At 40.2% G+C, this 72089-nt stretch overlaps 1 protein-coding gene and 1 long non-coding RNA gene across 2 annotated transcripts; one reads left to right on the top strand and one right to left on the bottom strand.

The window, feature by feature from the left end:
* Positions 1-39981: 39981 nt before the first annotated feature.
* LOC143751923 (uncharacterized) lies at positions 39982-54671 on the bottom strand. Its single transcript, XR_013207309.1, has 4 exons — positions 54529-54671; positions 49384-49502; positions 40674-40767; positions 39982-40055 (listed from the first exon to the last, which is right to left on the bottom strand). It is a non-coding gene; the product is annotated as an uncharacterized LOC143751923 (long non-coding RNA).
* A 7238-nt stretch (positions 54672-61909) lies between these two features.
* On the top strand, positions 61910-63238 carry LOC143751496 (uncharacterized). Its single transcript, XM_077244059.1, has 3 exons — positions 61910-62190; positions 62413-62541; positions 62956-63238. The coding sequence occupies exons 1-3, from the start codon at positions 61911-61913 to the stop codon at positions 63228-63230; spliced, it is 684 nt and encodes a 227-aa protein (XP_077100174.1). The 5' UTR covers position 61910; the 3' UTR covers positions 63231-63238.
* Positions 63239-72089: the final 8851 nt, after the last annotated feature.

Here is a 72089-nt window from a genome sequence, read left to right on the forward strand (position 1 = left end):
CATAGAGGATGGTGAGGAGATTGTGCCAGAGGAGTCTGGAGGGCAGGAGCCAACGCTGGCAGATTTGACGAGTTTGTTCCGGGCCCACATGGCGCAGATGGATGCTCGGGAGGCCGGGAGGGCCCAAGAACAAAGGGAACAAGAACGACGATTTAAGGCATTGCAGCACCAGTTTGGTTTACTTCAGATGGAGGTACAAGCTCGTATTCCTACTCCACCCACCCCTGATCCACGTTCTATGAATCCAAGTCCAGAGGAAGGGCAGGATGGTGACCCTGATCTTGATCAACCATTTCCGGCAAGGAGGGAAAGAGTACTTCACCACGTGGACCAAGACAGAGGTCAGTCCTGGATCAAAGAACCCAGATTAGAAAAGTTAAGTGACTCTGATGACATAGAACATTTTCTGATAACCTTTGAGAGGATTGCTGCAGCATGTGGTTGGCCTAAGGCTGACTGGGCGTTCCGACTGATTCCCCTACTGACCGGTAAGGCCCGAGCGGCATATGTGCTTATGGACATTGATGATTCGCTGGATTATATGAGTGTTAAGTCGGCTATTCTGAGAAAGTACGACATCAATTCAGAAACTTATCGACAAAGATTTCGTTCTCTGGAGGTTGAATCATCTGAGAGTCCCAATGAACTGTATGCCAGGCTGAAGGAGCTGTATGGGAAATGGATTCGACCTAAAGGTAAAACTACTGAGGAAATTGGAGAAATAATTATTCTTGAGCAGTATCTGCGAATGCTCTCTCCTGAGCTTCAGGTATGGATCCGGGAGCGGGGCCCTGATACTGCTGCTGAGGCTGCATCACTGGCGAATGTGTTCGTTGCTGCTCGAGGAAGGAACCAGCCATGGAGTTGGCGGGGTGGGAGAGATTCTCGAAAGCCCCATGTCTTTCATCCGCCCCCTCACTACCACTCTGGTAAGCCTCCTGTAGCAGGGAAAGCTGAAGCGGTGTTTCTCAAATCACCTAAGAAAGTGCCTATTTGTTACCTGTGTGGCCAAGAGGGTCATACCAAACCTGTTTGCCCGAAGAACGTTAAGCTCTCTCAAGTCTGTTATGTGTCCAGAAGTAATGCAGCTCCGGTGAAGCCCGGATTGTCCGTAAAGATGACCACTGTGGAAGTGAACGGTAAAGAACTTCCTGCTCTGGTTGATACTGGCAGCGACCAGACGTTGGTACACCGACAGTTTGTTTCACCTGCCTTGATTAATTCTACAGACCAGAGATTGATATGCTGTGTCCATGGCGATGAGAAACTGTTACCTACCGCGGGTCTTTACATCAAAGTACAGGGACAGACTTATCTCATGGACGTGGGAGTTGCAGAAAATTTACCGTATCCTGTGATTCTGGGGCATGATCTACCAGTACTTTTGGATTTACTGCAGTCAGAACAGCTTTGTAATGTTGTGGTAACCAGGGCCAAAAAGAAACCGAAAGAGGAACTGACACAAACACTCAGTACTTTGCCTTTCTTTGATGTGGATATTGAAGTAGAACCTTCAAAGTCACGGAAGTCCCGTAGTGAAAAACGACGAGACAAACTTGCATATAATGTTTCCAAGACACCGACTAACCCCTCGGGTGACTTGTTTCAAAGTTTCCAGGTGCCTACTAACATGGTCCAGTTACAGCAGGAGGACGTCAGTCTAGCTCCGTACCTCAAGAAAGGGGAACAGGAAGCTACAGCCAATGCGGATGACACTGACTCTGCCGAAAGGTATTTGTTTCAAAAAGGTATTCTTTATCGTCAGTTCGAATCAACAAACCAGCTTGTCGTGCCACAATGTGTCCGAGAGGTAATCCTCCAGTTGGGTCATTCGATTCCCTGGGCTGGCCACTTAGGGAAACACAAGACCTTGGCCCGTATCAAGAGACACTTCTATTGGCCAGGATTAAGGAGGGATGTGACTCGATACTGTAAAAGTTGTCCTGAGTGTCAGAAAGTCTCAATGAGAAGTCCTTCCAGAGCTCCATTACAACCTTTACCTGTTGTGGGTACACCCTTTGAGAGACTGGGGATGGATATTGTAGGTCCTGTAGAAAGGAGTCGAGCTGGAAATAGATTTATGCTTGTTATCACTGATTATGCAACTAGATATCCTGAGGTGTTCCCGATGAAGTCCATTAAAGCCAAGTACGTAGCAACATGCTTAATACAACTTTTTTCCCGAGTTGGATTCCCCTGTCAGATCCTTACTGATCAGGGCACTAACTTTATGTCAACTCTCTTGAAGCAGGTATATCAGCTTTTGGGTATTGAGAGTTTACGTTCCACTCCTTATCATCCGCAAACCGATGGCCTCACAGAGCGTTTCAATCAAACACTCAAGCAAATGCTTCGCAAGTTCGTCAGTGAGTCAGGCAAGGATTGGGACCAGTGGTTGCCCTATCTCTTGTTCGCATACAGAGAAGTTCCTCAGGCCTCGACGGGGTTCTCTCCCTTTGAGTTATTATATGGACGTGAGGTGAGAGGCCCTTTGACCCTGCTTCGGGAGCTGTGGGAAGGCACACAAGGTAACGAGGATTCGGTAAACGTGATCTCTTATGTGATTCAGATGAGGGAACGGTTGGGAACGATGGCAAAACTGGCTCAAAGTCACCTGGCTGAGGCACAGAGATCTCAGAAGTCATGGTATGATCGGTCTGCATGTGAACGAAGTTTTAACCCTGGCCAGCAAGTGTTGGTGATGTTACCAAGTCAGGAAAGCAAATTATTGGCAAAATGGCAAGGTCCATTTGAGATCCAACGGAAGCTGGGACGCACCACCTATGAAATTTCTACACCCGGCTTGGGACAGCAGAGTAAAATCTTGCACGTTAATTTGCTGAAAGAGTGGATTCCTCGTCCTGAAAAGGAGTCACAAGTCTTGATGATTCAACAGGTGAGGGAGGAGGAGGAACTAGAGGAGCAATATTTGCCTCAACCGGTCACGGAATGTGTTGATCTGGAGCATTTGCCCAAGGATCGCCAATCCCAAGTGAGAGCCATTTGTCACTCTGATCTTTTTTCTGAGTATCCGGGAGCCACAACATTGATCGAACATGAGATTGTGTTGAAAAATGATGCTGTTGTCAAAAGAATGAGTTATCGAATACCTGAGCGATTACAAGTCTCTTTGAAGGAAGAGATTGATTTGATGCTGACGTTGGGAATCATCGAACCGTCTAAGAGTGAGTGGTGCCACCCAGTGGTTTTAGTCCCCAAAAAGGATGGAACCTTACGGTTCTGCATTGATTTCCGATACTTGAACTCTGTTTCCAAGTTTGATTCCTATCCAACACCCCGTATAAGCGACCTTATTGACCGTTTAGGTCGAAGCCAGTATCTGACCACCATCGACCTCGCCAAAGGATATTGGCAAATTCCTCTCACTCCTCAATCCAGAGAGTTGACTGCCTTTAGAACACCCTGGGGACTATTCCATTTTAAGGTTCTTCCTTTTGGCCTGCATGGGGCTCCAGCCACTTTTCAGAGGCTCATGGACCAGATATTACATGGTTTGTCTTTTACGGCCGCTTATCTAGATGACATTGTTATCTATAGTGACACTTGGGAACAGCACCTACAACATCTACAAGAAGTTCTGCGGCGACTACAGCAAGCTGGTCTTACCATCAATCCACTCAAATGTGCTATAGCACGGACTGAAATTGAATATCTGGGCTATGTCATTGGTAAAGGGGTGGTCAGACCCCAGGTAAAAAAGATTCAAGTGATTCAACAGTGTCCTCTACCCCAAACACGGAAAGAACTGAGATCGTTCCTTGGTATGGCAGGTTTTTATAACCGATTCATTCCTAATTTTTCTGGCAGAGCAGCAGCCTTGACGGATATGGTGGGTTCCAGATGCCCTAGTCAACTTCAGTGGTCAGAGGGAGCAAAGCTGGCTTTCCAAGACATCCAGACTGCCCTGGGTGGGGACCCTGTGTTGCATAATCCTGATTTTAAGGAACCCTTTATTGTGCAAACAGATGCTTCCGAACGAGGCATTGGGGCGGTGCTACTGCAAGGGACAGGTGACGGACGACAACTGGTGGCTTGTATTAGCCGTAAACTTTTCCCGCGAGAAGTCCGGTATTCTACCATCGAAAAGGAGTGCTTGGCTGTGAAATGGGCTCTGGATTCCCTGAAATATTATCTGCTGGGGAGAGAGTTTATTGTGGAAACTGACCATAAGGCTCTACAGTGGTTGAAAAGGATGAAGGACACTAACAGCAGGATTACTCGGTGGTACTTGGCCATGCAGCCCTTCCGATTCATCGTCCAGTATGTTCCCGGAAAGGACAATGTTACAGCTGACTTCCTCTCTCGCTGTGTTGGGGAGATTTCTGAAGTGGGGGGGAATGTGATGGCCGACAACGTGGCCACACAGCAAGGCGGTAACTAACCCATGCAAAATCATGCATCTTTTTCTTTTGTTTGTTATTTTGGTTATCCTTTATACATTACGTCATTCAATATTTTGTTACAGATCACCCTTGTATACATTTCATAATAACGACAGACACAGATTTGGTTCATTACATTCACTTTATTTATCATTTTCACTGTTATCATACATGACTAGGTTGGGTGCACACTTTCTAGTTATTGGTGGTATATTGTGTTAATATTATTTTCTTTGAGTTTAAGTTACCTGCATGTGGAAAGTGGAGTTGTGGCGCTGCCTGGGACGTAGAGCTCCGGTGAAGGTCCATTCCATTAAAGGACGGGCTGGCGTCAGTGGCTGCCATTTTATGCTGTTGGGTTAATCCATGTTGCCAATTAGCAGGGGGGGGGATGATTGATTATATGTTAGTTTTGTTTATTATTCTATTTACATTTTGGTTATTATAATTACTGGAGTAAGTTATTTTATGATCTCTTTATTGATAAATTTGAAGTTTATGACTTTATTTAGTGTAATTGTGTTAAGTGATGATTGTGTGATGTCCCTTGTGTGTGTTTAATGGACTAGTCATTTGTATATATAAGTTCCCCATGTGTGTCATAAGGGAGGTCATGTTGGTTTGGTTAGTTTGATTTGATTTCTGTTAAGTTTGATCCTGTTCAGTTGACCCTTTTTCTTTATGGGCCCAGACCTGACTTTATTTTTATTCAGTTTTTCAATTATTTTGATTTTGTAACTTTCTTTTTTTGTATTTAAATAAATAATTTTTGGTTGGAAATCCTGTGTCCTTTGCCCTTGACTACTCGGTCCCTCACATGTATAAATTGTATATGGTTATTTTGTCATCCAAAATCTGAGTCTGATAGCCTCTCCCATTCTGCTACCTAGGAGGCCATTAAGTGTCCAAAATTCCACAATAAATGTTTTCCAGTTAAATAAGTGCGTCATTAGGGCAGTTTAAGTGCACTTCCTTTTAGACTTTTCAGTGTGAACACACTACTCTCACTATTCATACTACAAACTGGCACAGCATAGTGCATAAGTACACAAATTGTGACGCACCTTATTAGAGTACAGCTCTGTTAGCGTAACATGCTAATATCAATCTCTAATGAAATCGAATGATACTTTGTATGGCATGTGGAACTGCTACCTATGTAGAGTGTTCAAAATCAACTTATGAGTTTCCATGACAGTTAAGATGCCACAGAAGTAAGCTGAGATAGCTTGCACGGTTTTCCCCACCAAACTAACATGACACAGTGTTCATGTTAAGTGTGTAGCAGATAAACTGGATCAGTCGCTGTGACTTTTATGTCTACGTTTTCAATGTGACAACATCTAGAGGTGCGTCTTGATACAAAAAGAGCATCACAAGACTTTTATAGTACTTAGATCTGCTTTTTTCCATACACAATCCATGCTATAGTACCAGCAGCATTGTTTCTACCAAAGCCGGGCTTCAACGCACCCAGCTGCAGTTTGAAGTCCTCTTTCTTGGACAGACTGGGAGTAGAGAACCTCTATGCAATCCCATAATCCACTGTCCACGCTCTGTCAAATGCAAACCTGCCTGCGCCTCCCCAGCAGTGCAGCGGCAAGGTGAATTATTCATCTGTGCCACGGGGTGAGGAGTCAAATAAGCCCATTTTGTCAGCAATGGCCAGTGGAGTTGATGAGAGCAGAAGCAGAGGCTGCTGGGAAAGGGGTGACCATCTCTGCCTGAGCTGTCGCTTCTGTTACCTCAACCAACAGGATGAGAGGGAGAAAGGGAGAAAGAAATGTAATGAGAGCAAGTCTCATGCATTATTCAGGAGTAGGACGTCTCACAAAGAAATATAGAAACACTGGGCAGATTTTTGACAAGGCAGGTCTGCAATCATGCACACCGCACTCCCAGAGGAAATGTGATAACTCAGGAGCAGAGGGAGAAAGAGAGAAGGAAGAGTGAGGGGTGGAGGGGCATGTGAATACTGGCCTCTACTGAGAAAAGCTGAAGGCTTTTCAAATGAAGTGGAATTTACCTAAGCATCGTGCAAAGCTTAGCAGCATCAGACTCACTGTTTACACCTGTTAATGTTGCTTAGCAGGCATTTACTTTGAAGTATCAGAACCTGTATCCTGTAGTGGGAGAAATCCTGGGTTCAGAGTGTTTTTAACTGGTATCAAAACATAATATGTCAGGCGGGATGTGTATTACCTGCCAAATTTACATATGTTAAGTGTAGCAAATGTAGGGCGATACATCTGCCTAAAGTAAAGCGGATTAAAGGCTGAAGTGTTTGGCATCATAAACGCTCAACTAAATGTAATTTGCTGAAAACTTAATGCGTTCATTGTAAAAGGTTGACTGTCAGAGAGAGGAAAACTGGGAGAGGAAAAGAAAACTGACACATGAAAAAAAACTATCAGGATGGAAGGGAAACAGGGAACGAATAGAAAGGAATGAGATAAGCACAAGTTTTATAAATAGAACAAAGCAGGTGAAATTTAGACACTGCCGTAATCACATCTGGAGTTCTGTTGCTCTTCTGTTGCAAACCAATATCCATTTCACATTTTTAAATGTTTAACCATAGACATCACCAGGGACGGTGAATATCCCATTGAGTTATACAGTACATTTACATTGATAATTTAAAGCATTTATTAGACCTTGCAAACTACCACAGGGTCTACTTTGAAATTGTAACTTGACAATACTCATAATTTGAAGTAGTCAACCAAAGTAGCTATAGGCTATGTGCTACAAAAAAAAGTATAAATAAAATATTGAATAACCATAAATACACAAAACAATAAGGATCTCAATGGTGTTTTTATTTTACTCATAACTTACATAACTGAATTAAAAATTTAACAAATTATAATTTAGAAGAAAAAAATAATTTATTTATATTTCACAATATCACCAAAGAAGGCATAAAAAGTAGCGCATAATACGATTACTCAAATAAATCGGTGAATCCTTTTTGAACAGAGATAAGCTTGCAATAGTTAAAATGGTAAAAAAAAAAAAAGTCTACTAGAAAAACTATGTTTTAAAAATATTTGAACCAATTCATTTAGGTTGTAGCATCACAAAGACAGCTGCTCACCAACTGTAGGTTAAAAGAAGTATAGATGGCTTGGCTTGAGCAGTGTTCTGATCGGCTTACACTGATCGTTTTTCACACAACAGGTTACACAGTCAAAGAAGAGAAAGGAGCAACATGCTTTGATAAAAATGGGAACACTTAAAATTCATAGTCCCTGTTATATCCTCCCACAGATGACTATGAATGCGATTTAAGCTCAGACATAATGAAAATGTCAGCATTTTGCTCGCTTTTCCCCCCTACAATGTTGACAAATAATACAAACATATCACCTGTTTCTCTATTGCAGCAAAAAAAAAAAAAAAAATGCAAAGTGCAATTACGATTTTCATATTGCTTCGATTTAATGTGGCTCACAGAACCAAACCGTTCACTCTGTGTCATGTAACAGAAGGATAAACAGGTTAAGTGGATAACAGGTTTTATTTGCAGAAAGTATAATATCACAGCGATGGAACCAGGTAAGTAACTGAACACTGTAGAGTACTGGATGAATCTAGAAGTTAATGAGTCTTATCCAATGTAGGTTCTGAAATGAAGATCGAGGCTGAAGACTGATGAACGAAGCAGATGACTGACGATGGATGAACAAAGCAGATGACTGAAGGTAACAGGTATCTCAAAGGAAAGGAGTCAGGTAGAGTTCTGAGGGAACAACGAGACTAGACAATGGTGAACAGCAGTGTGAAGGGTTATATGTGTGTGCTGGGTGATAATCAATGAAGATTGGTGACAGGTGACGGTGATTATTACTCTGGTTACAGGGAACCAGTGGGTGGAGTGTAGAGGTCTGGTGCTGTCGATGTTGTTGACTCTGTGACACACTGTAACCACACTGACAAACTAAATGCTAAAACCATAACCAAAAATTTTTTGCATTCTTTACCCTTCTATCTTGCTATCAATCCTCCCTGCTGGATTGTGTTGACTGAATGAAATTCTCTCTCTCTCTCTCTCTCTCTCTCTCTCTCTCTCTCTCTCTCTCTCTCTCTCTCTCTCTCTCTCTCTCTCTCTCTCTCTCTCTCTCTCTCTCTCTCTCTCTCTCTCTCTCTCTCTCTCTCTCTCTCTCTCTCTCTCTCTCTCTCTCTCTCTCTCTCTCTCTCTAAATGATATATGGCTGTAGGCAAGGGCTGAGATGAAGTGGAGAAAAGTAAATACTAATGCAGTTATTGCAGCCAAAGTGTCTTATTGATATATAGGCTGCTTTAATCCTCTTTATATCAGTGCTTTCTATATTACAGAAACAGGGTGAATTTAGTAATAAACATAGGAGCATTTTAAACATCTCTGCTTCCTCATTTATTTGCTATTATAGTGAAGAGATGTTACATTTAATTATATCCGTTTTCTAGTCCACCTCTAGTCCAAGCCCTTAACCAATTGAACTTGAGTTGGAGACATTTATTAATGTATTGTATTATATTAATGTGATGTTGTTACCTATTTTTTATCTTTCATGTTACACCACTTACACGTGAGATGGATTCAATTGTAAGAAAAAGTAAGAAAGTCCAAAATGTCAGAGTCTGTGTCAAGTTCGAGAAAAAGTCCACACGAGTTCGTCCAAGTCAGAGTTCATTCATAATTGCAGTCCAAGTCCAAGTACCCCAACTCTAATCTTAAGGGTATATATTGCTATACTCTAATAATATGTACCTTTTATGGGTACGAAGTTAGTAGGTACAAAGTCCCTCTAATGGTACTGCCCAATTGACAAGATCTGTACCCCAAAAGATGCAAATTTCACACTTTTTTCTTACAGTGTAATAAAAAAAGGACTTTATGAATAAGAAAAAAAGTTTCAGGTGTACTCATACATATCATTCCTGAAACAACTAATGTGAAACAGATTTCAGCTGGTTCTCATTTGAAGGACACAAATACAGACTTAAGAGAGCCTACTTCTTATGAAGTCACAGATGCACTAAAACAACAACATAACGGAGCAGAGTGCAGTTTTAATAGTCAGTTCATAATTAGCAATCATAACATTGAACATTAGATGCTTTTAGAGACCATCTTCAGGTCAAGCTCTGTTGTTTTCTTCAGAACATGGCTATGAAGCGAATTAAATTAGATTGAATAAATGATGAACTGAAAGTAGGTCAAGGTCTTCACTAAACAAAACTGTAACTGAGTTATGGTGGAGGCGACTGGTCTTGCAAAACCCCACATCCTCCATTTTTAATAATCTATACTTCCATCTTTCTAAACACGTTTATAAACCCCTGAGAGGATCAAATCATTGGCAGGTCAAATACTGTTGTTATTTATGTGCTTATCTAAAGGAAGACAAGATGGATCCTTGATTAAGTACATGCTGCTTTTCAAAGAGGCCTCATCGGTTTATCTGGTGAGAAAAAACTCCACATGTAAGAGCAAAAAAAGTTCAGTGATCCATAAAACTTCTCCTCTTTAGGTTTGCTCACTCTCTTTTTTGAGTGAAGGGAATGTAATCTTAATGAAATGACCCTTTAAAGTGAGCGTGTGCCCTCACCTGATAAGTTATTCCTGACTCACTTTTAAGCTGCTGTCAAACAATTTCCCTTGAAACTCTGCTTTGTTTTTTGGGGGGGCTTTGAGTGAACTCCCACCGGAGGAGGAAAGGAGTGTGCTGCCACTGTACGGGAGGTGCGGGGAGTCATCACGCAGCTGACAGAGCTTTAATTGAAATGACAGATTATTTTAATGTGTAGGAAAGTCATTAAAACTTGCACAGCATAGCAGCATCCATTATCCTTGCTGAAAATAGCTCAGCTTCTCAAACAGCTCGGTAAATATGCTAAAGTTATAATATAAGACTGGATCAGGCCGCTTTGTCAGTCACTCTTGCGTATCTGGGTAAATCAAGTAATTCCCACATAACAAAGTCCAGAGTTAGATCAACAACTGGTTCAAATGATGGTGTCAAGAGCTTGATAAACTCTGTTATAATGTAATAAAAAGCCTTATGAGGCAGTTTAAAGATTAGTGGTCGACCAAAATCGAGTTTTCAATGGGAGATATAATTATACCAAGAGATAATGTTGGTGATGACTGATATTGTTGGTAGACCTATATAAATAAACAATTTAACATTTCAATTATCAAATATATAGTGTTCAAACAGTTTAGGGTCAGTACCTTTTTTTAAAAATTTTTTTTTAAATCAATCAGTTTCTACACAAATATTAAGTAGCACAACTGTTTTCAACATTAAAAGTAATAAGAAATGTTTCTTGAGCACCAAGTAAGAATACTGGAATGATTTCTGAAGGATCAAGATTCTGAAGACTGGAGTAACTGCTGCCAAAAATTCAGCCTTCACACAATCATATTTGTCAGCATTTTTTGCCAAAGCACCATGAAGGATGTCCAAATAATGTATCTAGAAATCTCTGAGGGTGTGTTCACCCCTGTAGTACAGTTTCTTTTGGTTTTTCTTTTGGTCCAGACCAAAATAAAAGTGTAGTCCTGATCTGCTTAGCATTCACATTGACATTTTTAACACTGAACCTAACCTGAAGGCATTAGGGATATGTTCACAACCTGCTTGGTCAGCTTTTATGACTTAGCCTATTTTACGAGACTGTGTGCTGGGCTAAATGCACTCGTTGTATGTGCGTAGCCAACATATGATTGGAATTTTGACTAGCTGAGAATTCGTGAAGAGCTTATAAAATGTGTAAAGAAGTCAAAACAGCAGCATGAATTCCTCCTTCACACACAAAGATGCTGCAAGAAGACAAAACATCACGACTATGAAGAGAAAAACAGATATTAGTGAGCATTCTGCCCTTTTTAGAGTCTCATCTTACCGTTTTTGGTTCGTTTGCATGTCTTTGGTCCGAGTTGCGTTCATATTTCATTCGAACCGCACCAGAGTTCATTTGGAAGCGGACCAAGACCCATCTTTTCAGCGGCCTCTGTCCACTTGTTCGGTGCACACCAGGGTTCAGATGGCAGAGTTCACACTTGAATGAACCACACTAACAGAGCAATCACACCAGGGTTCGTTTTAATCAAACCAAACATGGCAAGTGTGAACACACCCTAAAATATGAGCTGACAATTGATTCGCTTTAATATGGGACTAATTGTGGCAGACATTCGTAAATCAAAGTTTTAAGTGCAATCGGAGGCTGTTAGACAAGCAGAACCATAAAGCAGTTTGTGTTTCCAACCTGAGGACAAATGAATAGTAGATTAGAATTCAGCAGAAACCCTAAATGCCAAAGCTCATTTAAATGATCTACTGGGAAACATTAAGTGTGATGACTGCAGTAACAATTGATCTAAACGAGCGAGGAAATGCATTTGATTTATTTCAGTTGTTACCTGTTACTGGCTCTGGGGCTCTAATTTTTGTTTAGTTGTACCACACGTTTCTTACCGAGTGGTATGTATTTCTCAGGCGTGTTGATTTGTCTTTTATTATCGGGCACCAACGCGTTACGAAAAGGCGACATGCTTAGAATTGAACCACTATGCCAGCATTTCGCCCACCGTCCATCCACCTTGTGTTCTGATGGACATTCAGGGCAGATTTTTGATTGGGGAATTGCCTTCCCGACAGCATCTCAATCTCTCTCTTAATTTAGGATTCCTTAAACAATCCCGCGGTGTAGCCTGGTGAATTATAGACACACGGCGGCTGCGGCTGCATTTTGATCAACTGATAGGAAATTCCATTTTCTGCTGCGCAGTGTCTCTAAGCTCTCCACGCGGCTGCTTAAGACTATAAGCACCAGTGAGGGACTCACAATTTGGAGCTTATTTTCCAAGACTCCCATTGTCATTCAGCGGAGGTAAATATTTAAAGAGAGTATTGAGTAGAGCACAGCGTACTCTGGGACATGGCAGCAATGTATATGGAGGAGAGCGTTTTATTAAGAGCAATGGCAGTCATATTAAAGTAAAGAATGTCTGACATGGGTAGGAAATTGCCAGTATATGACACAATTCCTCAATATACGGCAGTCAGCTGTACTGTAATTTTCTAGGACAGATGACAGAGGCAGAAAAATCCATCTAAAACAGCTGATTATAGTCTGCAGGCACATTCGACTTGATAATTATGTCGACCGCGAGGATTCTGACAGGGCTTGGGATATTTTCATTCCGATTTCCAAATTTGCGAATATTTGCGAGGAACTTGTGTTGTATAATAAAGAGAACAAATGCTATTTAAGGCAGCCATTTTCACTTTTAAGAGCTTTTGCTATTCAACCTCTACTCGTAGGTCTATTTACCTTTCGACAACATGTAATCAAACAGGCGCTGACATTAGCATTGGCCTTAATGTAAGTTAAAAGGCTGATCTTCCTCGATTCACACAGGCGTAAGTCAGTCTGTACTTCAAATGGTGGTTGATGCACTTGCCCTGTTTATATAGTGTTCTCAAAGCAGCGGTCCAATAAAAACAAACTGTATCCTGTACACTCGCCCAGGTTTTGGGTTTTGCTGCTATTGGCATAATTCTTATCTTGGTATGATCATTTCAGCTATAAGCTTGCATTCTCTTCCTATTTTTTTTCTATCCATCTCTCCCTGGCCCTGCTGTTCCCTTCCTCGGGGCTTTGACTGTAAGTATTTTACATGTTTTAAATATCAATTTTTTTATTCCAATAGTTCCTGGCACACATCACCACAGTCTTTAAAAAAAATTCTAATAATCTATTTTTCAGCCTAAAAGACTCAATTATGAAAGCACAATTAGATCTACCGAAAAACTTTCCAAATATTTCCAGGCCCTATTGATTCTTGAAGGGTTTTGTGCCACATATGGTTCATCTAATACACATTTAATAGAATGTAATTTAAGACGTTTCCACATTAAGGATTCAATTCAGCAGTCATATTCTGATAAAGAATGCATAATTGAAATATTACAGTTTTTAAAATATAAATTAATGGCCCTGCATGCTCGCTAGATTCCAAGTGTCGTCTTACGCCATTACAGATATAAAATAAAAAGTAGCAGGAAATAATGTATTTAATTAATATTCAAGCTGAGATAAACACATCCATGAGACTTAAATCACCAGAGCTGTAATGATCATTTCAGTTCATAGTCTGAAGCAAAATGGGATATAATTACAAACACTCATGATCCACTCTCATTCCCCAATGCAACACACTTAACTGGCGTCACAGTTTCAGACAATGGATGTTCAACCTATCTTGATGTAAATGATCACAAATGATTTACATCTGTAAAACACTAAATGCAATAACATATTTTGTTTCATGAATAAACAATGTGGATTTGAAAGGGAACAGTGAACTATTATGGTGAATAGCTGTAATATGTCAGAGAGAGGTTGAGGCTGTGATTGAGAATGATTTTAATGGCAACTATTATCCCTCTGCACACGCAATAATATGAGAGCTGTCATACCTTTTATCAAGATACTCTAGTAAACAAACAACATTTCTCATGTTTAATCTATTTACAGTAATGTGCTTTTTATCAGGATGTTTAATGTTTACCATTTCTTATGACCAAATCAATCTGGAAGGTAATAAAGAAAATGAAATGCGTTTAATCTGAGATATGAAATGTGTTTAATTCAAATGCAAAGAATGCTGTCCATACACACCAAATTCATCCAGAGCTCTTTGTACCAGTTCCCCCTTGTATTTATATGCCAATAGAGGGCAGCAGATGAGAGAGAGACAGAGATGACAGACAGAGACAGCTGAAAAACGTATACTTCGCGTTTGGGTTTTGACATGAACGCTCTATTGTTACAGTAAGATAATACATCCCAACATGCAAATCCCTGTGCATTAACCAGCGATAAAAATGTCAGATTAGGATATTTTGTAGCATATTCAGGATCCACTCTCTCGTGCTAGTACCTAGGCACACCTAAGCCTGTGTTTATTTGATGATGAGATATTAACTGAAGACATCGTCTTTTAAGTCTATTTATGCAGATTAATTAAACACCCTAATGAGCACATTACTATAAATAATTATTTGTTGAGCATCTTAATAAAAGGTATGACAGCATGTGCAATGGAATAATCATCAACATATGATATATGTATAAGCAGTGTAACTATTTCAATTAATTTATTCATTTACATTTGATTACTTTTTGATTACTTTTCTCAATTTCTAACGCATATTTACAACTGTTAATTATTTTAAAACATTTAAACCAGGCAGGGTTAACCTTACAGTTGTACTCAACACTGACTGTCAGATTTTCAAAATGCTTCATCACTTGAATTAAGATTATAATAGTTTTTTTTAAAGCACAGCCACCACAAAATCAAACTTTATCACCTCGTTTTACTTTGAGATCATTCTGAGGTTAAATACAGATTTAAAATCATAAGAAATACTTTTAATAGCTATGATACTGTTTTTGAAATCAAATCTTTGCATAGCTATCATATGACAGGAAGCACTGGATATATTGTTTGATATAATAATAGATATCTTCTGTCAAAGGGTTCATAAATAGATGAGTGGCTGGTAAAGAAGTCTTGAGCTAGCTAGCAGACTAGCTAATTTGTTATGAATGGACATTAGCATTGTTAAGGTTTAACATTGAAAGCGTTTTAATAGTTAGCAAACATATTTTGCTAAAAAATATATTTTTCCAGCACTGCAATGTATTTTTATCACTCGCCATGCACGGTGGCAACTTTCAGACAGGTTGTAGCCTAAAGCTTTCAGCGGCAATGTGGATTGATGTAATTGGCAGACGTGGTGCGCTGCAAATTCAAACAAGAGAACCAATCAAAAGCATCAGAATAGCACCGCTTTACTAAACGGCCTTTAAATTGCAGCAGGCATCGTGTATGTCAAAAACAGGCAAAACAACAAATTAATATTGTTCAATATATCCTAGGTTTTTACAGAAAATATTCCGATGTAAACCCCTTTGTATTCGTTTATGTTTTCATAAGTAACTGTACATTTGTTTTTCAGTAACTGTAACTAATTACAGTTACATTGGAGAACTCATCCTGACCACCGGGTACTACACTGTCAATTGTCAGCCCTTCATTTAACCAAATGCAGAAAACATATATCCACACTGAAAATTAACAACAGCACCTCTCAGTGAACTGCAAATTCAGAGGGTGTGACATTATCAAACTCAATTCTGCTCTCTTTGATCAAATTCCAAAATGGACGCCTCTTCCCCATGCATCACTAGCACGCTGTGACGGAGGCCATTTGTTAAAATGAAGTGAAACGTCCAAATCAAGATAATGACACAAGACAGACGGGCAGCGAGGAAGCCGTCTGAGAACATTATGGATTCAACCCCCACCTATTTTCCTCTTCCTAGAAAAATGATAAAAACAAACAGGAAATTACTTGGTGTGAGTATTTTTACTGAAGAATGTACTTGTGTACGTAGGTGCTATCTGTACAACGACAACATGATGGTTCCACTCTATTTTTGAGAGAAAAAGTCACCAGTTGTCACTCCTGTCTGAATCCCGGCGATCTGTCAGAAATCCCAAAGTATAGCTGCGAGTCTTTTTCCACCCCACTTACATAATTTACATAATTTCATGCATATTTTATACCAATGCATTAAATCTTTTAGTATTGGTCACATTTCATTTGAGGCCTTTGTAATAATGCGGAATTTGTTTTAATGAATTATTCCATTGCTACACAACCAGAGAGGCATTTCAAGTGCGTGTTAAGCAAACGCTACATTTAAGAATTATTCTGAGGAAAGAAAGTGGGCATGCACATGATGTTCTTTATTAAAAATTCAATATTACATGCATGTGTTGCCATTATCATAATTACTATTTCATAAAGTGCTGTGATTAAGTCTTACAGGAAGACGGACTATGATTATATGCTTTAGCCCCTAACCTGCCAACTCTACCTGCCCCACTTTAGGGAGTGAAAGCTGACCTAGAGTAACACACTGTAGGTGAGCGACACCTGCACGATGCACCGATATAGTATCTCTCACGGAGGAGCGGAAGCATAAAAGGAGGAGCGACGACAGTGAAGAGCGAGAGATGAACAGGCCTGGTCTTATGTTGTGTTTTGTTTTATTATATGTGACAGCAGTCGTCCGTGAGGGGCTGCTGTCTTTTACTTTCGTTTTGTATTTGTTTTGATTAGTTTGTTGAATGTTCGCCGGTTCCCGTCTCCTTCTTCCCATAAAAACGAACTATGTTACACGCACACACATACGGTACGAACAAAAGCACCTCCCTAGCTTATATTAGAACAGCTTGCACTAATCCCCAATGGAAAATGATTCCTACCGAGCCAATTAAAATTAGCAGAAACACTGGGTGCATCCTCTTGAAATCTGACAGTTGCACTGGGTTTGGAGAAGAAGAAAAAAGAAGGTGAAGAAAAAAAGGAAGGCAAAATACTAGAAAATGATGTTAAAAGTCATAGAAGCCCGAGGCTAACAAACTTTTCATTGCCCCCCTCCCTTCTTTTGGCACTTATCTCTCCTCCAATACTTTGCCCATCTAAATAGCTAACGATCTCTCCTGGCACGCTTACGTTTGTGCTTAATGCAGCCCATGTGAAGGATGACAGGGAGGGGGAGATGAGGGTGTTGGTGGTGGTGGGGTGGGGGAGGTGGGGGAGGTGGATGGGGGACAATTGCAGCGTCTGTGGTCAGGCGCCCTGCCAGCGCAAACCGCTATTCCCCCATTCGACTGGCGGCACAAGTGCACCTTATTCAGAACCTACATATCCTCGGCTATTACAGCCTGGAACCCCGCCAAGCCAAACTTCTCAAGCATGCCAGAATCTAATGCCCTTTTTGATATGTGGCTTAAAAAAACACTGAGGGCTTCTGCAGGGTTCACTAAATTCTTATCATTCGCTCTTCTTATGCCCTATACCCGCCTACATTCATATGGAGATGTCTATACTGCTGCTATCATGAACCTTAAACATGCAGGAAGCATACATTACCAAACAACACGCTGGAAATGGAGGGAAAAGTATGTTGGCTTGACGAAATGGAAATGGATGAGGGACCTGATTGGCCCTCAGATAACTTCTGTCCGCTCCAGATGGAGTTCTCAGTTAGGCCCTGTCATTTCTCTTGCTCGGTCTTGTTTTTGATGGAGCTGTCTAAATGAACTCATTTATTTTTTTCACCTGAATGCTCTAGTCGCTACAACGGGAAGACATGTACTGAGGGGGGGTCACAGTCAATTTGACTGCAGACCACTCTAATAGTCTACATAGATGAACTTAGTCATTCTAAAAGGTGGGAGCTTCTGTGCGCAGATAGGGAAAATCTGTTTGATATTCGGTTTGACTGAGCGCAGAGAGCCAGAGTGTTAGCTATCATCTCCTGTGAGCATCTGATAGAGAGATCGAGGAGATGAGATGGTTATCGGACTGTTTTCTCGCCCAGGAAGCATGGGAGAGCAAGATTATCCCAGATATGGTTTTAAACGGCAATGCAACCAAACAGGGAATTCATTTAATGCTAAAGTGCATTTACTTGCTGTAATGCATGCATTATGGGGCCATGCATACATAATGCAAATGCACAGAGATCACAGATAAGTTACAAGACTTTGAGGACAAACATTAATTAATATACAGGTTTTCTTAAACTGGCAGTACAGAGCAGAGAAAAGTAAAGGGATTTGTGGACATGGTTAGTTTCTTTTCATAATCTGCCTATTAGCACTAAACTGTGAAATTCACAAACCCATGACAGGGCCACTGTTACTGGCAAACTCACAGGGCTGTGCTTTAACTTCCCTAGAGAACTCTCTCTCTCTAACTGTCTCTCTCTTGTCTGATAAATCCATTTGAATGTCCCCAGCCACATTACAACGATAGAGCAGAAGAGTACGCACAGATATTGCATTAATAGGTGTGAAATTTTTATTGCCAGAGCAGGAGATGCCTTTATTGGTGCAAACTTTCAAAGATACATGTTTGTTTTTAATTCTACACACTGTCATTCTGGATTGCGTTGCTTGTCATTTAATGGAGGGTGGATGCTGGGGCCTGTAATTACATTTGTAAATACATGACACTTTGACAGCAAAACTTTGGTGATTTTACTGCCCTAATTTGGCCGTGTGAGAGTGTGAGAGAGAAAGTGTGAGAGAGAAACACTGACAGAGAGTGTTTATGGAGCTGACTGCACTACACAATTAGCTTAATTTACCGAAAGAATGATAATCAATAAATAAACTAAATGGAAGAATTAAAATAAATGTTCACAATTTTCTTGATATATCAACACAAATAATACAAATCATGAGAATTGTCCAGACAAAAAAAAAAATCTAATTATAACCTATATATTTTACAATTGCTTAAGAAACTCAAATCTCTAAAAAAAATAACATACCATTCAAAAGTTTGGGGTCAGTAAATTATTTTTTCTTTTGCTACTTTTCTTTTGCAAAGATGCATTAAATTGGTCTAAAGTGACAGTAACGATATTTATAATGTTACAATAAATAAAAAAAATCACAATCACGGCATTACAACCATTTTTATTACTGATAATTTCTGGAGCATCAAATCAGCATATTAGAATGATTTCTGTAAGATCATGTGACTGAAGACTACAGTAACGATGCTGAAAAATCAGCTTTGGAACAAAATACATTTTTAAATTGTAACGATTTTCACATTCAAAAAATCTTACCAACAAAACTTTTGAATGCTAGTGTATACAGTATTTACATATAAATCACAAACTGTGCATTACTAAAAGCAATCTTTGAGATACATTCCTGAATATAACACAGTATATGCTTCTTAGTGGTACTATAAACAGCCATTTTTAGTAATCTTGGTCATAAAAACTATTATTGAGGTCAAATTGCCCATACATTAAGCTTTTGGTGCTATTTTAAATACATTCCAGATTCAGTGTGGCTGACTGATGCTGCTGTTATTGTGAGCCTGTCAGATGGTATTTTAGCATTTTGCTTAGATATGTCATCCTCCATTACGGATCAGCTTGATTCATCATGTAAGCGCACAAGCTCTTTCACTGTTGTCAAATTCTGACACCATACACATCAGCTTGCCATTGGAAGCTTCTGACCTCATGTGACACCTTCATTTTGTCATTCACTGGAAGAGATTACATTGGCGTTGATTTCTTTTACTATATATGCTAATGTTGCCTCTGGTTTCACAAAAACATTGGCACACAGTGGCTTCACATGTAACATTCACTATACAGCAAGGGTTGAACGGAGGCATTATAAAGTGGATCTGTGCTGTTCCATATCTCAAATGGAGCTTGTGACATGCTTAAATACTCACATATTGTCTGAGTCAAAGCCTCAGTTCTGGCCTTTTCTGATCTTGTCCTCTCTCCTCTCCCACTGCTCCTTAAACTCTCCTGTCCAAAAAAAGACACACAAACACACACACACACGTACGCAATGCACACACACACACACACACACACACACACACACACACACACACACACACACACACACACACACACACACACACACACACACACACACACACACACACACACACACACACACACACACACACACACACACACACACACACACACACACACACACACACACACTTTTTTTAATCGTTTTTGAAAGAAGTCTCTTATGCTCACCATAATTACAGTAAAATAATTCAATAAAAAGTAATATTGTGAAATACTATTCTAAAATAATAATAATAATTCTTCAGTGACACATGATCCTTCAAAAATCTGGAAGAAAAAAAATCAGCTCAAGAAACATTTCTTATTATTATCAATGTTGAAAACACTTTGTTTAACATTTTTGTGGAAACTTCAATAATTTTTTCTCAGGATTTGTTGGTGAATAAAAAGTGAAAAAGAACAGCATTTATTTGAAATAGAAATCTTTTGTAACAGATCAATTTAATTCATCCTTCTTGAATATTTATTTGTGCCAGTGCTTTAATTAGCATTCTGTACTTTAGCAGTAAGACATTTAGCACAGTAAAATCAGAGACATTGTAAGGGGAGGACATGGACCACTTGGAAAAACAAACAAACAAACAAACAAACAAACAAACAAAAAAACTAAAAAATTGTAAATGCTAAATATGGTGCTTACAGTTGAAAGAGCCAATCACCTTTTTCATAGAGGCATAAATATAGATTTGAAGTCACACCTTAATAAAAGAGTACAATGCCTGTTTCTATAAGCTAGTGTTTCTGCATGAAGTCTGGTATATAACCTCTTTAACAAAAAAATTGTCCTTTTTTTGGTATGGTGTATTTGTTTTTCATGCGTGCACAATGAACCATAAACAATTATTGCTAATGCAACAGTGGAACAGTCCTCAAAACCCTAAAAGTTTACAGGGAGTAGACAATTAAGCTTACAGTTAAAATAACTAGGACACTAAAGAGACCTTTCTACTGACTCATCAAGTCCAGGGTCCCTGTTCACCTGCATGAACATGCCATAGATCTACAGCAGGCAGACATGAGGACTGCAGATGTGAACAGAGCAATAAACTGCAATGTTCGTTATGTATGACAACTGAGAGACAGTGCTACAGAAAGACAGGAAGAACAGCTGATCATCCTTGCAGTGCCAAACCACATATGACCACGTGTCCCCCCAAACGTGTGCGAGAACTTACATGTGCCTTGGTGGAAGAGTGGTGGAACATCTCACAGCAAGAACTGGCAAATCTGGTACAGTCCATGAAGAAAATATGCACTGTAGTTCTTAAAGCAGTTGGTGGACACACAAGATCCTGACTGCTACTTTTAATATTGAGCCTCGCTCTGTTCAGGTACATTCCATTTCAGTTCATTAATGTCTGTGGACTTTTCTCAGTTTATGTCCCAGTTGTTGAATCTTTTTGTACATACAATTATAATTAAATGTATATTACACGTTAAAAAATTATGCGAGAGAAAAAAAAATGAAAGTGAGAGGACATTTCTTTCTTTTTGAGTATGTCAAGTCAAGTCACCTTCATTTATATAGCGCAATATAGATTGTTTCAAAGCAGCTTTTCAGTGATAATAGGAAATTAAAGTAAGAGAGATTGTTTTGGCTTTACAGCAGCTCTAGAATAAAGTTATTGTCTAGCTAAAGTTAGTTTTGATTGATTCACTTCCGTCGCAATGATCATTAGTTATTAACTTAGGGGCCGCTAACACGACACCGTTCTAACAGAAAACCCTTAATGCGATCCGGCCGCTCATTTGCACGAAACAGTGCCTGGTGGCTCGAGAACGCAAACCATGAAAAAGGTTCCAAGGTGCAAGCCTTGAAAAATGTATAATACAGAATTTTTTATCGCTTCCACGTAGCCACGTGAACCGGAATTATCCTGACAATGTTTTATCTGTACAGGGAAGGAGGCCTTCACAGTGGAGAATATTTACAGGGTTCGATATTAACACCCACCAACCCAGCAAATGTGGGTAAAAATTAACTGTGGCGGGTAATGCTGTCAAATCACTATTTGGCGTGTTACTTATTATGTTTACTCACTTTGCTTGGGAAGTTCGTGTATGCCAAATCTACGGTGATTTAGAGCAAACACTCAACTCGTGAGTCATCATGATATATTAAATACAGTGTATGAACATGCCCGTCACTACAACACAGTCTCATCCCAAGGCGTCATCTAACTGACGCTTTTGACCATGCGTCAACATGCCGACGCACATGGCACCCTTTAAACGTCAATATGAGACGCTCATCCTCGGGCGTCATCTAACTGACGCTTTTGACCATGTGTCTAAATCCGACGCACATGGCACCCTTTAGCGTAAGTTAGATGACGCTTCCGTTAGGGGTAGGTTTAGGTCTGGGGTAGGGTTAGGGTTAGACCACTAGGAGGCGCGTCTCATATTGACGCTTAATTCCATGTGCGTCGGCATGTTGACGCATGGTCAAACATGGTCAAAAGCGTCAGTTAGATGACGCCTTGGGATGAGACTGGGCTGGTCACTACACAACAAATAATGGCGCATTCTTGTTCATTTGCATTGAAACAATAGCGAAGAGTAAAAAGCATTAGGTTACCAGAAAATAAATTGTTATTTACCAACATCCTACATTTTCTTTGTACTGTATTGATCTGTCCACCTAAAATAAATTTTCGGTGAAAAGGATGAGGATGAAAGAGGAAGGGAGGAGATGGCTGGTTGACAGTATTTTGTTTTTAAAGTCTGTACTTTTGCACATCCCTACCACATATGCATGAATATATCCTCACATTTCCCCTCCTTTAAGCAAAGCAATTAGACTACAGTCAGCACATGGACTCAAGGCTAGATTAATTTATCCACACTGATAACAAAACACCCCTGTCCTAAGATGTCATTAGCTAAAAAATTGAATTATATGATTTTTCAAATATGGAGAATGAAGTGCTCACTGATCTTCATTCGTCAGGTTCCATCTCCAATGAGTGGGCTCGGGGGAGATTTCCCTCATTCAGTGGGAATCTTTCAAGGTTGAATAAAAGAAATGGTGGTGGGTCCCTGAGAGAGGGAAGTGATCATCATTTTCACCTTCAACTTCTCTTTGATGTGGCAGAGTCAATTTTTAATCAGCTACCATCGGGCCTGGCTTCATTTCTCCTTACAAAGTCCTATTACTCCCCACTTTCTGGGAGGAGGTGATAAGGACAATGCTCTACTCTCTCCCTCCGTAGAGCCTCACGTATGATGAGTCCCTTTGGAGAGGCTTGATAAAAAAGAGGGGACTGAGCTAGGAAGGATAAAGGTCACCTCTCTTTCAGGATTAACCCTTCGCGTCCCACTCCGGCTAACAGGGGCAAAGAAGATCTTGTAGGAGCCTAGGGAACTCAGGGGTTAACACGCTTTCAATGGGCCGCAACCAACGGCGGAGTCCGTTTCTGCCTCGATCGCAGATGCTGATTGTCAGACGTAGTTTAAATGGGCTTGATCTTGACACGTGATCATGCTGAGCGTTCAGATTCAAATGCGTGAGAGAAGGTGAAAAGAGCCCACCAATCCCCTGCCCCCAGAGGGCAGCTGTGACCTAGGCAGGGTCATGGAGTGGTTTTACATTTCTCCCCTGCCTCTCTTCACTAATCAGGAGTAGTTAGGCTTCTCCATGCATGATTCTTTGTCTGGAAATGAGCACAGACCATGACCCTGCATACAAGTTCACATTCAGATACCATAAAGATGCAGTAGGTAATCAGCATAGAGTGGCCCAATCTAAGCTCAGCGTGGCCCAGACAGACATCTCTCCACCCTCATTTACAGTCCAATCAGGTGCAAATGCCCTGCATCTGTCTGCCTTTTCTCCTTTCAATCTTAAAAAGCCAATTAATCGAATGCTGCTCAGGTTTGGCTCGCCAATACCTATAATGTTCGTTTAACAGACAAGTTTATTTTTACGTCTGTTATTTCCTACATAGGCGTATTGCCACTAGTTCGACTATAATATTTTAAACTACTCTTTACAAATATTTTCTGTCCTGTGTCGACATTTTTTTTTTCTATTGAAACAGGAAGTTTGGGCTTGATTTGCTACTTCTAAACATAGCAGGTAGTATTAGGAGGATCATTAGGAAGACATTCAGATTCTAAAGAGCATTTGATTAAACAAAAACCTGCGGCCTGTGTGTCAGAATGACAGTAAATTTTTAATGCATATATCTGCTAAAAGTGAATTTGCCCATCCATCAGGAGTGCACTAGCATAAAGCTAACAGAGCAAAAAAATAAAATAAAAAATAAAATATATATACAAACATACATAGATACATCACAGTATTAAAAAAAACAGCCAGTCTATTAGACAGAGAGATAAAATGAAAAAAAGGGAAAAAATAAAATTGTACAGGGTGTTCTTGAATGCAACACAGACCTATGGTCTGTCCTGATGGATTCAGACTCCTACGACTGTTTAAATATCTCTCGCACATGCACACAGCTGGTTTGATGATTCTCCTAAATGTCTGTCATTGGTAAGAGACTATATGGTTACTTTGCTAAAACAGAGCAGAAATTTAAGGCCAAGCTGGTGTGCCCATCGCCCATGTGTCTTGTCTTAACGTCATTTGAAACAGCCGAGTTCAAGGTGAGAAAATGAACACATGTGTAATGCATTTGTGTGTGCGTATGGCATGAAGGCCCTGGAATTATTTTCATTTCCAATGGAGAAATAAAATAATGCACCATAATCTCATGGGTAATTGTCAACATCCCTGGCTGGAGAGTGCTCCCACAGTTTGCGTAGAGTCAAAAAAAAAAAAAAAGCTAATTTTGGGAGGGACGAAAGTACTGCATGGCAATATTTTCATGGTACCATCATTTTCCAGAGGACCACACGCACTACGACCACATCTTCATTAACTCAAATTATAGAAGGAAGTCAGGGAGGAGACGATACTGGTTTCATTTTTTTCTTTTAATAAAAAGCACTCGCTATGTTGAAAATGAGAACTTATGTTCAAGAGCGTTTTTTTTAGGCGGGATGGGGGCAAAATGAATCCCCCTGCTAGGCTAAAGTGAGTTAACAACACATCAAAAGCCAGCTTAACCTTAGAAACCCTCATTGGGTTTTAAACAACAACAAATGATGATTCCACTCCATTGTTTCCAAGAGACTCTTTCTTCCCGGTACTTTTGGCTTTGGTTTGGAATCTTAAAAGCCTGTGGTTTTATTTTTAATGACTATGCCATGAATGTGAGGCTGAGATCTGTGTGCATGCATTAAAAAAAGAGTATTTTTAACTGTGACATTGCAAATGACTAATACCACTAACAAGCCATGTCTTCCCTCGTTAAAATGTATAATCCTTGGGTTAAAAAAAAAAATCAGTTGGTTAATGTTGCTTCGCCTCTTGCGGATGAGAGTGAATGCCACACTAAGAGTCCTGCATCTCCAAACAGTCCCTCATTAACACAGTGAAATGGTTACTTTTCTTCACAGAAGGGCCATTTCAAAGAGCAGTCTTAAAAGTCTATTTGTTTAGCCAACAGATCCTGGTCATTTTTATTTTTTTGCCTATTATTTATTCCATGGCATTCATTAACATTCAAGACATATTTATACTAAAGGGTGTCTATATGCACATATGTGAGTGAGTGACAGTGAAAGAGAAAAAGAGAGATTGTGGGGTCTAGCAGTTCATTTAATGATCGGAAAAGCAATCAGCTGTTTTTAAAATCACAAAGTTTGATTTTTATGCCTGCTGTAAATACAGCAAGGTTTTTAAATAATGACAACAACTACAAGCTTTAATGACTACAAACACCATTAATGTTGCACTATCTTATAGTTTTTATTCTCTAGTTTTTATTTGTTCAAGTCCATAACTTTATGTTAAAGCCCCCCTGCAGTCAATAATTCTATCCCTTAAAACTCATCTTTGATCATCAAAATGACATTAAATGTTTTTTTCCAGTGAAACTGAAAATAATTTCTTCATGCCTTATAGCATGAATGCAACTCTACACCATTGCTTAATTTAATATACGCGAGCCCATGAGTCTCAGACTCCACTCAATCCCACCAACTCGGACTACCTGATCCACGCGGTCAAGAGTGGGAAACACTGCACAATACTGATTTAATTCAGCCATATATGTTTAAACCAGAAACTGATTCAGAAAAAGAAGAGGAAGAGCGAATTATACAGGGTCGTCTACAAGTCGATGTATAAGAATGCTAATGCATTTTATGTATCGCTCTCTACAACGTCAGACACATAAAGGTAATTGATATGATGATTAGCCTTTGGCTTGACTACGTTATCAAACAGCTAATAATGTGTTGCTAATGTTACATAAACCATGTTCTCATTCGCCGATTTAGAGCCAGACAGCTGCCTTCTAAAAATCAGCATCCTTAGAAACGTTTCGAACATCATCAGAAGTCAGTGGAGAAAGGCATATATTTTATCATAACATCCTAATACATCATATACTTAATTCACCCGCTATTGGTATATGTACCCAATTACCCTGTACCCTCTTAAAGGTGTTATCGTGCTAACTGTGGAAAAGCGCCGCCGGCACATTGATGGGATTGGTTACATGTTTGTGACAGTAGGAAATAGGGGCAGTTTCTAACCACATTTTTGAGGCCGTCTTTGGTACACTGCAGTTTAAGGAGAAAATACTGATGAATTTGCACATGGTGTGTCTTAAAGCATATTAACACCACATAGACATATAAACAACATTAAAAACTTGATTTTCACCACAGCGGATCTTTAAACGTTTAATTTATGCTAGTCAGTTTGTTCAATGAAAATATCTAGCCTAAAAATATCTAAAATCATGAAGCTTGTTTATATTTATTTTGTTTGGCAGACAAAAAAGCGTCACACAGTGCAGTCTTATGATGAACGTAAAGAGTTGTGACTTATGAGAGAATGAGGCGCGTGTGAGATCCGCGTCTCTGTCAGCAGTTGCTGGTCTTAAAGGGACAGTACACAGTAGCCACTAATTATCTCTGTTAAAGTTAATCAAAAAACAAAGGGAACAGAGAAAAACACTCACTGCTCTTGACTAAAGAACTTTTGTAACTTAAATAAGGATTAGTCTTTTATCCAGACATCAATGTCTTATTGATAATTTTAGGTATTATCAATCATTTAGTTGTTGTTGCTAGTTCGAGTTGATAAATACACATTTCAGCATTATCACTAATCTATGTGTGCATTTTCTTTGAGAACCAAGCAAGGTGACTCATGAAACCATTTGTTTATTATATCGCAATCGCAATATTGACCCCAATAATCGTAATATGACCAAATCGTGCAGCCCTATTTGGTGGTGGGCTCTTTTAACTTGGGCAGTAAGCAAACACCCCAGAAACCACTCAGAACACTATATCAATTGCATAGAAATGTGATTTAACCTTTAGAACAACTGCATACTGTAGCAAACACTCAGAAAACTTAAGATGCTGCATTGCAAATACTTGGCAATGTGATAAAAACCATGCAGAACAACTGAATATCAACCACCCAAAAAAAAAAAAAAAATAGAAACCACCTAGAACATCCAAGCAACTGCTTGGGAATTTTTCAAAAACAGCACATTAGCAACCGTATAGCAACACCCTGGCAACCAAACTATCTGCATAGCAATTATACCCTAGCATTACAGCAGAGAGTATTGCACCTGAGGCAAGCACCTGAAGAAAACATAAAATATAACATTTGTTTTATCATCTCATGTTTTGAGATAAAGAAGTTTCACAAGATGCCAAAGGCAACACCTTAATAATATAACAGCATTTTGTGTGAACAAAGACAAAATAAAGTTTTGCCAAACAGCACTGCAGACTAAATGGTCTTCACACACAGCACATGGCATAATTGTAAATGATCATTTCTATGCTAATCAACCGCTGTCATCTAAATTAAACAGGAAAGGCTGTTCTAAGCAAAAGAAAAGAAATTGGCCAGCCACGGTCGAAACAAACTGGCCCAAAATAACAATGTATTATTAACATGCACAGTGCAGGCAAAGGGTGAATCATCCCTTAGCTTATTTATGAGTAGAATCACTAGGCACAGATGAGAGCTCATTTTCTCAGTCAAATATATGGCCTCAGACCCCTAGCTGCAGTGCACACAAACATCCACACATACAGGACCTTTAACAAATACTAAAACTTCAACAGGAACAAAAACCTCAAATGTGAGAGATTCACGCATTTTAGAACTTAAAATACAGACACGGCACTGTCAAGCAATGAAAAAAATCTTTGAATTCACAATTCGGAACCTGTACGATTTTCTATAGACCTTTTTCAGAGCAGCGCCAGGAATGAAATCGAGGCTGGCAGAAGGCTGCTTTTTTCAATGGTACACTTGGTATAATGTATTGTATATGTATATATTGTATATACATTATGGTGCAATGTATATCACAATACAGAAGAAATTCTGTCACTAGTTCTGTTTCATCATTCATCACTTACAGTAAATCCACTCAAAAATATTTTTGAAGAACCAGTAGTCTTTCTTAGGGGGGTAATGTATAAAGTAGCCTAATAAGTGTGGAATAATAAGTTTGAATTCTAGACCTGGAAAAGTCATGTAAATTTATAAAATCTTGTAACTCTACAGGTTTGTACTTTTTTTTCTTTTTTTCTTCTTACGAATAAACATTTCTAAAACAAACTATAAAAACAATTTTATCAGGTAGAATTGGTCAGTATAACAGATTTTTAAAAAATTCCTATCAAGTTAATCACAAACAACTGGAAAAGTTTTGAGGCCTTCAAATTATTGTTGCTGACAACAGGGGACCTTGGAGCCAAATAGGTTAAGAACGACTACTTTTACATTGTTTCACTGTCTATATTGTCTCAACATCCTTTTTCGTTCTTTCTTCTTTCCAACTGACAGCGATATGGAATCATTTTCTCCATGTCATAAGGGTGCTCTTAAAGGTACAGTGCTTGAATCAGGTTCTGAATCATTCGGGTCACTTCATGGACAGGTCACATCACACTCTGCATGTCTGAGAGCTTTCTCACATGTGTGTCAACAGCTCATTTCTGGTTCCAGGAGGCAGCGTTCAGATGAGGTGCAACGTTTCTCTCTCTTCTTATACGTGGTGGCAGGTCAGAGCTGAGTGTAACTGGGGTGGGTGTGAAGGCTCATGGGAAAGGAGAGAGAAGGGTGAGATAGAGAGTTGTGCACTGCCTGCTAACAGCTGCCATTCCAGTTCTGTTGTAGACTTCTCTGCTTTTCCAGCTTCTTGTTCTTCTGGTTAATTTTGCTGCACAGCTGCATGGATACGCACCGGTTCCTCATTACCTACACTGTTTATGGAATTGTAGCACATTTGGTCTAATTAAGCACACAGTGTGTGTTTATGCATGTCAGAATCCACTAAAGGGAACAAGGCAATATTTATACAAGCCTCTGGCTGCCTGGAGCTCAGCGGCTCGCCTGTGAATATTTGGGGCACGTGTTGATCGTGTTCCACAAAATTGCACGGGGCACATAATGAAAATTGCAACACTGTTGCTTTGCTTCATCGATTTGTTGATCAACCTCCGACAGAACTTGACATTCACAGCTAGACAGAGTGTTTGGAGGGGGCAACGCCAACGGTTCCAAACATGTTGGAGTAAACATGCATGGCATTTAGGAGCCATTAATCGGCAACCATTACTCCACGGGTACATTTCTCACGGCTGGTTTCACGCATAAGGCTTTGGAAATGCAAATGGGATATATAATCCGTTTTCTTGGTCGTGTTTTGTTTGGTATGAATGCATAGACATGATATAATGTGCAATTTTCACATAAAATGACCAATTTAAGAGATTAGAGCTGTTAATTTACAGCCGATTTTCAGCCTGAACCATGAAACAAAACAAATAATAGCCTCCAAACGTGATTAGACAATCACTTCATAGAAAACACTGACAAGCCATTGATAAGGCCTTCTGAGTGGCAATAAACCATCCTAATAGAACAAGTTATAAGACGAGGATGTGACAACAATACAAAGCAGTGCACTGAACTCACGATTCAGACTGTGTTCTAAATTAATGAATTTGAAATATTCTTTAAATGTAAACTTATTTTTTTAACTTATTTTTGAGCTTGAATGCTAATTAAAGAATCTTCTGGGCTTCATTCAAATTAAACTCTATTGGTGTCAATTAGCAATATTTTACATGTCCTTCAGCTTTTTTCTTATTTTTTATACGTTTTTTTCTACTTTTCAACAGCTAGGACTCCAGTCTTTAGCGTCAGTTTTTTTAAAACTTGTTTTAATAACTAAAAACACAACCAAATAAAACTACATAATATCCATGATACATTCAGAGAATGCAATCGCCAATGCGCATAGAGGAGTGTTGGGGAAAGTTACTTTAAAAAGTAGTATGTTGCAATATTGCGTTACTCCCTAAAAAACGAATTGTGGTACTTAGTTACTTTTTATTGAAAGTAATGTGTTAAGTTACTTTTGTGATACTTTTTGTCACGTGGGTTGGGCTAGCTTGTTTGTTTTTTAATAACAAAGAAAAAAGTTATATTTTTTGCAAATGTAAAGGCCCTTTCACAACTAAATCGAAATGAATAAACCTCAAGGCTGAAGGAATTGCAAATCCACGCCTATACAGTAGAGGGCGCCGCTCAAACACACCTTTCAGCGGTTCTGCCATTCTGGATCACAGAAAGAATAGGAAAAACAAAAAAATAAAACACAAATGTGATGTTTATCTAAAGTCATTTTTGGTTATTGGTATGGTTGAATTGGATCGAATGTGAGCAGCAAAGACATTGATTGATAAAGAGAGATTAAATTAATAAAATATATTTGTATTATTTAACATTTATTGCAGGTATGTGTAATATTCTGTCAACAAGGAGACAAGAGAGCTAAATGGGAAAACAAAGTAACTTGCATTACTTGAAAAAGTAACTCCAATATTTTGTAATCCATTAAAAGTAATCCTTTACTAGTAAAACTTGGAAAATAGTAATCTGATTACTTAACTCGCTTTATTTGTAATATGTTACCCCGAACACTGGCAGAGAGCATGGAGATGTCCCAGACTATTTGAAGGCAAAACAACAACAACAACAAAAAACTTACACTTTTTTTCTGTAAATGATTCTCCATTGCATGATTATAGCTATAAATACAGGATGAGAGAAGAGCAATGTTGAGACAGAGATTTCATCTCTTCTAATCAAAGATCTGAGACAATAATCTGTTGATACTGCAAGTGTATTATTCTCATACTGCGATTATGTCCATCAAATTATGGCCTCTCATCACAAACTTAATTTGCACTCCAGAGGTTATCTCCAATCAAATATCCTGGGGATGCTGTGATTACAAGCCTATATAAGAGTAATCAATAGAGTGGCACCGGTGGATGGTTGACAGTTGTGAAGTATATATTCATATGCAGGTCTCATCTGCATAATTCATCTCAGTCTGGACATGGTCTGAACAGCTTGTACTTTTTTATTACATGCTAAACAACTGATTATACATAACGGTTTCTTCCATAAGGAATGTTAATTAATTAACTTGGTGACCCATCTTAAGGAATATCTAATTAACTGTGCATTCAAGTGTTTCCATTTTCACATAATTATACAACAGCTAATGACATTCTCAAACATTAACCCAGGTCTATTAAGAGGTAGAGGTCTTTCCCCTGATTAACTAACCTTGTTAGGTGTCATTTTCCACATCAAGGTGGAAATAAGCGAGGAAAAAAGACAAGATTGGCTTTGTGTACCACAGGGAATGTCTGACATGTATGACACCATCCACTCGCAAAATAAAATAAAATAAAAATAGCTTATTCTAATTTCTTCTTTGAGTAGAAAAAACATCAAGGTGACATTCAATTACTCATGATTTTTTGATAGTCTGTGTTCAATTAAAAAGACAAGATATAGATTTATGAACTTTGGTTCTCAGGAAGCTCCCCATGCCAGTGCTGTCATAGCAAATACACTATTAATTTAATTCCAGGCCTAATCACTGGAGTATAAACAGGGGGGAAAACACTGATGGATCATAGTCAGTCAACAGTATGATATTTTTGGCCGTAACTGCATTCAATCTAGCTCATTTCATTCATAAAAGGATGTGAATTATGGCCTGTTATGAATAGAGAGTGCAGAAATTAGAAATCAAATCCTGTCTGACTTTATTCTTACCCTGCAATCTATGCAGATTAGACAGGGGCAATTTAGTCGCAGCTGCCATGCTCATTTTCCTGCCATTACACTTGAATGAAGTAAGACATTCCATTATTATTTAGAGCAGGAACGTTAGGGGAAGTTGCTGAAAATGATGAATTTGCTTTTTTTTTGCTTTTTTTTTGGCCTGACTTAGAGCGGTCATTACTTCAAACATCTTAGTTTAAATCAATATCAGTAATGATTCATTCTTATGATTAAGAAGCAACTCCATCTGTAGGTGTCAGGTAATTACCGCGATGACCTGTAATGAGAATATTTCAAAAGACTCCCACTTCCACTTTTCCTTTCTATCTACTCTCTCTCTCTCTTTTTCGCTGCTGTAATTACCTCCTGTTCTGTTGAGAGCTGTCCACAGTTATCAGTCACTGACACTGGACTCGGGGCAGGGCTGCTGTGGTGAGAGATGCAGGGTCCATGATCTACCTCACAAACCTCATTAGACACATCAACTGATGCTGAGACAGTGGATCAGACAACAAACAGGGTGATTTTAAAGCCCTTATAGGAAGAAGGGGAAATTCAGGTGATCACTTACATCAACCTACAATAAAGGGGTTTCATTAAAAAAAAAAAATTAAAAAAAACTCAGACCCCCAACAGATGAACCCAGTTCTTTTTGCATTCAAATTATTCCTGGTCTAAAAATTTAGCTCCGATCTTTTTCTTCATTCTATTTGTATTATAGAATGTATTATAGTATTCTTTATTCATTCATTTATTTAAATTATAATAATAATAATAATAATAATAATAATAATAATAATAATAATAATAATAATATATAAACACTAATAAATATTATTATAAATAAATTCGTATAAATACATCATAAACACATAATAGTAATAATAATAATAATACTACCTTAATATTTAATTTATACAAAAACATAATGCTCCGAGATCAGTTCAGTTTTAAATCAATTCTTATAAATAAATCATAAACACATAATTCTAGAAATGTAACAGTATAAATAGTTTATAAGTTACATATTATTATTAGAAACAAAATGCTCTAAGATCAGTTTTTGCATTCACTCTATTCCTGGACTTGGGCTCAGATCTCATTTTGCTCCATTCTTCATTCACATATTGTTTGTTTTTTAAAACCCGATTTTTTAAATATTGTATATGTATTTTATCAATTAATTCATTTAAATTTAAATAATAACAATTATATAAATAATAATACATATTATTATAAAAAAATTGTTACAAATAAGTCATAAACACATAATAATAACAATAATAATAATAATAATAATAAGAAGAAGAAGAAGAAGAAGAAGAAGAAGAAGAAGAAGAAGAAGAAGAAGAAGAAGTGATAGTAACTTAATATTTAATTTATAAATTATTTATTATTAAATACATAATGCTCTGAGATCAGTTTTGGCATTCACACTGTTCCTGGACTTGGATTTCATTTTGCTGGTACAAAAGCGCTCACTGGGACGGTACCCTTTAAAATGGATCTAATACAGTATGTCCCCTTGAGGTACTAATATCCACTCTTTAGGTACAAATGTGTACCTTTTGAAAGGGTAACGCCCCAGTGACAGCGTTTGTACCTTGTTTTTTAAGAGTATAATTAGGAACGTTTACATAAAAGCCAGATTTCTCACTCTCAGATCACTGAAATGAAGAACCAAGTGTATTTTTTTTCCATAAATATTATAATATTATTGGGGGAAAAAAACATTGTTTATTTTTTATTTATTTATTCTACTTTATCAGCAATCCATAATCCATAAATGACTAATCTACATGGCCTGTTTAGATAAGGTGCGTAGTATAATTTAACGTTTTTATTGCAGCATTGTGAAATATTTTACCCTTCTTTTTCAAAATCTCAGCACTGCATGGTGAACATAAACATTTTATCTCTATCAAAAGGGAAACCTAAAAGGGAAATGTCACACTTTTACTTACTCCTGATAAGATTCCTTCCTTTTTTCTTTTAGGGCTTTTTGCCATTTATCTGAGGAAATGAAACCGCTTTTAACTGGGTTTTTTTTCTGAAGTGGATGTCTTTCATGGATTTGAAATCAGACAGCAGGGTGGACTCATGGCGGGCCGAGTGACTTCACCTGCTAGTTAAGACAGGAAAAGCTCTCACGCTGGGTCGTGTGGGCTTTGTCAGGAAGACCGAGAGAGTTTCTTTGTGAAAAAGTTGTTTCATCTACTGCCTTTAAAGGTTTCCGAACTGCAGTTTGGCATTAAGGGAGAAATGGCATTGCTAAAGTGCTCAGCTGTGCTATCAACTGTTCGCAAGGGAAATGGATTTAGTTACATGTGCACCAGAGCAACCTACACGTTACCATCATCATCATAAAGACCTCTGAGGCCTTTCCAACATACCTGTCTGCAAACTTTAACGTCCTCCATATTGGATTTCAGCTGGGATGGAACCTCTTCAACTTGACTAAAGTTACAGGCAACCAGATTATCATACTGACTCCTGTACATGAGAGAAGAATGAACACAACGGGGGTCCATCAAATGCATCGCTGAGGGGCAAAACACAGCTTTGTTAAGGCTTTCAGACAAAAAGCATTATTCTGATAACAAGACCCCGTTTAGGACAAGTAGACATGGTAGAAAGAAAATTGCTTCTTTTAATCAAAATGTAACAAGATCACTCTTTCAAGAAAATGTGAGGGGTGTTTGCTTGTGTAAAATCTGTTGCCGCAATGCTAGGGAAATCCACAAATCCCAATAGCAAAACACATGCAAAAACTCTGGAATTTTGCTTGAGTACAAAAGATTTCCCCATGAAGATTTCTTATAGGTACAAATTGCTGCTAAGTTTGAAAGTGACTTCTGTGTGAGCCATCTACCTAGTTTTTACATACAAATTTGTATACTTTTTTTTTTAATGAACTATGTACCTTTTTTGCCATAAAAGTTTGTCAAAATTTTGCTAAAATGAATCCAATAAGAGTCCATTGGCCTTATATGGCTTCGGCTTCTGAGATTCTTCTTTAGTTTTGTTGTCCACCAGGTGAAAATCGCATGTTTAATCACCTATCAAGTTGTCTCAACAAACCACATTATTTGAGTAACATTCAAGTCCACAAAACAAAAAATAAATATATGATCCCCAAGTGTAATATGGGGTTAATTTAAATCTCTAACCTTTAGTATGAGCAATAATAATGATTATGCTCGCCTAAGAAAGCACCACTAATAAACATGCGAATGGACATTTCACAAGAGGCCTAATAACACTGAAACATGTTGGGGCTTGAGAGTCTCCAAAAATGTACTATCCATTAAAATGTTTTAAACTTGACATCTCCTCTGTTGTCTCTGAATCTTTTGAAAGGAGTTGGCCATCTAATTAATCATCTACAGCACATTGAGCATAACATAACCTTCTCTTCCAGACTTCCAAACAGACCATTTTATGCTCAAATGATCATGTACAGAGGAGGGCCGCATTAGCATGCAACTTTTTAAATACTTTTGTGTTTCATGAACGGCGTCGTAAAACTCTGCCTGCATTGCCTATTAAAGTACTTCTAATCTTAATTTCATTGTACTGAGTAACCCAAGTCTTTCATCTTATCTTAGTAAAGAGCAATGAACAGGAAGAGGACCATCATGCTTGAGTTGCATATTCATCTCTAATGAATTCCATATCCCCCCACACAAACTTTATATCCTATTAGTGATGAAGAACGAGAAGGAGGAAAAGAAGATAGCCAAGATGCAACATGCCAATTATGAAGATTTTTTTTTTAAATAAGATTCTGTTTGACAAGTCATAACAGTCCTCTTCAATATATGTTATCTGGTCATTTTCATCAGACTGCATCTAATCAATTGATATTAAAGAGCATGTTTTGCACGGCCATGGAACGAAACAACAGCTAACAATCAACTAGAGCTTTTCTTAATAAAGATTGTAATAACACAGGCCTCGCCATGTCCCACAGTAATGAGAGCCTATTTCCTCGCAAACCAATTGCATGTCTAGAGAACAACAAAACAAGGAAAATAAAATAAACTAAAAGAAGCCAAAAAATATGAAAAAAAGCCTTGTTTGATTTTCAGACAAACATTAGATGACCAGAACTATATGCTGCTCCAAGCTTTCACCAGCCAAATGTTTAATATCTGCAACCTTTCTGCCAGAAATATTTTTTTTTACCAATGTGAAGTTTCAGCTAATAAAGCACTAATTGCACCTTCTCTGCTTTCTGTCTTTGGCATTCTGGAATGGGAAAGATTTTGCGTTAATTCTGATGTATTACAGCTGGACGTCTGTGCTGTTTTTTAGGACAGCAAAGCATTTTGAGAGCCAAGTTAGTCATCGTCTTCCTGGCTTTGCGTGCCAGCCATTAATAAACAAAGTTGAGCCTGAAAGATCCCTCTGTTCTTGTCAGGATGCAGGCACAGAGACAGAGGTAAGTGAATTCAAACGTTGTTTTATTTAATGTGAAACAAGTGCAAAGGTGAGTATTCAAAGTTCAGGTGAAGATTTGGTGATGATCACTACGTGCGGGGCAGATTACAGGTGAGCAGGTCCTCCTTAGGTTAGTTGATATCAAGCAGACAGTTCATTAATACTTGGCTTTTCTCTTTCAAATGTAGCCACGAGCAAGTAGAATTCAACGTGAACACAGGAAACTCAGGTGAATACCAGAGCTCGGGAAACATGGATTCAGACAGGATTTTTGGAGACAGCGGAACAAGGATACAGAGGTTAGTATTTCACAGGTGAGTATACGTTACGTAGCGGACACTGGATGACTCAGAGACTTCGAGAGACAATGGGTTATGGTCTGTTACTTTTGGAGGCTTGACAAAGACTGAAATCACAGTGAGTGTTTTATTGAGCTGGTTGATGAGGTAATTGATGATGAACAGGTGTGTGTGGTTAATATTCTGGAGAGAGTGATCTTTGAGTGGTGGACTGAAACGAGTTTGATTGATTCCTGACAGTTCTATCTTGTCACATTGTTTTTTTATTTAAACCCTTTCTCCCTTTGTGCAAAACGGGAAAGTACAGTACTTCATGGAGATAAAAAATAACTAGAAACAGACATCTTTTGTGAGTAATCGCATACACATTACATTTTAATACCCTTCTTAATTCATAAACGTGGTCTCAGTGAAAAGTGCTAAACAACTATCATATATTTCAGTCTTGGCAAACATATAGCAAATGAAAATTTCACTGGGTAGACTTTTTTAAATGTCACAAAAAAGCTATTGAATATGTTAAATGAAACGATACAAGTGAATGTGTCCTTGCTGCTTTGCTGAAACCAAAAAGTATTTATTTAGTATTTATATAAATAAAGATTATATATAATTTTATATATGCAATATTTTACATATTCAATATATTTAGAATAAAAGAATAATAAATAAAATATAAAATTACTTTAAACAATCTTAAATGTATGGGGGGAAAATACTATTGAAGTCAATGAGGCCCATCAACTGTTTGGTAACTGATATTCTTCAAAATATCTTCTTTTGTGTTCAGCTAAAGAAAGAAATTAATACAGGTTTGGAACAACTTGAGGGTGAGTAAATGATGACAGAATTTTCATTTTTGGATGAACTATCCCTTTAAGGAAAAGCAACTACGTACACTTAAAACACAAAAATCTCCGAAGGCATTACAATGAAAGGCTAAAATTCAGTAGACTGCTATGCAAACCATGTTTATTCAAGATATAAAACACTATATTTGACACTTCTCATCCGGGATGATAGCTCATCCTGACCGAAGCCACTAAACCTCACCACATGCCTCTCCATTTCCAAATCCCAATCAGGGGCCCTGTAATTTCGCTAATTAGCCTGTGATCTGTTGACAACTTGACTGGATTATGGGGCGGCTGATGCTTTCTGGTGTCTGAGCGTCTGGTGCTTGGAGTAATCCACGCTTGTAATCGTTTTCCGTTTGCTAATTAAGAGCAGATAATTGCGGCTTGATTTAACAGCGTTTTGCTGACTGTTGACAATTTGTTGCAGGCGTGTGCTGGTGGAGGCATCTGTTAGGGGAAGGCCGCCAAGGCGGGAAACGAGATGAGCTTTCATACACAACCGTCTGTGTCGGAACGGTTCCCTAACACATGCTGTCACTCTAATCAGACACTATTAAACTTCAGATAGGTTACACCATTTGCAAATAACATTACAGAATGTAGCAATTTGTACAACATATTTATGGGGGACATTTTTCAACAAGGCATTTGCATGACTTCTACATATGTTGAGGCTACATTATATGGCATCGTATTTGCATGATTCTATTATTTGCGCTGTAATTATTTTGTTTTCCAAGAATTCTCAATACAAAGCCATACAGTGTAGTAAAGTGTAATTTCGGAGCATGCCAGCTGCACTTGTTTTAAACAAGCCAGTTGAGACCCCTCATAGATGACCACAACATATACGGTCAGATCTGGACGCCCCCGACTGTCTCATCCATAATGCATTTGCTACAATAAAGGGTCTGATTATAGACTAATTTTAGCAGCTAATTTAAGGCGGTACTTAAATATAGGAATTTTCATTTGCATAGATATAAAAAATGAATGAACCACTGAATATATGGTCTGACAACAGGACAAGACTTCAAGACATCTGATAACAACCTCACGTCACGCTACCTCCCTTCTCAGTGCTCTTATGGAATTTTAAAATTGCATAATGATATTATACTGATATATGAGTCCAAGACTGACACCCATGCAAATAATGTGACTTATCTCGGCTCACGTATACAAGCTGTATTTGAACCACAAGTAATGAAAAAGAAAATGTAGAAAGAAAGGCAGGCGTTTCCTTCAAATGCCCTTATCGGCTCAATTTAGATTATTATATTCGCTTTTATCAACATTGGATCGACAGATTTATATGAATACCATATTGGCAATTATTAAAATAGACAAGGGAACTATTCATCTTGCCGTCAAACTCCATCATTAAACTGACTGACAGCCGGCCGCTGCATCTGAAGCCAATCAGAGGCAAGGCAAACGAGTGGGGTATGAACACAAACCCAGGTGGGTCATTAAGCATGCACAGGCAGTTCATGAGTCCTAATGAGGGGTCAGGCTTTAGGTGGGTCACGGCTGGAGGCAGGGTTTCTATCTCATCACATCACTCCTTTTAATCTTCTATTCTCTTAATGAAACTAATAGAGGAGCTGTCGTTGATTAATGATGCTCGACCGAGGCTGGGAAGTATTAGTTTGAAATTTTATCGGTCTTTATTTCCTCCGGAGCTATACAGCTGTTCATTATTTATGAATGCGACTTCTTTTTTTTTCTTTTTTTTTGATGGACAGATGGGGTTACAAAGCCTGTGATGCCATTATTGACTTAAAGGGACAGTCCACCTGAAAATGTAGTTACAAATCTGTATGACGTTCTTATGTGGAAGACACACACACAAACACACACACATGAGCGCACGCACACACAGTTTGTTTTCTATATTTTTTCGATCTATCTATCTATCTATCTATCTATCTATCTATCTATCTATCTATCTATCTATCTATCTATCTATCTATCTATCTATCTATCTATCTATCTATCTATCTATCTATCTATCTATCTATCTATCTGTCTGTCTGTCTGTCTGTCTGTCTGTCTGTCTGTCATCTGAGATGATCATTAATCTTGACCGAAGCCTAAACCTCACCACAGTCATACAGATTTGAAATTATATATTTAAAGGGGCTAGGCTGAATAATAACTGGTTACCCAAAAGTGAAGGAATGAGTGAAGTGTTTTACGTACATGAATTGATATAAAATACATTTGTGACCAATGTCTGTGTGTCAGAATTGGGTACTCACTTGTCCACCTCCAGGCGACCTCATAGCTGATTAAGAAGTGGTTGCTGATTAGAAGAGTGACTGTGGATGGCCTGGATGATAGAGCGAGCAAGTTCATTAACTCTTGGTGCATTAACAGTGATGTAATGCAATACAAGCCTCATGAATCCTCCCAGCCAATCAGAGCAGACGAAGAACAGTGAAGGCGACATGACGGATGGCCTCGCAGAGGGGGGCACTGTGACCTTGCGGCTCATTAACTCTTTTGCATATGCACACAAGAACCAGGGGAGTGCTTTAACATGGGGCGACATGTAACACAACCAGTTAAACCAATTATACACGAGCAACGGGGTGAAATCACTATCATACACCACCTTCATGATGTGACAGCAGAAGGTGTAAGACTGTGTAAAAATGCAAAGGCAAAATTTACTGATATCATCAGGATGTGTGTGGCAATGTAAACATATTTACTGAATGTCGAAACATTCACATGATAACCACTGTGAGGAGAAATATAGCAGCTTTTCAAGTTTGCTGGCATATCTCAAAGCAAACATATAAAGCTTAGGATTTAAAAAAATGAAATGAAAAAATATATCAGCAACAGATACAGTTAAGAGATCAGACAGAGATCAGATCCCCCCCATTTAATGTTGTTATAAGTGAAGTCAGTGCTGACAGAGCTGGTGACAGATTACTTTTACCTTTAACCATGACTGCTTGGCCTCCTTCTCATCTGCCTCAGCTCTAAGGGTCCTCAGTGCCTCCTCCAAGGCATAACAGCTTGCCTGCAGAAGACTGTCGCAGAGAAAACACACACACACACACACACACACACACACACACACACACACACACACACACACACACACACACACACACACACACACACACACACACACACACACACACACACACACACACACACACAAACACACACACACGGAATACTTGTTGTAGCTTTCCAAATGGGGGCATAAAGATAAACAAAGATAATTAAAATAATTATGACATAAAGATATACAAAGATAATTAAAATACTATTGAGGAACCCTTAGAGTAACAGAAAGCGCTTTGCATTTTCAGAAATTTTTTATTTCACTTTTTGTTCATAGCACTTTCTAATGAGGTCATATCTGAATGTTTCTGAAAGAGAGGTTTTGTCAGACTAAAACTAACAAATGTATCTCCAAACATATAATTGATGATGTTTTTTTTTATACCTTTAGGATTTAAACTAACATATTAATATGAGAAAATATACTAAAAATGGCCAAAAATGATTTAATATTTTACAAATATATTTTTCAGATATATACACTACCATTCAAAGTTGGTAAGATTTTTTTTTTTATGAAATTCTCTTACGCTTACTAAGGCTGCATTTATTTGAATAAATGAATTTAATTTATTTAGATGAAATGGTTATATTTTTAATATATTTAAAAATGTAAGTTAGTCCTGTGATAACAAAGCTGAATTTTCAGCATCATTACTCCAGTCTGCAGTGTCACACGATCCTTCAGAAATCATTTAAACATTTAAATGATTTTGATTAGGTGCTCAAAGAAAAAAAAATTGTCAGGATTCTTTGAATAAAAAGGGAAAAAGGCATACATTTGAAATAGTAAGCTGGTATTGATTATAAATGTCTAAACTGTCATTTCTGAACAATTTCATGTCAATGTTAAGTAAAGGTATTAAAAAAAATTTACTGACCCCAAACTTTTACTGAATAAAGTGTAAATGTTATGCATTTTTATTATATTTGCATGGGTGTAAAGTGCAGTATTAAACTAGTTAAAAAAACATTTAGTTGACACAGTGACTGTATTCTCCCAATCAACCCTCAGTCCTTTTCCAGTTTAGGCAGGAATATTTATACAGCTGTTCATAATGGTCATTAGCAAAGCACACAATGAAAAGCTCAATACATCTTACAAGTAAACTACTATAGGCATTATCAGTCTGATTCAAATGACTGCCTTCCACTTCCACTATCCAGACGCCATGGCTGCTGCCTACAGTGAGTTGGGACATGTCTCGGCTGTTTTAGCTGATGATCTGATGTGACAGTCTCACGATGGTCTTAGTCACTAATGGGAGCCAACATTCCTCAGCATCTCCACCCACGTTTAAACAGGGCTTCCTAGAAACTCCCGACAAGCTTAATAAAACATCAATAGTGCCAAACACATTGTATAGTGAATCAATCCAAAGCATCAGCCGGGCTGCAGCCTGACAGGTGGTGATGGCACAAAAAAACTCCCCGCGCTCCTCCAGTCTCACTGTAGGGACCACGGGACGCTGTGGCCTGACACCAGAACTCATCACGTGGCTTTGATCACACAGAGGGAAGCACGCAACGTGTCGCAGCTGCGCGACGAAACGGTGCATCTGTCAGATGTTGCTGACAGTCCCGCCCCGCACACTCAGTACGGAGAGGTACTGATCTTTATAAGTGGTGACTGAGAGGTACGCTTACTGACGGATGAAGGTGACCCAGTTTGTAAGGAGAACTATTAGCATAGCTTTTTTTGTAGCGCTGGGAGGGAACAATGTAACTTTTGATAAACAAGTGGGAAATTGAGGACAGCATCTGAACTTTTGTGTCAGTGATTTGTTCCTCATATGTACAGTTAGAGCTTCTGAACCTTTCACACCGTCTATTTCTCTGGCCTAATAAACTATAAGATTAGCATCTATATCTGGATAGCCAATATTAGCCATCTATGGTACAGGGCAACTTAAATCAAATGGAAGGTCTGTTCACTCGGCAGCCATATTTGCAATGCCTCGAGGCAGCTATTTCGGGCATCCAAGATAGTATCTACTTGAATGGGGGAATCCTGAAATCTCAAAAACTTCTTTCCGAACTCACAATTAAATAACATATTTAAAATCAGCAACAAAATCTGACATAAACTGTCCCATAAGTGTTGTTTCTTATGCACAAATAACGTTATAAAAGCTTATTTTTCAGGATTGACCAGCCAATGCGCATGCGAAAATATATAAATATTATACCTAATTCAAAATATTAATAAATATAATAGTATACAAATACTACACATTTTCAAAAGGGGCTGAAATGGACACTTTTATCACAATTACTCATGTGATCAGAAACGGTTAAAAAAAGCACAATAAAAGTATCATTCAAGTAGCCAATTTAACTTGTGTGCTATAGGCCTAGAAAAACCAGAGCACAGCCATCTTTAGAATTTTGTGTTTGAACTTCAGTTGTTGCTGTAGCTCTGTATATTTCTATGGCAGCGCTTCCAAAGAGTCATTAGCTGGTGGAGTAGATTTACTTATTGTAGTGTTAACTAAAGTTATCATGAGCATTGTAATGTTTGAAGCAGATGTCATAACAAATGTTAGCAGACCGGGTATATTTTAAATGAGCGGTTCATTCATAAATCCATAAGATGACACCACCATAATGTGAAAAAAAAACAAAAAAAAACGAAAGACAGAACACAATGAGTGCAGCGCTGTAAAGGGGTTTGAAAAGCGCTACATAAGGTTTATATTCAACATTTTCCGAAGCTTTGTATAATGAACAGACCAAAATGTAAAAAATAATAATCATTTTCATTATCTGTTTATTATCTTATCAATTTAATGCCATTTCATTATTGTCACGGATCACAGAGGAATCAGACAAGATGGTAAGTTATCAGTGTTTATTTTGCAGAAGGATTGCGGTCGGAGATAACAGGTGAGAAGAAGTAACATAGAAAGTTCAATGAAGCTTAGCTGTGGTTTTAAGTCTCTCTCTTTCTTTCCCTCTCTTGCAGGTGGCTTGGCGATGGCTGGTACGGATGGGTTGATCCAAGATGAGTGAAGCGACGGTAAGTACAAGGTAAGTGATCGGAAAGTCTGTGAGCCATGGAATGACGAGACCAGACAAGTGACTGCAGTGAAGGTGAGTGTTTTATAGTCCATATGGTTGATGGGACACAGGTGACGGTGATTAGTACTCAGGGGATAATGAACGGGGAAAAGTCTGGTTGGGTGAAAGGGAACGAGTGGGCGGAGATGGTGATCTGGATGATGTAACCCTGACAGTACCCCCCCCTCCCGAGGCGGCTCTTGACGCCTGAGACGGGCGCTGCCGGCGGCGAGGTCGACCACGACCCCTGGGAGCCGGACGATCCGGATGATCACTGTGGAACTGGGTGAGTAGCGTTGGATCCAAGATGTCATCTCGCAGGACCCAGGAACGTTCCTCTGGTCCGTAGTCCTCCCAGTCCACCAGGTACTCCAGCCGAGGACCTCGCCGCCGAGAATCCATGATAGAGCGGACTCGATAAATGGGCTCCTCTTCAACGGGAACGGGAGGAGGTACGTCAGTGGGAAGGTTATCTGAGGGAACAGGGGTGACAGGGTCAGTGAAGGGTTTAAGTAAGGAAACATGGAATGAAGGAGCAATCCTGAAATGAGGGGGAAGATTGAGCCTGTAGGTCACTTCGTTCAACTGCCTCTGGATGGTGAATGGTCCGATGAATCGAGGACTCAGCTTACGGCAAGGTAGACGGAGACGGATGTCTCGAGTCGACAACCACACCTTTTGACCTGGCTGATACTGAGGGGTGTCGAGTCGGTGACGGTCCGCTTGTTCCTTGTGTCTCCGTACTGCCTGCTGTAGATGCACATGAGCTGAGTCCCATTCCCCCTCGCTCTGATGGAACCAGAAGTCGACAGCTGGAACCTCCGAGGGCTCACCCGACCAAGGAAAGAGTGGAGGCTGGTAACCAAGGATACACTGGAAGGGGGTGAGCCCGGTGGTGTTCTGCCGCAGAGAGTTTTGGGCATACTCAGCCCATGGGAGGTAACGGTTCCAGCTGTCCTGGTACTGATGGCAGTACGTCCGCAGGTAACGTCCAATCTCCTGAATCTTCCGCTCAGTCTGGCCGTTAGTCTGCGGATGGTAGCCTGAGGAAAGGCTGATGGTGACCCCGAGGAGTTTGAAGAAGGCTTGCCATACTCTTGAGATGAACTGAGGTCCCCGATCCGAGACGATATCCTCTGGGAGGCCGAAGTTCCTAAAGACGTTGTGGAATAGAGCTTCAGCTGCTTGTAACGCAGTGGGAAGACCAGGTAAGGGAATCAGCTTACAACCTTTAGAGAACCTGTCCACAACAACGAATACGCAGGTAAAGCCTTCTGAATTGGGTAGATCAGTCATGAAATCGACACCAATGTGTGACCATGGTCGCCTGGGAAGAGGTAACGGCACGAGCTTGCCTTCTGGGACTCTCCTCGGGGTGTTGGTGATGGCACAGACTGAACAACCGCGGATGAACCTGGAGACATCTCTGGAGATGGACGGCCACCAGTACCGTTGACTGAGGAGCGAGAGGGTACGCTTGCTACCCGGATGTCCAGAGCCCGGAAGGGAGTGAGCGGAGTCCAGAAGGGGAGTACGTAGATGTGGAGGTACGAAAATACGCCCTTCTGGACCTCCCGGCGGAGCGGGTTGACGTGTCAGTTCCTGGGCGATCTGTTGGTCAACCTCCCAGACGATTGGACTGAGGATTACGGCTGGAGGGAGGATAGGTTCGGGATGAAGATCTTCAACAGAGGTGTGATGGAGTCGTGAAAGTGCATCAGCCTTGCAATTCTTACTCCCGGGACGATATGACACCACAAAGTTGAAGCGTGTGAAGAATAGAGCCCAGCGGGCTTGTCTAGGGTTCAGTCTTTTAGCCTCCCTTAAGTACTCCAAGTTGCGATGATCGGTGATTACTGTGAATTGATGGTTAGCTCCCTCCAGCCAGTGCCTCCACTCCTCAAGGGCCAGTTTGATGGCCAGCAGCTCTCGGTTACCGACGTCATAGTTCCGCTCCGCCGGGGCTAATTTCTTGGAAAAGAAGGCGCATGGAAGGAGTTTGGGTGGCTCACCCTGCCGCTGAGAGAGAACTGCTCCTACTCCAGTAGATGAGGCATCTACCTCTACCACAAACGGAAGGTCCGGGTTTGGATGAATGAGAATGGGAGCAGTGATGAAAGTTTCCTTTAAACGCTGGAAGGCCTGTACTGCGGAGGGAGATAGGGACAGAGACTTGGGCCGTCCCTTGAGGGAAGAAGTGAGGGGAGCACTGATATGACTGTAGTTCCGGATGAATCGTCTATAGAAGTTCGCGAACCCCAGGAATCGTTGCAGTTCCTTTACGGAGGAGGGTTGTGGCCAGTTCTGGATAGTTTCCACCTTCCTCTGGTCCATTTGGATGCCCTGTTGGTTGATGACATAACCCAGGAAGTGAACGGTAGAGGTGTGAAATTCGCACTTCTCCAGCTTCAGATATAACCTGTGTGCTCTCAGCTTCTCGAGGACCTGGATGACATGTTGATGGTGCTCAGACATAGAAGAAGAGTATATGAGTATATCATCAATGTAGACGATTACAAAACGGTTGAGGAACTCTCGAAGGACTTCATTCATATGACCTTGGAAGACGGCAGGAGCGTTGGACAGTCCGAAAGGCATGACCTGATACTCGTAGTGGCCCGAGGGGGTCACAAAGGCAGTTTTCCACTCATCTCCATGCCGGATTCGGATCAGATTATACGCACTTCTAAGGTCCAGTTTGGAGAAAATGCGTGCACCACGCAGCTGTTCCAGGGCGGCAGGTACCAGAGGAAGGGGATAGCTGAATTTGACAGTCTGAGAGTTAAGATGACGGTAATCGATACAGGGCCGCAAGCCTCCGTCCTTTTTGGCCACAAAGAAGAAGCTCGAAGCGGCAGGGGAGGTAGATGGTCGAATAAACTGCTGATGTAAAGCTTCCTTCACATACTCCTCCATGGCCTTCTGTTCCGGGATGGACAGAGGATATATACGACCTTTGCGAAGGGTGGCTCCGGGTAGCAAGTCGATGGCGCAGTCCCATGGCCGGTGTGGAGGTAGTTTGGTTGCCAGTTCCTTACTGAATACGTCCTGGAACGCCTGGTACTCCACTGGGATTTCGCCTTGAACTTGGACTTCAGGGCTTTCCACCGAAGTAGAACAGACAGGAACTCTAGTTTCCCCCGCGGGTGACTTGGAACGGGACGAAGAATGAACCTTCTGGATGGAACTGAGGCAGGATCTATGGCAATCTTCACCCCAACGGAGTACCTCTCCAGTTCCCCAGTGGAGTACCGGCTGATGTTGTACTAAACAGGGACGTCCCAGGATGATATCCGCGGTGGACTCCTCCAGCACCATAAGAGAAATTTCCTCAGAGTGTAAACAGCCGATACGAAGAATTAGAGTGGGTGTATAATGGCGAATTCGACCACGACCTAATGGCTTGCCTTGTATGGTTTGGACGGGAAGATCTCGGCACAGACGGCGTCGCCGAATATTCAACTTTTAGAGAAACTGGGTGGATATGAAGTTCCCCGCAGACCCGGAGTCAATGAAGGCTTGCGCTGGGAGACAAACACAGGAGGTTAATACATGTACTCTGGTACGTGTGAGAGGCTCAATCTTCGGGGAGAGTTGAATGGCACTTACCGCCTGTCGCGGAGATCGTACAGGGCAAGAACTGAGGAAATGCTTGTCGGAAGCACAGTATAGAGAGAGGGAATGTTGAAATCTGCGCTGGCGTTCAGCTGTAGAAAGGTGGGTGGAGTCTACTTCCATTGGAACTGGTGCTGGAGGAGTGACTGAAGGCGCCGGAGGCGGAGAACTTACAGTGGGTACAAACCTATCACAAGCGGTGAGACGCTGGGCTGTACGGATTGTCTGCTGGATCAGATTCTCTAACCCCATGCTGTCTTCATACACCACCAACAGCTGGCGGACGTTGGAATTCAAACCATGACGAAAGGCGGTGATCAGGGCGGTTTCATTCCAGCCGCTAGCTGCGGCTAGTTTGCTGAACTGAAGCGTATACGAACTCACTGAAGAATTTCCTTGACGGAGGTTATAGAGTTGGTCGTGAATGGACAGTTCTGATATTGTTTGCCCAAAAACCTCTTTAAAGTGCTGTTTAAAACTTGAGAAGGATTTGACCACCGGGGCATCTGAATCCCACAATGACTGTGCCCATCGAAGTGCTTGACCAGATAACAGTGAGATAATGAAAGCCACCCGGGCGGTATCACTACGGAACTGATGCTCATTCATGGAGATATACAAGGATACCTGGAGAAGAAACCCACTGCAGTTCTCCGCCTCACCAGAGTAGGGCGCTGGCCGGGCCATGGGACTCGCAGAGGCAGTGAACGAAGCAGCGGGAGGTTGCGGAAGTGGAGGTGGTGGAAAGAGTGCCGCGGCGACCGGAGGATTAGCCGCTGAGGAATCCTCTTCTAAATCCGACTGATTCTGCATAATTACTCCTTTCTGTGGTCTGGTCTTCTGTCACGGATCACAGAGGAATCAGACAAGATGGTAAGTTATCAGTGTTTATTTTGCAGAAGGATTGCGGTCGGAGATAACAGGTGAGAAGAAGTAACATAGAAAGTTCAATGAAGCTTAGCTGTGGTTTTAAGTCTCTCTCTTTCTTTCCCTCTCTTGCAGGTGGCTTGGCGATGGCTGGTACGGATGGGTTGATCCAAGATGAGTGAAGCGACGGTAAGTAGAAGGTAAGTGATCGGAAAGTCTGTGAGCCATGGAATGACGAGACCAGATAAGTGACTGCAGTGAAGGTGAGTGTTTTATAGTCCATATGGTTGATGGGACACAGGTGACGGTGATTAGTACTCAGGGGATAATGAACGGGGAAAAGTCTGGTTGGGTGAAAGGGAACGAGTGGGCGGAGATGGTGATCTGGATGATGTAACCCTGACAATTATCTGCATCCATTTAAAAAATAATGCCTTTTAAAAAGTTATTATATGGCTCCGAAGCTAGCACAGGACCACTTTTAAGAAACTTGTGGTGTTATTTTTGTCATATTTTGAAGCATTTGTTCTTTTGTGCTTCACAGAGAGTAAAACAGGTTTGGGTTACACTTTATTTTAAGGCGACGCTGTTACATTGTAATTACTCGAATACGAACTGAGTAATATTAATTAACAACATGTACTTACTATTGAGTTACAGTTATGGTCAGGCTTTGGTTTATGGTTTGTTACTTGTAATTATGCATAATTTACTGCTATTACTACAGTGAGTATAGTAACATCGCCTTAAAAAAAGTATTACCCAGGTTTGTTATGACATTAGGACGAATAAATGATGAAAGAATGTTATCTTTAAATTGAGGCAGAGAACATTCTAACTACAGAGATGACTATTTTGTTTTTAGCACACAGTGATGACATCACTGAAGAAAACAAGACATAGAGGTGAGTTACAGAATGGAGCAATAACATATGTGCATTCATTAAACAAAGCTGCCAGAGTTCAGGGGCAAATGAAAAAACCCATCAACCATCTGGAGGACAAAGAAAAATCTTATAATTGTTCAGACTTACACAAAATTAAAGCCAGAGTGCTTCAGTTGGCTGTTGACTCCAGAAAATGTAAATTCCAGAAAGCATGACATCTGCCTCTCTCCAAAGTTTAGGCCTCATCTGTTACAAATTATTCCCATCTATGGTGAGGAAAGAGGGAGAAAAAAGTTAAATGCATTAGAGATGGAACTTTTATATAACATGGTTTGCAGTGGCTACGCTCAAACTACTAATTCCTCCAATACACTTAATGGAAAAGAAGAGCTATTCATTTCCTCACAAACATGTCCATTAGGAGCAGAGATGGCTGGCTTAGGAATCTGTGTTGATGTGCTGCTCTTTACGGCATGTAAAAGAGAAGCTGAACTGATTGACAGGGCATGCATACAAGCATTCTCTCTCTCGTTCACTCTATCCTGTATTCTCTGGGGTAAAATTATCTTTTGGAGCTGTGCCAGCTGTCCTTGTTGAAATGGCAGAGGGAAGTGGACATGTTCTTGTCTGAAACCAGCTCCAGATAAAGTGATTATGTCTTACATTATGCCACACTGGGATTTCTTCATCATGCAAAGTAGCAGGGAAAAGAAAAATGGAGGAATGAAACATAAGCAAGAATTAAAATGAGAGTGAGATAAATGGCTATCAGCCATCTTGTAGCATTTCATATCATCCATCTGGACTCAGTCACAAGTCACCACGCATTTCAGCAGATGGGTTATTATTATAATCATCTGAAAAGATGCACACAGAATCGGTATGCCAATTCAAATCGAGAGGGAACATACCACCTCACATTTATAAGCTTGAATACAACTCAATAATAATAAAATAATAATAATTTAAAAAACAAAAATAATTTTCATAAATTTGATTTATTTTTAGATTATGAAAATGAGAAATGTTGTTATAAGTTTTTTTTATTTCAGTTAATGTTTATTTTATTTAAGTAATGAAAATATTTTTTGTATCACTTTTAGTATAATAAAGTATAACAACCCTGCATATGGCATCTGTCATAACACAGCTTTAAAAAATGAATTTGTATGTTGACCAGAAAACGTCCCAACTAATGCTTTATGGGTCACAAGTGTTAATTTATTACTCAAATGAAGTTCTAGATGAATACATTGAACTTGGGATGGCATGATAGATGGGTGTGTTCTCAATAATTTCCTTTCATCTCATTGGATCAGACTGGAGAGAAAGGAAATCTGTTTTAATAAAGACATAATCTTATTTTAAATAAATATGAGATCAATTCTCCAATATCAAATTTGAGGATGAAAACTGAAGCAGTAATGGGGCGACCGCGACAATGAGCTGAGAGATGGAATTGGGAATTGGATGGAAAAATAGAGGCATTATTCATAATACGTTCATCTTCCAGTGCAAGCAGACTAGCTTCATCTCTCTCTTCTCTCTTTCTTCTTTCTACAGTTCTTCACTCTTATAATGGCCATTCTGCATCCTCATTTCCCAGCTAACAGCACATATCACGTCAGAGCCGTCCATTCATTTGGTGCAGTGTGAAGAGAGCTAAGGGTGCGGAGAGCGAGCCAGAACGGGAAGCTCTAACGCTTACACAGGCTCCATGCGCACTTTATGTCAGATTCCTTGACCATCCAAATGAGGGGTGCAGAATAGTATCGCTTCGACATTCAGCTAACAAACCACTTGGCTTTCAGGCCTTTTGATTTTGTTTGAAAGCGGGAGGCAATCCACAGCCAAATTGACAAGATGGTGCGAAGCCAAGAAAGCAGTGAATGAACAGCCCTCGACGAACACCATTAGCCAACCAGAGAGCACCTCAAACTTTTATAGAGCCTTCATCTTGTCCAGCGAGTGACTGCTTGGATTCATTAACAGGAAGCTGGAAATTGAATGGAACGATGTTATGTCTTTTGCTCAAGTGTATCTTATGTGAGAAGGTGAAGGAAACTTTTAAAGAACCTCAGACAATGAATGACGCCGCAAGCTGTTTAGGATAAACGAAGCAGAACCCGATAAATATACGTTTGCTTTGTCAGTGCTGGAGGCGTTCAAAATCTTGTTCTGTTCTTTGATCCGTTTAACCAGTCTCCTACCAGCAGATCTGATGAACAACACAAAATAGCAAAGATTAATGCTGAAAATTGAAAATGCAAAGTAGGCTATCTATTTATAATGTTTTCTATAGATTATATTGCAAATACTTGACTAATAATAATAATAAAAATATTCAAAAATGTTAGGGTTCCTTTTGAAAAATACTTAAGATGTCCTGTAGTTATGTGAGCTTGTTTCCATCACTGAATAAAAATAAAAAAACGTTAATTGCTTCTTTTTATTTCACAACTCTGACTTTTTTTCTCGCAATTGCAAGTTTACATCTCGCAATTTTTCTCAAAATTGTGATATAAACTTGCAATTTATCTCTCAATTCTGACCTTATAACTTGCAATTGCGAGTTCATATCTTGCAATTCTGACTTTACAATTCCCAATTGCGAGTTTATATCACAATTCTGAGAAAAACAGTCACAATTACCTTTTTAGTTTTTTATTCTGTGACGGAAACAAGCTTCCATATGTAGTAAAACTAGTCTGAGGAAAATTTCTTAATGAGTTTTTATTAGTCTTTGGCTTGTCAATATAAATATCTAAAAATAATACGAAATTAAGATCTTTTCATATATTCTATGTTGAATATATGTGTATTTTGTCTTGCTGCACTGGTAGATTTCTCATTCTTACTCATAAGTACAAAATGCACTTATGTTAAAGCCACATTATTTGAAACCATATGCAATCTTAAGGCAGGGACATATTAGAAAAGCTTCTGCCAACTTTTGCTTGTAAACAAGGTCCATTGTCAACAGTGATGAATGAAGCACCACTTTATATTGGTCAACACAGCCAATTCATGTGTTCACTTGAATCCAAACTTTTAGATTCAAAAAATTAGACAAAAATACTATTAAAATAGATTGCTTTGCAGTGTACTAAATGGGGGCAACAGAGGCACCTCCAAAAGTCTGTGCCAGGTACAGTGTAAAAAATATTGTTGGTTTACCTGAAAGTAAGCTACCTTGTTGCCTTAAATTTTGAGTTCATTCATTGAAATAAAAAAATTGAGTTAATACAATGAGGGAGATTGGTTTTATAAATAGAAACTCAAATGTTATGTTAAGCCTGGTTTACACGGCAGGATATTTAGGTCGATTTTAGCCCCGATGTACCCCTTCCGACAATCTTAAGGATGCTCCGATTATCATAAAATAATCTGATCAGATATTCCTGCCGTGTGTCGTGTGTTAAGAGTGCTCTTGTCTGCTCGGAAGGACGTCGGGACCGCTCCGATCTCAAATCGGGGATATCCAACATGTTGGATGATCCGCCATGATTGTTTACTCTGAAGTCACGTTTGATCTCGAGGGATTTTGCAAGATTTTCCGTCTGACCTGGGAATGCTCGGGAGTCAAATCGGTTCGCGTGTGATGTGTTGATTTGGCCGTGTGGCTGCGCACCACACAACGTACGACCAAAACTGTTAGACCCGTGATTTTTTATTGCCGTGTGTGGGGTCTCTCAGGTTTGGAAAATGAGCCGACAATTTTAAAATCGTCCCGTGTGAACCAGGCTTTATCTGAACCACATTAATTATCTAAGTTGATTTGACAAAAAATAAAAAGTTGTGATGACAAATCATGAAAATATTTTTTTCAGCTTACTATTAACATATCAAGTTTATCTTACTTGCTCAAGACGATTCTCTTTAAAATGTTGCTCTGTCATTACAATAGTTGACCAGAAAAAACAACTTACAGAAAATGTTTGGAATAGTCCTCCGGGTGGTCGTGCTGAGAATATAATTTGTAATTGCATAGCATTATGAATTGTGGTCTGTCACATTTTGGAACGCAATGGCAAGAGAATTTCGCTTGTATGGCTAAACATTAACTGACTAAATGCTTCTAATTCGGGTTTCGCTGCAGACTCAGCAAAAGGAGCTGTGAGTGTCGAGAGACTTGAAACCTTACAAAATCTCCAAAACAAACTCTGAAAACTCTCAAACACAAGCAATGCACTTTGTTTTTATACAAAGAGGTAGATGTAGAAACTTGTTCCATTTGTTAAATGCTCAGAATTGACTTGCTGGGTGTTGCAGTTCTGCTTGAGGTGTCAACAAAGGCCTTTCACCACATTCATATTCCTTTGCTCTAAATCATATTACTGCAAAGACAAACATGGAAGACAAGGTCATCGTGGATTGTTTTGGATTTGAAAGGCAGAACTATCATATGAAGGATCAGCGACGTCTTTCGATTTTGAACAACATGGCACAAATGGAACTCAATAAGCGTGTGTGAATGTTGTGGAGTTTAGACCCCAGGAAGGTAATCGTGGGCGATAAAGCATTACTAAACAGCATGTAACAACAATGATCCGAGACTCAATGGCTTTCATCAGAGCTGATTGTATCATGATTGGCCTTAAATTGCAAATCAAACACTGTAGTTGTAATCAGAGCAAGAGAGATACAGAGAAACAAAGCATAGCAAATTTGTGCCTTCTCCAAGTACAGACTTGGAAAATGAGAACGGAAAGTAAGGTTGACCTCTAAAGATAGCATGCCCTGCTATTCAAAAAGGCTGCATGGGGATTCATGGGGGCTTTGATATTTTTCTTTTGACATTTCTTAATTAACTAGCCAAATTAATATAATTCTTTATTATTCAAACAAACCTCAAAATGTGGGTGGTCTAGGAAGGTTGTCGTGCCACCGGGCTGCAGATCATTAGGCAATAACCCTACAATGAGCATTACCTCAGACATTACCATAAAAAGCCATTGTTCGCCATTCAAAAGTGATATGAATTATGAGCTGAGTTTTATGAAGCTCATTTGCAATGAGGTCTTGTCGATGTGCATGGAGGGAAAACGTGTTTAATATGAACGGTAATAGCAACCAGGGGAAGGCTGACACAAATGGGGAAAAAGGATAATGGGGAGAAGAAAATAAAAAGAAACTTGAACGAGCGATCTACAGTATCCCGCATTAGAGAAAGTGGGCAAGGCTTTATGTTTACATGATAGCTGGCCGATATATTGAAAATTCACGATGATTTTCGTGACAGCACTCAAGTATCAAAGCCTTTGTTGCCCAATAATCAAGCAATTTACTTACATTTTAGATAATATTGACAGTTACTTCTACCCTATTCTTCCGCCCATTGAAAGTAGTTCCAAAAGGCCATCACACTGCGCCAACAGACAATTCATTGGATTTTGTCAGATCAGTGTGCGTCCGTGTAACATTCACGTTAGATTGGATTCGTTATGTTTTGTCATCACCTGCCTATGTCACTCATTTGTTGTCATGGACACTAATCACATTCAGCTGTGCACTCATCAGTCACCATCATTAACACCTGTTCTGTTTCAGTTCAGTGTCCGATATTGTCTATGTTCAGTGTGTGTTGCTTTCCGTTTGCCTTCCTGTTAGATCTTTAGAGAAGAAACCTTTTGAATTGAATCGTATAGGCTACGTCTTCCTCATCTGTCTGCCAAGCAACCACCCGTGACAGTCGGAGTCTGTTGGCATAATTTCACAGACTTGTCAGTCTTCCTGGAACATGCAAAAACAGAGCGAAGTGATAGTTTTTGGGGAATAATGATAAGATTACTAAAACTCTCTACAGTGGGCTGGATAAACGCAATGCGCCAAAGTCATTGGCTAGTGCTCCCCTTTCACTGTCCGCAATTTCAGCAAATCCCTTTGGGCGAGTGCAGACAGTGTGGTTACTATGCGTTGGAAGTCGTCTTTGACTATCGTAAGTTGATTTAGTCAAATAAATAAAATACTGTAATTTAATCTGTTGCAATACTTTACATCCAAATACCCCTTTTTTCCCAAAGAAACACTGAATGACCATTCAATAATATCTCAAGCATCACCAGCCCAATGGTTTTAGTTTAATATGAAAAATTTGAATTTTCATTCATACATATTTGCAACAGTGCTTTAGTTCTATTTAAGTTTATGATTATGTATGCCTGCTTCCGTGTTAATTCATTGAAATAGCTTGAAAAAATATATTGATTATTTTAACTATTTTTACTAGTTAAAATAATATTTTTAAAGATGCTGTTTAAAGATAGATCAGCTGTTTCAGAGCAAATACATTAATTTCAAGAAATCATTTACAGTATATCGTTTTTTGTTCACTACACCTCCCACCCTTAGTACCCATGTGACACACAAGATGGGGTGTGAGAATCCTGGAAACTTTGGAATTTGGATGAGAAACTTCTGGACACGGTGTGTGCGCATTTAAGCGTGTCCATGTTGAGGTAGCTCCACATACTTCTGCTCTTTGATCCAGCGACTGAGGTTGTTGACCAGCGGTGTGCTCTCCTGGCAGAGGTGAACGGTGTCTATGTGGGATTCCTCCGGGGCCAAGCTTAACCGCTGCAGCTGTGCGAGGGAGAGACAGGATCAAAGCACACCCAAAAAAACACACGTACACACACACTATATGAACACACACTCTCTCCATCACTAATAACCACCTCGGCCCAGAATCCAGTCTCCTCTCTCACTGGCCCAGCTTTCTGTTCACATAATCAGGGTTTCCTTCTACATGCTATTAATTGATTCAGTATGCTTGGAAGAAGTGGTTCCCGCGTTCCCATGTCTCCGATTTTCTTGTTTATTATGCTAACCATACATGAGACTCCCGCACTCTCGAGGGGGTGGAATTCTAATCAGGTGAATTCAATTACAGGGCTCCTGATCCTGATTTTCTGCTGGGCTCCAAGTGCACCCCAAGTCCCGGTGCGAGCGTATATTGGTGTCAGCTTAAAACTTATTTTGGAGTTATTTTTCTCTTTTTTTGCACTCTGGCTAGAAGGTATGCATGTATTAAACATTTTGCAAAAATGGTCGAAGTTCATATCTGGATTCAATCAAAATACAGGAGACCCCACCTGAAACAAAAGCAGACGGCACAGACTAATGCAGAACAAATGTTCTTAGTTTCAACCTCGGGTCTAGTGCTTTTAGTGGCAAAGCTGAAATACATACAGAAGTAATAAAATGAAAACACAAAAGACAGACAAGTGAATAATTTATTGAATGTTAAAATTCTTTCTAATATTTCTATTTACAATGGTTGACATTCAAAAAAACTTTCCCAATTTACTCCTATTTTTAAGCATAGATCTTACCTACATTTAGTTTTATGATTAAAAGCACATTGCTCAACATGTGTTGTTTTAATAGTGCTATATAAATAAAGTGACTTTGACATTGATGAAATGCATAAAACAAGAAAAATCTGCCATTAAGAATAAAAATAAACAATTTAAGATATATAATTTATTTTCTTTTAAGGTTGTCTCTTATTTCATTTATCTAACTTTCTTGTGTTTTTATTTTGCCACAAACAACTTGTAAATTACCGTTCAAAATTTTGTGGTCGATAAGATTTTTTTAAATACTTTTTGAAGAAGTCTCTTATGCTTCAAGGCTGCATTTATTTGATCAAAAGTACAGTAAAAACAGTAATAGTTTTTTATATACTTTTTTTAAATATATGTTATATACAAAAGAACAGCCTGGACATTCTCCTAAACTTTTTTGTTATTTACAGTAAAATACAAATTAAACAGCAGAGTTCAAACATTCAAACAATATGAGTATGAGTAGATGGTGATAGATTGTTCATTTCTGCATGACCAATACATTTAAGAAGTCATCACACCAACAATCCCATTCCAGAGACCAAAATCCAACATATGCTGGAGTCCTTTCAGCAGTGGAGAGCATGAGAGACGTCCAAGCAAAGAGAAAATTGAGAGTGAAATTGAAAGATAGCGCAAGAGTGAAAAAGGAAGTGGGAGAAGAAAAGAGAATCCCCTCTGAATGTTCTGTAAGCCATATGTTGTGCATATAAAGAATTGCTGTGTGCCGTGGTGATTCATGACTCCTGTAGACAATCCTAATATTTTTCCAGAAGCTGTTAGGACTTTGAGACAGTCACCACATACCCTGTCTAGACACCACTTGTCAGAATTACGCAGTTCGAAACACTCACGAAGAGAGAGGGGAACTTCAAATGATGACTCAATTCAATTGGCGATTCATTCTTCTGTCTTCCTTCCATTTTTCCATAATGTGGCTATTCTTAAGCTACGTGTCAAATGTTTTTATATGATTTTCCAACTAATGGCTAGAGGCTGTATGAACACTGGACCTTGTGCATATTAAGTTAATGGAGGCAGTTCTATGCATGGCTGCACTGTGTGAATATATGCTACATCCAGCACTCCATGTGCTGATTATATAGATCGAGAGAGAAAGATAGAGAGCAAATGGGGGAGAGGGGGAGGAAAAGAGAAGAAGAAACAGACAGATAGAAAGAGAAAACGGAGACCGAGTGGTGGCAGCTCATGATGATTAAAATGGAGATTAAGCAATTTCAATTATCAGCATGTGCATTTGGTTTGTCAGTTATCTCACCTCCTGTAGGTACGTCTCAGTCATCTCCTGAGAAACGCTGTTACAGAGCAGCATGTGTGCCTGCATTTGATCTTATTCTAACACGCAACGAGTGCCATACAACTGATGCTTACAGGTTTTCCAGGGATTCCTTTGAATAGAGCATTCAATGTTTAGCTGTATTATCTTCCTAGGTTGTGAGCCGACTATATACTTCTAAATTTTCAGCTTGCAGAATCAGTGAATCCCTCAAATGTACCATAGTTTCCACCAAAATACCCTAGCAAATCTCATAAAAACATAAGGTAAGGTAAGATTTAATCTCAGAATCTATATAATCTTTATAAGAATAAGATCATTTAAGATTTTCTGACATTGTTATGATAATTAAGTATATGCTTCCTCAATTCTGATTACTGTAGTGAGAAAAAAACAATTTTCATCATCATAATGCCTAAAAAAAAAACATCAATAATACAATTGTATTATATTATATTGTTTTAGTATTTGTTGTACAGCTTTTAATTTTTTATTATTATGTTATGTTATTGAACATAAACACTCCTACATGCTACTCTGAGTAATAACAACATATTTAAGAATAAGATAGGAATAGGTATGCAACTTTTTGAAAACATACACAACATCTTTATTGGTAATAAATTGTACCTACTGTCAGGGTTATTATTAAGTACTCTCTCTCTCTCTCTCTCTCTCTCTCTCTCTCTCTCTCTCTCTATATATATATATATATATATATATATATATGGGTGATGAAAATGAAAAGTTGAAAATTAAGTTGAAGCAGTAATAAATAAATAAAATAAATGAACTAAAATTAAAATGAAAATTGAAAATATAACCTAATTCAAAATATGAATAAAAACTATGAAATTATATAAATAATACTAAAATAACTTCCTACTGTAGTAATAAAATTAATAATCAGTTTATTACGATTTAATAGAAAAAAAATGCATTTCATAATGTTCAGTTTTTGTGCATATGTCATTTCATTGGATGCTAATACCAAAGGATGTGCTACACCCAAAATCATCAGATATGTCATGGTTTTGTTGTGTTGGTGGCCTGGAGGGCAGCCCACACACAGGTGCACAGTGTGTTCGACCAGCGTGTGTTTGTGAGTTGAACATCTAAAAGTATGAGGAGGACAGAAATTGAGAGTGTAGTTGTTTGACCTGTGACCTCCTGTGTCCTGAAGTCAAATTCCTCCAACAGTAGGTCCCAGTTCTCACTCTCTGGATGCTGCTCTGACAGGCTTTCTGAAGCCACCTCAGCTGTAGCTGGAAGCTACACTCACCTCTGTTCCTAAAGCACACACATACACACAGAGACTGAGTTTCTCGTTCAGAACTTTTTCAGAAAAAGATTCATTTTATTGTTCATTTATTCAATAGCAGTGCATTACAAAACAGGACTGCAGTGTTACTATAGTACATAGTATCAGAATTACCATAGTGCTTTGATATAGGTATGGGTAGTTGACATTAAATACTCTGGAAAGTTGACATGTCCTTTGGTGTGATGCAATATAATTAATCTAAATCTATTCTAAAGTCATGGCTGATGGCTGGCTGGGCTCTATGATGTCCACTGGAGGATTTGATTGCAGGATTGGCCTTAATGGGCACAGAGATTGTGGAACAGGCTTCCTCTTTCTTCTTCAACGTTGATGGAAGAACCAGTTATCCACAATACATACTCTATGTACGGGGGTAGGGAACATCTGGACTCACCCATTGGCATGATGTTCATGTTCAAAACATTACTTTTTTTTAGTGAATCTTCATTTTGAGTTCTTCACATTATGATGGAGCACAGACTCCACAACAAATGTCTCATCCCTGTAATAAATATACAATTTGATCTATGAATCTAAATCACATTACTATAGAAAAATCATGGTACAATTTTCTAAGGAGAAGCAAAATGTTTCAAGTATCCGAATTTGAAGGTGCCAGAAAGCTACACTACATTCAACAAGACAATAACAACCAGTGAGCCCTCATGGTGACAAATCCATCAACAAAAATAAAAAGATGAGACCAGACCACCCTGATTTACTGTGTGTGTGTGTGTGTGTGTGTGTGTGTGTGTGTGTGTGTGTGTGTGTGTGTGTGTGTGTGTGTGTGTGTGTGTGTGTGTGTGTGTGTGTGTGTGTGTGTGTGTGTGTGTGTGTGTGTGTGTGTGTGTGTTCTCTCTCGGATGCAGTGCAGTGACAACGGCACAAGCCACCTCTCAAAGCTGTTAAGGGCCTTTCTTCCAGCGCCACATAAAGTAAGACATTAATTCAGTATTAATTATACAACACGTCAAACTACATCACAGTCCCGGCTCCCCCGGAGTCTCTCGAGCGTTCTTAATGACAGTAATTACCACTCATAAAAAGAGCCATCTAAAATTAACATTTCTTCTCCGCCTTGATAGAGAAAATGTAAATAGCAGTGAAGTACAGATGTTATGATTAGGTCCAAATTGCACATCGTTCTTTTGTTTCCATGTGTGTCGGACAGAACAATGGCAACTTGACAAAAGCACCACAGGCCAAATTTCTTAAAGGAGGGGGAATGCAGACCACTTCAGGAGGGAACCTGTTTAACATTTAGATTGTTTCTCCTAATGGGGGGTGCAGGGCAAGATATGTGTGTGTGTGTGTGTGTGTGTGTGTGTGTGTGTGTGTGTGTGTGTGTGTGTGTGTGTGTGTGTGTGTGTGTGTGTGTGTGTGTGTGTTTGTGCATGTGCGTGCGTGCATGCGTGTGTGTGTGTGTGTGTGTGTGTGTGATTGTGTGTGTGTGTGATTGTGTGTGTGTGTGTGTGTGTGTGTGTGTGTGTGTGTGTGTGTGTGTGTGTGTGTGTGTGTGTGTGTGTGTGTGTGTTTGTGTGTGTGTGTGTGGCTGTACAGTTCTGTGTAGCAGCATAGTGTACAATGAAATGAAAGAGAAGATAATGTTGTCCACTAAAGTAAGATTTGTTTGCTGATCCCACAGAACAGGGGTAACATTGTGTGACATTATAATATGCTTTCTTTGTATAAATCAAACAAATCTGGTTGAGACAGGTTCAGTTTGGATAATTTAACATCCAACATTTAGCAATAGCATTGTTATGGGCCACAACTAAGATGACCTTCTAATCAGCTGCTTAAAACAAAGTAGAATATCATGAAACTTAGCCATCTTGCCCCAATACTTGGTTAAGGTAAAATTATTGCATTTTGCAGAATATGCTAAATAAATCTGATATACAAAAGTTTGGGGTCAGTAAGATTTTTAAATGTTTTTGTGAAAAAAGTGTCACCAAGGCTGTATTATATTTTATCAAAATAAGGTAAAATTAAATATTATTATAAAGATGAAATATTATTACAATTTAAAATACCTGTTCCCTTTCAGTCGCTCACGTTCTGCGTAGTCGACGTGTAGACGTTAAACATTTGTTTGTTTAAATGGGGAAAAATCGAAGATAACGTCAGTAGACTATGGAGTGCCGCACGGATCGGTGTTAGGCCCTCTGCTATTCTCAATATATATGCTGCCACTTGGTAATATTATAAGAAAACATGGAATTAATTTCCACTGTTATGCTGATGACACTCAATTATATATTTCATCACGGCCAGATGAAAACACTAATGGCGCTTTTCCACTACACAGTACCAGCTCGACTCGGCTCGGCTCGACTCGACTCGACTCGCCTTTGTTTGGTTTTCCACTGTGTAAAAGTTGTACCTGTACCTGCTTTTGGGTACTTGTTTTCGTACCACCTCCGGCGAGGTTCTGAGCGAGCTGAGGCGATACTAAAATGTGACGTAATACAATGCCAACTGCTGATTGGTCAGAGAGAATCGTCACTATTCACTGCGTCATCATTGCACGCGGCAGACGGAGTATCCAGAATAACCCCGCCATTTTTAAATAGTTTGCCCAGATATACTAAACAACTTACTACTATTATTATGGCAACTCGGAAGAATACGCCGTGGTCCAACGAGGAGGTGCAGACTTTCCTTTGTTTGGTTGCCGAAGAAACGATCCAGCGAGAGCTTGATGGGGCAACGAGGAACGAAAAAGTGTATCAAGAAATCTCCGAACTGCTGTCCACACATGGCTACAACAGGACTTTCCAGCAATGTAGGGAAAAGTAAAAAAAAACTGAAAAGTGACTACAGAGCTGTAAAGGACCACAACGGCCGCAGTGGTTCAAACCGAAAAAGCTGGAAGTGGTACGAACAGATGGACGGTATCTACGGCCATAGACCGGCGAGCAACGGGAGGGAGGGTGGACTTGACTCGGCCACCAGTTTGTTGGAGTCGCTGATGGAGGATGGTAAGTGTTTTTAGGTTACCTTACATTAATCCTGTAGGCGCACTCTGCTTGAGAGTTTTGTTTTCTGTAGGCTGGCTTTTGAAAAGCTGAAGCTCACTTATAACAACGAAGACTGTAAACTTGTGTCGCAGATAACAATTGCTGCTACCTCTAACTAGTTGATAACTATCTGCCATTGCTATTTTCGTATTGTGTTGACGTTTGTATGATCTTTCTATCTAGATTCCTTTTCGACGAGCGAGAATGGTTCAGTGACTCCCACTGATGCCACGTCGGCACCAGAACCAGCGGCACCATCGACACCAACAAGATCGACACCGAGACCCGCAGCAGCGTCGACACCGGCAACCGGTTAGTATAATTGGAGAAAAAGTTAACTCCTCTACCCTTTTGTCTGTGAATCTATACACACTTATTAATATATCATTAATCGTATCAATAACTCATTAATATAACGTAAACTTACTTGCATAACAACAGGAAGCATTCCCAGTTATGGGAATGCAGGATTCATCAATAAACCTGTTCAGTATTTTTATAACTTTCCAGACGTACACAGTGTACACCTATACTGTACACATGGTATTTTAAAGTTGACATTTACTGAAATAGTTGGGCCCAGATGTTAAGTCGTTATATACTATATAAGTAATAGTAAGTTGTGGGCTTGTCTTTTTTTTTATGTTGAAGCTGTAATGATAATACATGTGAACAATTTACAACACACACAACCTTTGAATGTAACGTGACTTGTAACGTGGCCAGGACGGAGGAAACGAAAGAGGGAACAGGAGCATCTGACTGTCCTGAGGGAGATGCAGACATCGGATGTCGAGCAGCTGGAGTTGAACCGGGCACAGCGGGAGCGTCATTTACAGATGGCACTCGATGATTCAGCACATGCCCGAGAACTAGAAGCGGCTTTAAGGAGAGAGGAGATTGCTGCAATGTCGTCCTTCAACCAGGCCTTTCTGGGAACCCTGAGCCAGCTTGTCCAGGCACTGAACCGGCGGGATGCTGTTCCACCGCCCTTGGACTGAAACCCCTTTGTTTATTTTAATTTAATATTTGCACTACATGTAACATATGTATATAGTTGGATGTGTGAATTTATATTAATGTTATATTTTTCTTCTATTTGTATGCGTGTTTAAATAAAACCTTTTTGAAACTTATTACAAACAGTGTCTTTTTTTTGATGGTTTGCTTTTTTACAAGGGTTTGAACAAGTATGTTCAGATTTTATACTGTGATAACCTTTAATGAAAAACAGCAGAGACAACATATTTAATGATAATGTATTTATTTAGCAATTAAAATAACGCATCAGACCCTCCCGTACATCTCTGCCCTCCTCCTCAACACCCTGTGCCACTGGCACCACAGGCTCTGCTGCTGCAGGTGCATCCCAGTCATTGTCATAGTCCTCTCCATGACTCTCACAAAGGTTATGCAAAGCACAGCAAGTAAGAATCATAGATTTCACGATTGTAACATCACAGTCATTTCTTTTCATGAGGCAACGCCACCTTCCCTTCAGTCTACCAAAAGCGTTTTCAACCACTACCCGTGCTCGATATATTTTTTTGTTGTAGATGCTGTTCTACTGTCAGCCGTCCAGTGTCAGTGAATGGCTTTAGGAGCCAGTTCTGCAGGGGATAGGCAGAATCTCCCAGGATGTAGTAGGCAACATTCACCCCACCAATATTCCTGGTGTAAGCTGGAAAGTGGTTGCCACGGCTGGCCAACTCCCACAATGTGGACAGTCTTAAAACACGAGCATCGTGCAAGCTGCCAGGCAGTCCTGCAAACACGTTCCAGAACAGTCCTTTTCCATCTACAACACCTTGAAGGACGATGGAGTGCCAACCTTTACGGTTGAAATAGTCACAGTGGTACTCCTGTGGTGCCAAAATGGGTATGTGTGACCCATCAATAGCACCAACACACTGCGGGAGCCCCCATCTGTTCTCAATATAGGCAGCCATTTCTTCAAACTTCTCCTGGTCTGGGTAACGGATTTGTTCGGGAACCAACAACGTTTCTGCAGCAGCAGTGAACTCTTGAACACACCGGCAAACAGTTGTTATGCTTACTCCGAAAAGATGGCCGACAGTTCTGTACTCTGAACCAGTTGCAAGCTTCCATAGAGCGATGGCCACTCTCTTCTTTAGAGGAACACACTTGCGGAAGCTTGTGTCTTGTTTCTCCATCACTGGACGCAGTTTGTTGTACAAATATATGAATGTTTCTTCCGACATTCTGAAGTTCTGAACCCACTGCGCGTTTGTGAAACCAGGAACAATAACATCCCACCACTCGGTAGCTCGGTTGAAAGCCCAAACAGACGGTCTGCCGCGGCGACTTTGCAAAGCGAAACAGATCTGAAACACATAAACCATGCACATTTTAGTACGTAATACTGGTAGCTATAAAGTTGATTAAATACTTTGCATATAGTATAGTATTTACACATATGCAAACGTTAGCTATGTTAGCATAACTTACCCTCTTGCGTCAGCTTTGAACAACCGGATTCGTCTCATAGTCTGAACTCTGTAGTAATTCCCAAACTCTCCTGTTTTTTTCAGCAGTGTTTTGTTTTGCTGCCCTCAGCCTCTCATGAAACAATGTTTGTCTTCTTGATGTGAGAAACAGCCACATCCCGAGGATCAAAAACAGCATACACTCCATTTCCTCCATTGTCCTGTGTGTGTGGGTAGCGGATGTGTGTCGCGTATAAGATTACGTCACGGCAGTTTCCTGCGGCGTCGCTATGACGACCGGGTACTTTTTGTGGCGGTACTATCTGCAATGGAAAACGGAGCGAAAAGCGAGCCGAGTCGAGGCAAGCCGAGGCGAGTCGAACCGAGTCGAGCTGGTATTGGTAATGGAAAAGCACCATAACTTATCTAATTTGACAGAGTGTCTCAAAGATATAAAATGCTGGATGACGCGTAATTTCCTGCTACTAAATTCAGATAAAACGGAGGTATTACTTATTGGTCCAAAAAACTACCCACAAAATCACTTACAATACAACTTTAATATAGAAGGATGTCCTGTTACTTTATCAACTTCAGTAAAAGACCTGGGAGGTATACTAGACCGCAACTTGTCTTTCGAAAATCATATTTCATATGTTACAAGAACAGCCTTTTTCCACCTTAGAAACATTACAAAGCTACGTAACATGCTATCTGTTTCTGATGCAGAAAAGTTAGTTCATGCATTCATGATCTCGACACTAGATTACTGTAATGCTTTATTAGCTGGCTGTCCTGCATCCTCAATAAACAAGCTACAGTTAGTGCAAAATGCAGCTGCTAGAGTTCTTACTAGGTCAAGAAAATATGATCATATAACACCAATTTTATCATCTCTACACTGGTTACCTATTAAGTTCCGTATCAATTACAAAGTACTATTACTGACCTATAAAGCCCTAAATGGTTTAGCTCCTGTGTATTTAATGGACCTTCTATCGCCCTACAATCCATCGCGTTCTTTAAGATCACTAAATTCGAGGCTTCTGGTCATTCCTAGGATATCTAAGTCCACTAAAGGAGGGAGGGCGTTCTCACATTTAGCTCCAAAACTCTGGAATAGCCTTCCTTATATAGTTTGAGGCTCAGACTCGCTGTCCCAGTTTAAAACTAGATTAAAGACGCATCTCTTTAGCAAAGCATTTACATAATGCTTACCTTTTATACCACTGCTGAATCAGATCAAATGCATTTAATATTATAAAACTTGATGAGTCTGTAGGTTATTTGTATAGGTTGCATAGTATTTACAGTCATTACGTTCTTGTGTATATTGCGTGAATGACGGGTGGTTGGGCAGATATTGTGTTTTGCGGTAGGTGGTATGCCATACGGAACCGTTGCCACTGAAACTGATATTAACGCACCAGTGGGGCTCGACAGCCTTAGTCAAACGGGTCGGCGCGTATGGTTGGGTTGCGGAGAGATTGTGAGATTGTGGTTAGGTCTCAGCAGCAGGAGGGATGTAGAGGTCAGTAAGCAGGGCTGAGTTGAGTGGGGGACGGAGGGGGATGACTCTGGGAAGCAAGAATCACTGTCTTCTTTTTTTTATCATTTACGCCCGTATTATGGAAATCATTATGAACTGCAGCTACGCTAATTATTTTCCCTTTTTGCTTTTCTGCTGTTATCTCGGGACGCGAGTCCCGAGAAAAACGGCGTTCGTCAGCTCCAGTTTGTATCCAGCCTCTCATGGAGACTTCAGATGCACCCAATCACAAAGCCTGTGAAGAGACGACTCAACACCGGAGATATGGACCCTCTATGGTGGACGGCACTGATCCTCAACAACTCGTCTCAACACCGGCGTGATTACTTGGACTTCCAAAAGATGGAAATGGATAAATATTCTAAATGTTCCGATCCAATCTGACTTGTAATGCTGCCCGAATCATGAATCATGCACTGTTCCTTCGTTGGCCAGTGGAGAACTGGCCCTCCGACTGAGTCTGGTTTCTCCCAAGGTTTTTTTCTCCATTCTGTCACCTGATGGAGTTTTGGTTCCTTGCCACTGTTGCCTTGGCTTTTGGCTTGCTTAGTTGGCGACATTTAATATTCAATAATATTATTGATCTGCCTTACTTAAGGTGGACTTTAACGCAATTTTCTTTTAGAAACAAACTTTGTTATATTATTTTCATGTTATCACTGTGAAGCTGCTTTGATACAATCTGTATTGTAAAAAGCGCTATATAGATAAAGGTGACTTGACTTGACTAGACTGATTGGGATCACGCTTAGGGAGCCTGTCATCTTCGAGTATTGATAAAACGAGCCACTGCACATTGATGTGCGAGCTTTGCATCTCACGCTCCGCCCTGCAGCGCGGGTATAAATACGGAAGTAGATGCACGCACCAGTTGTCTTTTGCTTCGGAGCCGATCAGTCTTCATGTCGATGTCTCTGAAGAGTGTTGTTATATTACAACGAGCGAGTGTGTCGGCGCTTCTTCAGGAAGTCTCTCCCGGTCCTGGTGGTTCTACAGCGCGAGTGCAGCGGTGGTCGCGAGCCTTCTGAGCTCTCAACTGTTGTTTTAACAGCATCACAATTCTTTGCTTGTGTTTGTTTGTCTGATGGCCGGTTGAGGGCGAAGAAAGTGAGTGCTTCACTGGTACAGGCTGCACCATCCCTGTCAGTGTTGCCGCAATCATTCCCCTGTGTGCTCCGGCACTGGTGAGAGTTTTCATTTCCTGAAAGAGCAACATGGGTGCGTTTGCGTCTTTTTCAAGATGTCATTCCATCCGTGCGTTTCTGGATGCGGTCGTTCCCTGTCCCCCTCTGACGTTCACAATTGTTGCAACACATGTTCGGGCTTACGGCTCGTGAAGCAGCTTTTGTGGATGGTTCATGTTCTCATTGCGGGAATATGACTGTCTCGGTGTTGAGATCGAGACACGCCTTTGTCCGCGAAGGTGGAGTCCCCAATACCACACCCCACCCTAGGGTGCCGTGTGGGATGGGTGATCGGTGGATAGTGATGGAATACCCGCCCGGTAACCATTCCCTGTGGGCTCCTCACTCCTCCAACACACCACAGCCAGGGAAGTCCCCAGTTGAGCGTGCTGGTCCCTCTGTAATAGACCGACCAGCCATTTCATTCGGGGCCCCTCCAGAGGACAGGATGCCGATTGCAGCATCAGAGGGTGAGCTGGCCTCTGGAGATGATGACTCGGCTGCGTTATCTCCCTTTGGGAGTGTAACGTTGCACGAGCCAGATCCAGGAATATCAGCAATGCTGAAAAGGGCCGCCGAGGCTGTCGGGCTCGACACCGTGTCCCGCTCAGTCTCTGTCGGATAATTGGTTTCTCGGGGCAGGCTGCGCTGGTTCTCAGCCCCCCTCCCAGTGCCTTTCTTTCCCGAAGTGCATGTCGTGGACGGCACCTTTTACTGCTAGAAACTGCCTAGATAGCTCCTCCCCCCTCACTACCCTTGATGGAGGAGCAGTGAAGGGTTACCTCTTGGACGGGTGATCCTCGTGTCCCCTCTCAGGCCTGTGAGTTCTCGTCCATTCTTACGGGCAGAGCTTACAAAGCCTGTGGGCAAGCCGCTTCCTCTTTGCATGCCATGGTGTTGCTAAAGGTTGCATGGTGTTGCTATCAGGCCAAGGCACTCACGGACATGCATGAGGGTAGCCTAGACTGTGCGCTCTTGAGTGAGCTCCGCACTGCAACCGACTTGGCTCTCCGGGGCACGAGCGTTGCGGCTTGCGCGATCGGTCTAGTGATGTTCACCCTGGTGGTCCAGGAGCGCCATCGTTGGCTCAGCCTGGTTAATATGGCGGATGCAGACAAGGTTCGGTTCCTGGACTCCCCAATTTCCGAGGTTGGGCTGTTCAGCGACGCGGTGGAGAACTGCGCCCAACAGTTCTCTGCTTCCCAAGCACAGACGGAGACCATCCGGCACATACTGCCCTGGCGGCTCGCAGCTGCCTCCACCCCCCTGCCGCCGCAGCCTCCACCCAGACCTCAGCGTTGACCCAACCGCACGCAGGCCGTCCAGCCTGTCTCAGGCGCTGTCTCAAACCAGGTGGCAAGCGTAAGACTAAGCGTCCCCTGTAAAGCCTTGCAACCCTCAGCCCCCTCTTGTGTCACCAGCCGGCACCCAGGTGCGGTTCGGGGACCCGATTACCCCTTCTCCCGTACCTTTTGCTGACCCATGTAGACAGGTAAGTGTTGCACTGCACACTCAGACCCCGCTTCGGGCCTCCCCCGGGCCTTCCGAGCCAGGTCCCTGTCCTCCACCTCGCTACCCCACCCCTGGCACGTCTGTAGTGCCTCTGGTCCCCTTGGCCTGGTTTGTGGAAGCCTGGAGAGTGCTTCCCAAGCGGTCCAGTTGGCTCCTCCGTACCATCAGACTTGGCTACACAACCAGGTGTCCGCCCAAGTTCAGCGGCGTTCGTTACACTTCGGTGTTGAGCGAACATGCCCCTGTCATGCGCACGGAGATCACAGTCCAACTGGCTAAGGATGGAATAGAGCCGGTTCCTCTAGTCGATTTAAGACCGGCTTCTACAGCACGTACTTCAGTGTACCCAAGAAAGGTGGTGGGTTACGGCCAATCTTGGACCTGCGAGTTTTGAATCGGGCCCTTCACAAGCTTCCGTTTAAAATGTTAATGCAGAGACGCATTTTCGAATGCATCCGTCCCCGAGATTGGTTTGAAGTGATCGACCTGAAGGACACGTACTTTCATGTCTCTATCCTACCGCAACACAGGCCATTCCTGCGCTACACGTTTGAGGGTTTGAGGGTCGAGCGTATCAGCACAAAGTCCTACCCTTCTGGCTGGCCCTGTCGCCCCGCTTCTTTACAAAGGTCGCGGAGGCGGCTATTGCTCCCATGAGTATGGTGTCCGTTTTCTCAACTATCTCGACGACTGGCTCATACTAGCTCACTCTCGAGAACAATTGTGCGAACACAGGGACTTGACAGTTGGGTCTTCGTGTCAACTGGGAAAAGAGCAAACTCGCCCCCGTGCTGAGGATCGATTTTTTTCACCATTTATTTGAAATATAAATCTTTTGAAACATAATATAAATGTATTTACTGTCACTTTTGATCAATGTAATGTATCCTTGTTGAATAAAAGTATTAATTTATTAAAAAAAAAATCTTACTAATCCCAAACTTTTGAACAGTACTGTGTATTTGTCATTTTTTTAAAGGTGTCATTAACCCCTTACCAGACAGACCCAATTTTGGCATGTGGGGCATACATGACATACCCAAAACAAAAAAGGTTGCTGCTCATAAGTCATTCTGAATAGACACATAACCAACTCTTGAGAGTTTACAGTTCAAGACTCATAATTAATCAGACTGTTATTAATATTGAGATATAGAAGGTCAAACATAAAAACAAAAACAAAAAAATATTAAGAATATATTTATTAAATGTATAAAAATAGTATATGAATGTAGTATAAGAACTTATGATCACAACTTAAGTGTAGCCACACGTGTGGTCATGTTTCATTTCAAATATAAAAAATATAAAACATATTCTGTTAAATTAATATGAATAATAACAGAAAAAAGTGAATGAGGTACTGCTTAATTACATTAGGTTATGATGAAAAATTAAGATGCTGAAGATCCCGCAGTAAATAACAAACCCAAGGTAAGTATAAATGATGGGGTCATTGTACCATACATACACTATTTCCCCCTAAGTAAACAACAAAAAGAGTGAAAATATGCTCAAGTGAGACTTTCTGGTCTTGTAAAAACATGTATCGAATGCAAATGTTCACTTTGGAGCCTTAAGTAAACTGATAAGACTATTTCCATCATTGTAGATGACAAGGCATATCTCCTCCCAGCCTGTCTGTTTCTCAGTCTCCCTTACTGATGGTTAATAAATATGGGATTGCTAATCTGGTACGATTTTCTCTGCCCTGGCTACGTCCATCACGCTGTCACCTGCCCCCATATGTTTGACAGTTGATTCTGCCTCATCAAAGCCAACACAGCAAAATCACTTTCCCTTCTGCAGCCAAATCCACTTCTGGATCCAATAAGTGGCATTTCTGTATGCATACAGAGAGAGACGGAAGAGAGAGACAGAAAGAGAGAGACAGCAAGAATCAAACCAAGAAGAGAGATTAAAGAAAGGCGATTAAGAGAGAAGGAAACACACACAGCGTTGACTACAGTGTGTCAATTACTGCTGCACTACAGAGTGCTTTAGAGGACCTTGTCTAATGTATGTTAAAGGCGTGCTCAGCTCTTTTGTTTATATATCCCATATTTTTCACAACTGTGCCACATACGCACATTCACGCTCTGAGATGCAAGCCTTCATTTCCCAATGTTTGCACATGGTCGCCTGCAAAGGCTCAAAGCCACAGAAATTACTCTATGGCAACAGTCTAATGAGATTTCACAAGTGTGAAATCAAAAGAATCTATAGATCTATCGATCAGAACTGGACAATTGGTCACATAAATTCACAGACAAATCATCACAAGCTCCAGAAGGAAGTAAAGAGCTGCATTTATTGACAAGTGGATGACAGCCATTTTTCTTTACAAAACAGAGAAGGTGCCTTCGAAATCACTAATTAGGGAAGTATTCATAACAATTAATTTTCATACATATAAGAAAAGTCGCCACAAAGTAACTGTTCGAAAATAATCCCAAAACTTGAAAATGGGTTTTATCGGTTGCAGTTTTCCTGTTTTATTAATGTGGTTGTATGTTTATATGTATGTTTGTATATGTGTTTGATTCTCAGGAAGCATGTATACTTCTGTACTACATAGTGTGCGAAAAAACGTGAAAAGTGGTATGTCTGAATTAACACTATCAATAAAACAGTGAGCAGAACCTGAATTTAACATAATACATTATTAGATTGACTTCCCTATCAGGGAACTCGAGCTGCGTGACAACGCTTTGGGAACGCCCCTGCGTGAGTGCGTCATGAAGCACATATGAAATCAGTCCAATGGCGAGACGGAACGTCATAGGCGGGTGACGTCATCGACCAGGAAACTAAATTAGCACCCCAAAACACAAGCGCGTCAGCTTCTGAGTCTTCAGCAAGCGCTCTGTGTGTGAATATATCAGTCTGTGTCTCAAAGTGTTTTTGTCTGTCCTTAGAAATTGCTAGGCAGGAGTTTTTCACATATAAAAAAACTATAAAGAGACGATATATATATATAATATGGCGAGCAAACAGCAGTTCAGAAAGTGTGTTCATCCCTGCCCACGTTATATCACGGGTGGGGACACTCACGATCTGTGTGTTGTTTGTATGGGAGTGCAGCATGCCCAGTCAGCTATCGAGGGAGTAGGTTGCGAGCATTGCGAGCGTGTGTCAATGAAAACGCTCCGCTCCCGCCGAGCCCTC

Source organism: Siphateles boraxobius, unplaced genomic scaffold, assembly GCF_051911475.1.
Source record: "Siphateles boraxobius isolate OS27281-9 unplaced genomic scaffold, OSU_SipBor_1 26, whole genome shotgun sequence".
Classification (NCBI taxonomy): domain Eukaryota; kingdom Metazoa; phylum Chordata; class Actinopteri; order Cypriniformes; family Leuciscidae; genus Siphateles; species Siphateles boraxobius.

Coding starts and splice junctions, on each gene's coding strand:
- LOC143751496 (XM_077244059.1), top strand. CDS start 61,911: ATGGGGCAACGAGGAACGAAAAAGTGTATCAAGAAATCTCCGAACTGC. Junction 62,191..62,412: donor GGAGTCGCTGATGGAGGATG/GTAAGTGTTTTT, acceptor CTTTCTATCTAG/ATTCCTTTTCGACGAGCGAG. Junction 62,542..62,955: donor AGCGTCGACACCGGCAACCG/GTTAGTATAATT, acceptor TAACGTGGCCAG/GACGGAGGAAACGAAAGAGG.